This window comes from Bidens hawaiensis, unplaced genomic scaffold, assembly GCF_021521415.1.
Source record: "Bidens hawaiensis isolate Kalapana, Puna unplaced genomic scaffold, B.hawaiensis_p1.1 tig00001685_1, whole genome shotgun sequence".
In the NCBI taxonomy this organism is placed as follows: domain Eukaryota; kingdom Viridiplantae; phylum Streptophyta; class Magnoliopsida; order Asterales; family Asteraceae; genus Bidens; species Bidens hawaiensis.
This window is the reverse complement of record NW_027491095.1, coordinates 3,487,399-3,559,487: the sequence shown is the minus strand read 5'-3', so window position 1 is coordinate 3,559,487 and position 72,089 is coordinate 3,487,399. Positions and strand designations below refer to the sequence as shown.

Below are 72,089 nucleotides of genomic sequence, written 5' to 3'. Positions count from 1 at the left end.
TCGCAGTCCTCCCCTATGCTACAAATACAGCACGTATAAGGTTCACAGTCCTTTCCTATGCTGACGCCTATCTACATTACGTATAAGGTTCGCAGTCCTTATCTACGTTTACATATATCATATACTTCACGTATAAGGCTCGCAGTCCTTAACTACGCCATTACCAGCCGAGTCTATGTCCGACAGAAGCTAGAGGGATTTGTCATCCTAACTTACTATGTCGAACGTAGAACTCACATGCCATTCGTGTACCTATATACACATACTTACATTATAACATAAGAACACTCTAGGCATTCTTTACCTCATTCATTTAACAACCATACCCCTTGTCGTTACGTGCAATATCCGAAGATCGTTCACGCCCCGACAAGTATTCATTTGAAATATTCATACATCTTCGATATATAATATTCGTACCTTTATTTTTAACCTGACAGTACGCGTAATATCCGAAGATCGTTCGCGTACCGACAAACAATCATTCATATCTATCACACATATCACATATGACATACACTTATCACTTAGGATAAATGTATTAACAACACATCGAGTATGCACACAGCCCCGAAAACATAACAAGGAATGTGGCTAGAAACTCACCTGAACACGGTTACGTTCACCGTTAATCGTAATCCCTTTCTTCAGCTGTGCACGGCTGACTGTATAACAAGTACACGTATCAAACAACTATCACTACTCATATCATCTTTCCAGTCTTAACTACTACCCACAACGAACGGGGGTCCGGGGGCAGCGCCCCTGGCAGCGGGGTCTAGGGGCGGCAGCCCCTAGCAGGGTCCAAGGGGCAGAGCCCCTGGCTGGGGTCGAGCTGCCAGGTCAGCTTGGAAAAATTTTATTTCCATTAACTGTCTTAACACATTTTTCATTAGATTTTTAATTTATTTTCTAAACGAACTTGACTTTAGGCGAAGTTAACCCTCGGGCGAACTTAGCTCTAGGCGAAGTTAACCTTAGGCGAACTTAGCTTTAGGCGAAGTTACCAGCTAGGCGAACTTAGCTTTACAGCGAAGTTGCCATCAGTCGAACTTGGCTTCAGGCGAAGTTGTCATCAGGCGAACTTGGCCTCAGGCGAAGTTACCAGTTAGGCGAACTTAACTTTACAGCGAAGTTGCCATCAGGCGAACTTAGCTTGCAGGCGAAGTTCATCAGGCGAACTTAGCTTGCAGGCGAAGTTCATCGCTTTGAAGGCGAAGTTGCCCAGTTGCAGGCGAAGTTGTCCAGATCAGCCGCTGTTCGGTTTCTGTCCAGCATTTTGAGCGATTTTAACACCCTTGCTATGGTTCAATATCACCCACTACGCTTCCCGACCATTTTCGGTCGCTTATACACTAAAAAGCTTGGATCTTTAAACTTCAAAGATCAAGAATCATACCTTTTTGAGCTTGTTTGGATCTCGTTTAACTTGTTAACACACTAATCGCTCTCTCTCTCTCTCTCTCGGATCTGCCCGTTCCTCTCCTCGGCCCGGCGGCGGTGTAGATGGTGTGTGTGTAGAAAGTAAGGAAATGAAGATATTTTTGGGTTTAGGGGATATTTATATCCCTGAAATCCCATGGACCTAAGGCCCATTCTCATTTAACCCGTCTCCATTAATCCAACACTAGCCCGACTCATACCAACTCCTACTCTATTATTTATTTCCTGACAACCCGAGTAAACTTTCCCTCTATTAGTAAGTAATATAATTAATATCACTTTGAAATTTCGGGATGTTACAATAAGGCCATATGCAATGGTTGACCCACACTCCACACATATTGTGCTAGGGCGGAAGGGCCGTCCATGAGAGTCGTTTAAAATTTTTGGGCCGAAAAAAAAATAAATTTGTGCCATAAGTAAAAAGATTTTTTTTATTAATTTATTTATTGGGTTTAAACAAGTAAATTTTTAAAAGGAGTTACTTGCTTAGGATTTGGGTTGTGCAAAATTTTTTATATAAAAATGAGATTAAACGAGTTGAGTAATTTGGTTTAAACATTTAGAATACATATTATTTTTCAAAAAAATGCATACATATTTAAAAAAAATAAAACTCAGGCTTACCGGGTAATTGGGCCGGGGACAGTCGACCCCCCCTCATTGCAGGCCTTGTAGGGCTGTCACTTTTACCTGAAACCCAACCCGAAAAAACACTTACCCGAACTAACCTGGCCCGAAGATACCGAACCCGAGAAAAGACTATCTCGAACCCGAACCGAAGTAATTCGGGTTGATTCTTGGGTTTGATTTATAAGATTTGGCTCAACCCGAATAACCCGAATAAACTTTGAGTTTTGAAATTAAATATATTTCTAATTATAATATGCAAAGTCTTAGCCACTAAAGTTATTAGAGTTTAGCTCCAATCGACTGTTATTCTAACTATTATGAATCGATTGTTTATTATTAATTTACGTTTTCCGTTTATTACTAATAGAAACCGAAATTGAACAACCAAATCATGCTCAATTGAATATGATTATGGTTCGAGTTAGTTTTGCTCCTTTTTTGAATTGTTTTATTAAGTTATGTTGGTTTGTTATTTGATTATTTGTGTTAAAAGCAACAAAAAAAATATGTTGTTTTAATTTTAGCACATTGTAGTTTTTTTTTTGTGTTTTTTTTTTTGTAATCTAGGATACTCAAAACCCGATTAACCCGACCCGAAAAAACCCGAACCCGAATTACCAAAACATGAAAACCCGTGAGAGATTTTGGTTGGGTTTCGGGTCAATATTTAAAACTTTGAAACCTGAAGAACCTGTCCCGAAAAACCCAAAAAACGAACCCGAAGAACACCCCTACGGCCTTGTATTGCGGCGGTGTTTCCACGCCACATTAGATTCTTCTCCACACCATCAACTGCATCCCTCCACCTCCTATCGTGTTTGCTTCAGTATGTAGTGAAATTTCCCCGCATTGTGGCAATGCCACCTAACTTCACCACCCCCGTTGTGTGTGGCCCTCCCACCGCACATGGTCTAACAAGTCATGTGATAAGGACCGATTCGAGATGATTAATCTCCCGTTTTAACCTTTTGTAGTAGGCAAACACTCCCAAGAATGTAGAGAAGAAGTGTACAAGACATTGCTGTCAATTTTCTATTTTTCATTCATACTAAAAACAAATACAAATAAACTATAAATAACCATGCAAACCACTTACCCACTACTCCAAATAAACTAACGCATATTAAATTACCTACTACTAACTCATAAAGCCGTTACTAAATGACTAAAATAAAGTAGTATAATTAAATTAAAACATGCATTTATCATCATGTTAGTTGACAATTTCTTAGAAAAAATGTTAAGTTATATTATATTGTGTACCTATTTTGTTGAGTGTACTTGGAATTCAAGAGTTACTCCAAGGAGAGGAGTCGAGTGATGAATTGCTAGCGGTTGAAAGTACTTAAATGGTTTGGTTGTTAACATTTTTCGCAACATATAGATAGCCAGAGTTGTTACAGCATCGAGAACAACAAATTAATAATTGCATTCAGGAGTGTGATCATGTGCTGGACGATTCTACCCACATGTTTTAATCTTATGCTAATTTAAGAAGATATGTTATAGAATGTTGATAGTATACGAATATCGTTCAAGTAATATTCTTTTATTACGCACTATACTGTAAATGTATAATATACTAGTTTAAGGCTCGTGTATTACACAGATAATTGTTGAAAATTATAAACTTTGATCATTAATTGAAATACAGTCAACAAATTAATCACATATTGTTAATACATTTATAATTAAATTAAAATCACATAAATTACATAACTAATATTACACAAATATGTAAAAACTTACTTTTACACTACATTTGTGATTGTATTAGCATGTATACATTGTTTATCAAAAATTAAAATTTTTAGTCCATGTCAGCTTGTAACACTTAGGGTATATTGGCAAAACTAGCTGTTAGCTGTAGTTGGTAGGGGTGAGCAGAAAACCGAAAATACCGAACCGAAACCGAATTAACCGAAAATACCGAACCGAAAAAACCGAACCGAAGCAATAACCGACGGGGTTTTTTTTTTGTTCTTTTGGAAAACCGAAATTTCGGTTTCGGTTCGTTTACCCATTTCAAAAATACCGAAAAAACCGAACCGAACCAATTAACTTGGTATATTAAAATAAATAATTTAAATGATTGTTAAATATATTTATACTAAGTCATATACGATAACAACCGAAACAAATTATGAGTTTGTTGGTTCAATAGATTTGTAATATAAATTAGAGTTTGTGAAAAGAATAGTAAATGTTAATATTTATTTTTGTACATGGAAACTAGTGCATAAAACAATTAATAGAACAAAAAAAACAAAACAAGAAAAAATAAAAAAAAACCGAATATAACCGAACCGAAACTGAACTGAAACCGAAAACCGAAAAAACGAAACCGAACGGTTTTTATATATGGAAAAACCTTATTTTCGGTTTCGGCTTCGGTTTCACCTAAAAACTGAACCGAACCGAACCGTGCTCAGCCCTAGTAGCTGGAAGCTGCTAGCTGTTGGCTGGAAGCTGGTGGCTGGAAGCTGTAGCTGATAGCTTGTAGCTGTAGCTTTTTAAATATATTTAGATGTTTGGCAGAGTAACTGTAGCTTTTAATAAAATGTATAAAATACTAAAATAAGCATAACTATAAACAAAAATAGTAAATGTATTTATTTTGGAAGGTTATTTAAGTAAATTAACATACTAAACGCTTGTAGCTCTTTATAAACGCTACTAGTAGAAGCTTTAAGCTTTAAGCTTTTTCTCCTAACCTAAAAGCTTCAAGCTCCATGAACCAAACAAGGCTTTTAATTGAGTAAGAGTTTTTTCTTAAAAGCTTGTAGCTCCTAAAAGCTTCATGCCAAACATACTAGCTGCTGGCTGTTAGCTGTAAGCTATAAGCTGGAAGCTGAAGGTGTAAGCTGAAGGCTGGAAGCTGGTAGCTGTTAGTTGTAGCTTTTTAAATATATTTAGGTGTTTGGCAGAGTAGCAGAAACTTTTAATAAAACTAGCTGGGTGTATGCGTGGTGCGGCGGAATGGGCGCACAACCTAACATTTAACCGCATAATCAGTGTCGGTACATGATTCCCTGATGACAGTGCATCATAACCTGAATGTAGACGTGTAATTCATGGAAAGGTAGTAAGCGTGTAACTGATGGCGAAAATCATGAAACAAAGCTGAAATATACAGTAATTTCAAATAGATAATTTTTTAAACCAACCTATATTGATATGAATCCCTCTCTGAACATGCACTGTTCTAATCTGAACATGTTCTAACCTGATCCCTTTCGACTCAAAAGCGTACCGACACGAATCGAACTATTTTAACCTTTTTTGTATCGACTCGTTCTGACCCTAATCTGGTCTTACACATGACTCAAGTTCATCTGACTCGACTCCTAATTTGGTCTTACACATGACTCGAGCTCACCTGACTCGACTTGTTATCGATCATAACCGATAATCACGTAGTATGTTAAATTTTTAAAGTTAAAGAAGTATAACAATATCATACTTAAATTAAAGAGAATAAAATGTTCGTTTTTATGATGAAATTTGATTAAAAAGTTATTAACGTGCGAAAAAGTTATGGCTCCTAAAAAAGTCGTGGGGGTAGTTAGTTTTGAATAAGGGTTAAATGTGTATCTATTATATAAATTAACCAAAGTTTATATAAGTTCAAGTACCAAACTTGTAAATTCAAATGTAAAAGCTTGTAGGTAGCTTTTTCTCAAACGCTACCAATACTAGCGTTCAAATATGGAGCTTTTTCTACCAATCTAAAAGTTTAAAGCTACTTCAACCAAACAAAGCATTTTATTAAATATGAGTTTTTTCTTAAAAGCTTAAAGCTTGAAGCTCTTAAAAGCTCCTAAAAGCTCGTTGCCAAACATACCCTTAATAAATTAACATATAGGCCTGCTTATAATTCTTGATATAGCTATATATAGTTGTCCGTGTGACAAAAAAGGTTCTCCAAGTACATACCAACTCTAGATAAATAATAATATATACCCATGTTACTAATAAAAAAATATTTATACGCATAAAATATCATAGCTTTTAATGAATTAATATGATGTCATTTGAGAACATCTCTTCATGTTTATCCCAAAAACCATATACCTAAACTTTGATGATATAATTATCCTTATAATCTTTATAATTTGAAAATTGATTAATCATGATAAATTTGTTGTTATTAATATTCTGTGTATGACAAATATTTAATTGACTATATATTTTACAATTAAAAATTGTATAATCAAGCAACATAAAAACCAAAAATTTAAATATAGCAAAATGATTTGTTTATTTCATATGAATTTAATTGCCAGAAAAATGAAAAATACATACTAACATTAAAACCATGTTCAAATAATAGTGATTATTTTGAGTTAAAAGAATATTAGAATATTTAAGTTGTATAAAATGAATGTAGTGATTCTTATTTATAATCGTTGAAAGTAGGGGCTGCCACTTTTACTCGTAACATGAAACCCAACCCAAGAAAACCCGTACTTGAACACAAACTAACCTGACCCGAGAAACTCGAACCCAAGAAAATACTAACCCGAACCTGAACCGAAGTAATTCGGGTTGGTTCTTGGGTCCGAATTCTAGGTTTCGGATCAACCTGAAAACTTTTAGTTTTAAAATCATACGTATTTTTAGGTATTAAAGGCTAAGTCTTAGCCGCTAACGTTATCAGAATTTAGTCAAATTCGATTGTTCTCATTCCACATATTATGAATCGAATGTTTATTATTTATTATTTTAAACCATAATAAACACTTTAATTAACACTTCAAAATTCACTAACCGTCTCTTGTCAATCCATATGGAGAATACTTATTATATGTAATAATGGATTTATTTGGAATAAACCTATAATTTTAATGTCATATACTGAAATGACTTGAAAGATAAGAACCATATATAAAAATAGATTGAAAAAAAAGGTGAAGAGGACTATGATATTAACAAGTGGTAAAACTTGTAGGCTTTTATTAGAATAGATAGATACAAATTATTTTGCAGTAAGTTATCAAATAAGTGTTCATCAAGAACATTGAATCTTTATGAGGTTATCAAAGGATAGGGATTTTCACTATGAGCTTGTCATGTAAAGTTGTAAACGACTATCACGGTGACACGTTCTACATTACGACATAAGCAACATGTCATCTATTGCACTCAACGAGTGACAGTTGTTTCGTCTTCTATCATCCCAGAAATTGCAATACACCGAAGATCAATTGAAACATAATGACACCATATAAAATATATGTATTTAACTCTTGTTATAAGTTATCTCAGATTGATTAGTTACCTTTTAGTTAACAATATTAGATGTACTATGACTGTGGGGGTAAAATGGGAAAACAAACAAATAAAAAATTTGGATTGTACAACTGCGTACAAGCAAACCTGGCTCCGAGAAAGCAAAAAAAGTTTTGGGCCGAAGGCGAAATTTTTCTTGGGCCTTAATTTAAAAGGCGTATTTTGTTGGTTTAAATAATTAAAATTTATATGGGTTTACTTGATTATAATTTGGGTTGTGTAAAAAAATTTTGTATAAAAATAGGATTAAAAATGTCTCAATTGTGACTAGAACCCATAAACTTTTACCTTTTGGTTGAGAGTAATATCCTTTTTGCCACTAGACAAAGCTAGTGGTCATGTAATTGAGTTTAAATATTAAATATACATATTGTTTTTAATAAAAATAAATATAATTTAAAAAAAAAACATTTCGGGCCTAACGGGGTGTCGGGCCTGTGACCGGCGACCACCCCGCCACCCCTATGAGCCGGCCCTGTGTACAAGTCGGGCCAACACATTAACTTCATCTAATTAACATCATATGTCAGGTCACAATTAGAGATCCAATTATGGACCTTTGGTACTATTGTCCTCAATCATCATTCAGGGACCCATGAGCCCGCAACCCGATTTAGTCGTTGATGAGCAAGACGAGCAAATGTTGGGGCATGCCGGCCCGCTACAGATCACCCAAATCAATTTTACATGACTACCCCAACAAACAAAGATTTCAGAAAATAACGGAGACATATAAGAACTCATCAAATATACATGTAAAAATGATTTCTATGAAATATAAAATTGCATGTAGTTAAAATGGACGATACTATTAATTAACATTTAACAAGCAAATTTAATATAACTCAACGTTGTCTCTTTTAAGGTTTTGTCTTTGGGTAAGCTGTTGACGTTATGAAGCATGCCTTTGTATGATATTTTTGGACATGTTAATGATAAAACAGAATTACATAAATTGTTCTTTATGTTTACCCCAAATTTCACTGGTGGTCCTCTATCTTCAAAATTGATGATTATTGTCCTTTACGTTTAAAAATGTTGCACCTTTTGTCCTTTAAGCCTAACCCCGTTAAAAAATCTCGTTAAGTTGTGTCATGTGCTGCTCACATGAGGGTATTACTGTAATTTTACACTACTAAAAAAACTTTTTAATTTTATCCCAAAACTCATATACATATCTTTCTTTGTCTTTCTATACCACCACAAATACTCCCACTGTTCCAACCTTCATCTTCATAAACTCAAAATAATCAAATCTTCATTCCAGTAAGCTCCATTTCTGCACATTATACTTACGAAAATGAAGAAGATACTTTAAACAACCACTTCTTCATCAAACCTTTACATCCACGGCTGTTCTTTTAGTCCCCAACTACACCAACATCCTGACACGTTACCCACTAACCAATTTTAACCCCTTTCAAAAATCAGCCATAATTCAAACAATCAACCTTAACTTACAAGGAATGATCTCTTCAACAGAAAACCCTAAAACGCGTTTCTCTTTGTCAATCGACGGTGACAAATCTAAGGTTTGTAGTCGGGGTGCGGCGGCGGATCTAGGGTTTGATGGCCGCACCAGGGTTGAGATGGATCCATGGTTTGGTGTTTAGAATCAACCAGCGTGTCGCGAAGAGTATAATCAACTTGTTCTTCGCCGGCTCAGTTTCAACGACTCGTCGCCGTCGCCGTCTTCCCTTCTGCTACGCAGGTCAAGTGGTTAAGGTTGTATGGTGGTTAGCGTGAGGGTGATGTGGCGGTGATGTGGGAATGGGTCTTGGCAGGTGGTGGGCGGTGGCGTATGGTGGCGGCAAATGTGGTAAACCGATGAGTGAGAGAGAGTGTGTGTTGAGAGAGAGAGAGATTTTTTTTTTTTAAATAATTATGAAAAGGATGGTTATAATATTGGGGGATATGAAAATGGATGAAATTATTGTGAAATTACTGTTATGTCCCCGCGTGACTTGCACATGACTTAACTTAACATGGAAATTTAACGGAGTTAGAGTTAAAGGACAAACACTGTTAGATTTGAAAACGTAAAGGATAAAACATATCAATTTTAAAGATAAAGGACCACCAGTGAATTTTGGGGCTAACATAAAGGACAATTTCTGTAATTATGTCTTTAGATAATGATGAGAACTATAGGGTTTGGTTTGTGGAGGCTTGGTCATGGTTACTTGAAGACATGTTTTATGAGTTAATGAATATTGAAGAAATTAGAGGTTTTCGACCAACAGTAAATGAGCCGAACATGTTCGTGTTTGTTCATTTAACTTAAACGAACACGAACACGAACACTTAAATGAACAAATACTTTTGTTCATGATTGTTTGTTTAAAAAATTAACATGTTCGTGTTCCTTTTTGTTCGTTTGTTTAAAATGTAAACAAATTGTTCACCAACATAACATAACAAAGATAAACGAATATAAATGAATATATATGAACAAATGTAAAAGAACACAAACAAACATAATCAGATATAAATAAACACACTTAAATGAACACACAATAACAAAAATAAAACAATTAAGTAGATGATTCATTCATATAATATTTTAACTATTTTCTATTAAATTTATGGGATGCATCGTATTATATCATGTTATGTCGTGTTTCATCATATTCTATTGTGATATCATATTGTATCATGTTAATCAAAATACATATAATTACTCCACAAAATATTGAATACCATACTATTATATTAAATTAAAGTTGGTTGGGCTTTAAATCTTTATTCTATTCATATACATATTTGCATTTTTTTTCGAATTCAACTCTAACCAAACAAGATGACACAAAAAAAATCTCAAATATTTGATAGGTAGTAAAGCTCGGAGTTTATAAATTGTGAAGTCAATCGAACAGTTTAGATGAAAACAAGTCAACATGTTTGGTTTCTATTGAAATTTATAAGATTTAATGTAATATATCATATTAATATATTATATATCATATTATATAATATCGTATCATATTATTTTAATTACATCACAAGATGTTACATACCATACCATAAGATATCATTATATTAAATTAAATTAAAGTTGGTTGAAATTCAAATCTATCATTCTATTCATACATATTTTTTTAATTCAACTATAAACCAATAACAGTACACAAAACTTAAGTTCTTAAATATAGGTAAGGTAGTAAAGTATCGGAGTTTATAAATTGTGATATCAATCGAATTGTTTACAAACAAAACTAATGACATTATAAATATCATAACAATTTAATAGAATTAACCCAAACAAATGCCATTATCAGTTTCATACAACACTTTATTTGAATAACTAATACATAATTAAATCCATAATCAGCAAAGCTTAATTCGTTCTTGGTTCCAGACTCAAGAAACGAGCACGTTGTGATATACTTTATATATTAAAAGAAACTACTGACAGTCTGACATATAACATTATAAGGCTGAGGGGTGTGGGGGGCTTTGATGGGGGCTTTAGTGGGGGCTCCAACCAATAATATTATGACGTGTGGCAGAGAGAGAAACTGGATAAGGGGGTTGTTGGAGCCCCCGTTGGAGCCCTGGCCCCTGGTGTGGAGGGGCTCCAGCAGGGGCTCCAGCGAAAATTTTTTTTTTTATTTTTTTATAAATATATTCAAACAACGACATTTTTTTGTGTTAGTTTTGAGAGGATTTTAGGAGGAAATGTGTATAATTGTGAAATGAAGTATATTTTATAAAGGTATATATTTATAGTTTAAGAAAATATTTTTTTTTAATTTAATATGAGCTCAACGGCTCTTTTCCGTAAACCTATATAAAAAATATATATTTTTTTTGTTTTTTTCGGCTCCCAACGGTCCAAAATACCTCAAAAGGTGTGCTCCTCTCTCTCTTCTCCCGCTAACCAGCTCACGCCTGCATTGTTTTTCGCGTTAGCGCCCCGTTAGCGCCCCGGTGGTGTGGTGTTAGCGCCTGGGGGCGCGAGCGGAGGGGCTCTAGCGCCCCCGTTGAAGCCCCACACCCCTCAGCCTAACAATTAAAAAAGATTAACATAAAAAAAAAACTAATTCCATTATTGATTTCAAACAACACTTTATTTAATTAACTTAACATAATTATCAATCCCATAACTAACAAAACATTATTTGTTTTTGGGTTCCATATTAATTACGATATTAGAAAAGCGGAAAGTCTACTATAAACCAGAAGTATCCGTCTATCATAATGAAGAATAGTTTAATGACTTCATGAATTGACGCCCGGTTTTGGGAACTTTTGTTAATCAGAGTAGCTCAACCGGATCGGGTTCAAGCAATTCGATGTGGTTGAGCCTTGAAATGCCCGGATTAGGGTTTGGCAATGTCGCCATCGGAGCCGGTGAGTGTTGAGTTGTCGTTGTCATTAGAGCAAGCAGATGGTGGTTTAAAGGGCGGACGAGCGAGGTCACCTCCCCAGTCTTGAGCAGCTCGGATACCGCACAGTACCCTTTCTCCTGAACATAAACAACCAAAAGCTGATTTTGTTTTGGTTCTAATTTGAGCTCTAAGGGAGGAACATCGGTTGCGAATGGCTCTAGAAAACACTAATGGAGGTGTAGGTGAATCTGATTCCTTGGATGAAGTAGATGTAGTCATGGCTTTAGGATGAATAGGTTTTTGTGTAAGCTTTGGTGGTTGCGATCTTATAATTGTTGGTTTGATAGGGCAGCTTGAAATAATCAGGTTCATTATCTAGAGGAAGAGGACGAGGTATGTTCAAGGAAATAAAGTTCCACAAAGAGTATTAATTAGCGGATAGAATATTTCATTTGGCTTGGATTTAAGACAAATGAAACCGAGAAATCTGTGCCACTTAGAGTCCAGTATATATAGTCGCCGAGATATCACTAAGCGCGTCAAATTAATGTAAAAGATATCACAAAACGCGTAAATTTAATGTTATAGATATCACAAAACGCGTCAATTAAGTTAATGTTAAAGATATCACATGCGCTCATGCCTTTTAAATACACACACACACATAAGCATGATGTAATACGTAATTTAAAATTTATAAAAAAAACGTAGTAAGAAATCATTGGCCGATTATAGTCCAATAAGTACGTGAAAACGTCCAAACTAAACTCTGAAGCCAACATGACCCGATTAAAATAACATAGTCTAACCAGAGTGAGGGCAACGAGGCTCTCAAGTTTTGAGGAATGTGGTGGTCTAAAAACACAAAAAAATTGTTGTTCCAAAAAACAAATAATAAGCGCGTCAATTTAAGGCAAAAGATATCGCATATAAACACTTATTTTAGTAAGAAAAATTACTAATATGAGTATTAATGTAATACACATTTTTAGTTTAGATAATATTTAAACATTCAAGCAAATAAACAAAAGTGGTGAAACGCCTTAACCTGGGGTGTCTAAGCAGATGAATATGCTAATGAAACACGGTTCTCAAATTAGATAATTTCATTCATTAAGCAGCGAAAACATTATAAGTTCGCAAACATATTGAACAAAACATTTGTCTTTAAAATATACATAAACAACATAAACTTTGGATGCCAGTCTCTATTTCGGATAGCCCGCCGATGCTCTCCATCCTAGTATGAAGATTATCGGCAATCAGTTTGATGTGCGTGCTAAAATCAGCTACACTGAGTGAGCTATAGTTTAACACGCAACCTCAATTTATCATATCACATTTCATAACGTAACATATCTTAGCATACTCATCATAACATAACATACATAAGGTCACTCATAACACAACATTCTTAACATTCCTATGAGTATGTGCATGGCTCGCCGGCCATCCCTATACTCAATATTATGAACACGTACAAGGCTCGACGGCCTTCCTATGCTCTTTACTATGCACACCAACAAGGCTTGACGACCTTCCATATGCTCATCCTTACCGACACGTACAAGGCTTGCCAACCTTCCCTATGATCTCATGTACAAGTTTCGCCGGCCTTCCCTATGTGTACATGCACAAGGATCGCCGGTCTTGCCTGTCTTGGTGATCAAAATTATTTCTTAGGCCTAGAAGTTACTCGCAACCAACGTGGCTTATTTCTTAGTCAAACTAAATACGCCACCGACATTCTTCAAATGGCTGACCTTTTGGACTCCACAACTTCACACTCCTATAGCCACCAATGAGTCCTTTACCACTCTTAATGAACCATGCAACGACACCATGTACTATCGGTCACTCGTAGGGGTGCTTCAATATTTAACTATTACAAAGCTTTTACTACTATTCACTTACAACATGTGAATCATATTTGATATATTGCACCTTAACCCTTGTGCTACATTTCACCAAACCATCTCATACGTCCATCTTGGGTTATTCGGATGTTGGCTGGTCAGTTGTCTTGAGACTCTTCATTCTACATATGGGTACTCTATCTTCCTTGATGGCAATCTCATTTCTTGGAGTGCTAAAAAGAGCAACCTACCGTTTGCGGAGGCAGTCGTGAGTATGAATATCGTGTCATACCTAACACAACAGCTGAAGTTATGTGGATCACTCATTTACTACATGAGCTGCATGCCTTACCATCATGTCATCCCACCATTTTGTGTGGCAACCAAATTCTGTGTGACAACCAAAGTGCTCTTTTCCTAACTCAGAATCTCGTGGCTCACAAACGAGCCAAATATATTGACTCGGATTATAATTTCATAAGGAAGTGTCACATAAGGAAAGCTTCAAACCAAGTTCATTCCAACCAATCATCAAGTGGTGGATATCGTCACCAAAAGTCTTCCTCGCTCCCAATTCAAGTTCTTTTGTCACAAGTTACAACTTGGACCGCCACACTTTCGCTTGTGTGGGGGATGTTAGTTTACATAAGTTCATATGTTTTGTACTCACATTGTATTTGTTTATTCTTGCTGTACCTAAGCGTATTTTCTCCATCTATATAAGTTCCAATCCCTTAATCGAGGGATATAGAAAGCTAAGTTTAACATGGTGTGCCTATTGTGAATGCTCTAAACGAGTTAAATGTATATTTACACAATTCATCAGTCATCACTAGATTTAACATGAAACTGATTTTCCTATCAAGAACAAACCTAGCATGATAACAACCCTACACTTTCATTACTAGAGATAATAACACCCCAAATTATAAGGTAAATTTCAACAGCCTTATAATCATACTAAGGGTCCTAATTAGCCCTACACGAACAAAGACAACATACTTTTGATGAAAAGACATAAACAAAGATCTCATAACTTAATATATTCAATTCTTAGGTCTAACATAAATTTTCTAAAACAAAATGAGCAAGGCTGGCCCAGACTCCGACAACCATTCAGGGCACGGTTTTGGTCCGAAACACAAAATTTAAAAATTTCAAACTGAAAAATGACCTACTTTAGCATCCTCCGGTCACTGGACCTCCACGCTGCAGCCGAGTAGCCAACGGTCGGTGATCCCTTAGTCTCTCTTCCATAGTTCGACTTATACTTGTTCCATTTAGGTATTCTTCTAATTTTATCTAAAATTGTAATTGTTTAATTTAATTATATAAATTGTTAATTTGGAATTGTTCATGGGCAATTGATATTTGAATAATGTAAGTTGGAATTGATTAGGGATTTAAGGTTTATATGTAAATTGGAATTGATTATGGATTTATAGTTAAAATTTTGTTTGTTCGAAAATTAGGAAGCTTGGACGATGAAACGACAAAGTCTTATTAGCAGTCTTTTTACACGAACATTCCAAGAAAATGATGATATCGATCCAACACCAAGTTCAAAAATAATTATTATATGAAATACGGTAAAAAATAATTCGGATATTGTACAAAATACGGTAAAAGAAATTTTGTTTGCATTGTATGAAATACAGTAAAAAAATAAAAATTTAACGTTACCCCTGAGATTCTCATCTAGATCCTACACCGGAGACGTCCCAATACATATAAAGCTATAAATAATATATATAAATAAATTATTTAAATTCTTAATACATACTAAACAAACCAAATTCGAGCTCTCATAAATTAAATGAGTGGAGCTGTTGCTCTCATCAGTTCGATTGATTAAGCCTCGTTTCAAATTCCAGAATAATGGGCTACACAGATTCAAAACAGTTTTCAAAGATTGAAAAGTTGATAGATATATACATCCTCAAAGCTTAACGAGCATTTCATCCAAGTTGCAAACATTGAGAAGATAATTAATTAAAATTGTAAAAACCTGAAACTGAGTGTAAGTTATTTGTTTCATAAAGACATTGTGAAATACTTCCAATAAGAAAATATCATGATCTGAAATTAATGTATCTAATTGTTTAACAAATCCATAAGAAAACCTCACAAACTCTATAGCAGCTTCGATTTCAAAACTGTGAGATTTGACATTATGGAAGCGCATACAAATTCAATATGCATTTCGAATATTCAGATTTTGATACATAGTGAAGTCATTGAACTGTGTGATGAATACAAATAGAGGTCGTCGGTAAGACGGTAACAACAATGTCGAAAACACAGCTAGAGTTTTAGCAAAGAAACGAAAATAAAAAGCACAGGTATTACGAAACAAAAACAAAAAAAATTTGGACCATTTCTCAATTTGTGCGTGTCATCTTGCGCAGGGGCCATGCTAATCTTCTCTGTATCATTCCAATTTTAACGGATGTCCCCAAAGGGATAGCTACAGATGCCAGTCTCAGCTATTTAAAGTATGAATTATTTCTTCTTCTGGTCGATGTGGGATGAACTGAAACTCTTTATATGAACTTAATTCACTCTTTCTCCAGATTATCAAGTAGGATTTGATCTTCAGGTAGAAACTATAACATATCAATTAGTTTTTAGACAATGAATTCTAATGGTAAAAATAAAACAAAGGGTTCTAGAAGCAAACAAATTGCACCGTAAGGCCACATGTAACAAAATGTCCCGCACCCCTTCACATTATTAGAATTATCAATTCCTGAAAATTATGGATTTTATTATTCATTTTTAACATTAAACAAAACAAAGAGGGTTTATTTAACTCTTCTAATAGGTTTAATTCCAAATCCATATCGTGGTTAGATCGGTGTAAGTTCAGTTTTGTCATTTGTGTAATTTGTTGTTAGTCCTGTTATTGTTTGGCCTATTTGTGCGTTTTTTTATAAAATATACTTTTCGAAAATAAATAAATAAAAAGGTCTTCAATTGAAGGTCCTTTATGCCTTTGAGAAAAGTAGCTAGTAATGGCATATAATTATCATTAGCAACCACAATGGATACACCACTCACCAGTACATTTCAAACACATGTAGAAGTCAATGCATTCTACTCTTAATAAATTTTCATCTGTACTATGACTGTGTGGGGGAGTAAAATGGAAAAATAAACAAATGTAAAATTGCCCGGTATCAACTACCAACGATTTCATTGTCTGTCTGCACATTACCATCTTTAATTTCAATTGTACTATTGCGTACAACTCGGGCCAGCACATTAACTTCATCTAACATCATATGTCGGGCCACAACTAGAGATCCAATTATTGACCTTTGATACCAGTAGTCCAGTACCACTGCCCTTAATCATCATCTTGGGCCCAATGAGCCCGTAACCTGATACAGTCGTTAAGCAAGACGGGCACATGTTGAGGCCCGCCGGCCCACTACAGATTACCCTAATCAATTTTAGGTAAGTTAGTGAAGCTACAGCCCCCACAAACAAAGATTTCAAGAAATCATGAAGACATAAAGGAACTCATCAACTATACATGTAAAAAAAATGCAAGTTGTTAAAAGGTCGATACTGTTAACAAGCAAATTTTAGAGGGTGTTTGAGTGAACTTTTAAAACTTGTTATTTGATTTTTAAAAAGCAAAAACACTTTTGAAAAACTCCAATTTTAAGCTTTTGAAGGAGCTTCGGCAAATGTCTTTTGCTTTTCAAGATGCAATAAAAACAAATAAGCAAATAAATCAAACACCGTCTCTTTAAGGTTTTGTCTTTGGGGGCCACGGTTGACGTTACAGTCTTACGGAACATACTTTTGTATGATATTTTTGGACACGTTCTTATAAACTATATAACTCATTCAAGTATTGAGATTATTAATGACGTTATGAAGCATACTTTTGTAAGATATTTTTGGACATGTTAATGTAGCTGCATGTGAATTTTGGATAATGATGAGAATATACGGTTGGATTTGTGGAGGCTTGGGCCCGGTTACTTGAAAACGTGTTTTGTTGGGTTAATGAAGACTAAAGACATGAGATGTTTGTTTTATTAGACCGGCCCTAATAAATCTTTATTATAAGGGGCCCGTTTATGTTTTATTGTTCTATAAGTTTGTAACCATATTTTAGTCTCTATTTAATTATTTATATAATGTTTGCAACCTGTGGATGTAAGTCGGTTTAGATCGAACCACGTAAAGTTGTATGTGTGTGTTTGCAACTCTATCCTTGTGTATAACTTTAAAACATCAATGTTATTGTTTTTTTCTTGTCACCACATATGTTACGGTATTCCGAGTATTGGCCCCGGCCTGGGTCAGCTTTTTGGGAAGCCTTTCCCCATTGTGCTCACGGCCCGGCTGGCCGTCAGCGAAAGGATAGTAAAATAGGATCCATCACGTTGTAATAGGACCAAAGAATATTTTGTTTTCCGTTTAAACCCAAAATAATCTTAAATGGGCACCTTTTGAATCTATGCATTTATATATATGAAACCATCATCATAAGATTTTTTTGACATATATACTATTTATTGTTGACTTGTTTGCCATATGCATTGATGATTGAAAATAACACGACACCAATGATTCTATGAATAAGTGGTCGTAAACCTTTATGTACAAAATCATCTTATGTTGACCAAGTCTTTGCAACATCTTTTTAAACGGTACAATAAATGCAATAACACTCTGTGTGGATGTACAGAGAGAGAAAAAATTATCTTACGGTTTTGTAACCGACAATATTTATGGTTTTCTTCATACCAACTGTCATCATTGTATGCATTTGCGTAAGCAAAATTATATATTGTTGCATACGTAACGTACGTTTCATCAAGTGTAAAGCAAATACTGTAATTGAGGTCTTTTTTAATTTTTTGTTGCCATAAAAATAAATAATAGTAGCTCTAAGTTTGGAGGAATTAAAATTTAGAGGCCTAAAGAACCCGACTCACTAAGCTTATGCTAGAGCCGTACATATCACATATGTATAATATATTATTAAGTTTTGATGTCGATTGCATTATTTTTTAAGATATAAACGCCAATCCTACTCAGTATCAGTTTATGGATTCCAGTACTCCCGTGGTATAATAGAGAACTAGGATTTTTGTGGTCCAAAATTCAATTTGTGATAACGTATTACATAATTATGAAAACAATCTATACTAAAGGATATTTTACAGCATATTTGAGAAAGAATTAAAATATGAAAATGGTTCGTAAATAGTTTATTATAATGGGGAGATCTTGCAACACCAGTATATGTGTGGTTAAGGGCATTCATTAACCAATATTATTATCATGTAACGAAGGGCATTCACTAACTAAACAATATATTAAATCAAATATATGTAGTGGTTTAATCAAGTTTTAATCATTTTGCAATAATTGTTAATAGGTAAGTGTGGTTGTTTGAAAATATTTTGTTGGCCCCACCCAATTAGCCTATGTGGTCGAAACTTCATTAGCGTCTAGTGGTCTTCCCTAAATTAATTAAGCGTAATGGTGTTCACTGCATAGGATTTGTGATGTGGTAGTGGGCTAACGCTCGCTACACACGGTTTTGGAGTGTGTTTGGTTCATGAAGTATAATGAAACTAGATCTGGAATTTATTTTCAAAGTATTTGGTTGGCATAATTTTTTTAATTTGGAATCTAAATTTATATCTAGAATTTTCATTTTGTTTATAAACTAATCAATTGAAATTAGAACTAATTTACTCAAATTCCTTCATGTACAGGAATATAACCTTTGTCACTCTAGCCACCATCTCACCTCCAAGGCTCCAACACCCTTAGCATAAAAGATAAATACATGTGGATAGTTTTGGGTAATCACCTTTTAACTCGGTCAAATTTAGCGGCTAAGGGAATTGATAAACAGTCTAATTTATGTCTCTCGTGCAATGATGGCTCAAATTCCGTTCATGTTCTTGGTGATTGTGATTCGGTTAATAAGATTTGGGATCCAATGGAAAAGGGCTTGATGTGAAGATGTCTATTCAAAGATTTCCTTTTGATTTAGTGGATTGACTCAACAATTCTTCGTTATGTTTGGCTAATGTAGAGGTAGTCGATGTGATTTTTCTTGTTGCCTGGTGGGCTATATGGAAGCTTCAAAGCCGGTCAAAAAGTCCATGGTTGTTTGATGACATTATGTAATTCTATTATTATTGGTTTTTGAGTAGAAACATTAAGTGTAAAGTAACTTAGAAAGAGTGGTTGCAAAACTCTCTTTTATTCTTCTAACTGTTTTGTTGTTACTCATCAAACGTCTTGCTAGCCGATGCTTAATGGAATGTTCTCCAAAAGTCACTTTTTGAAAGCATAATTTATAAAAAAAAGTATAAGCCAAAAAAAAATCACACACATACAAAACCATATCCAAGTGTATGCAGGCTGCCTAAATACAAAAAGTGGTTAGCTTGGCCCTCACATGACAACCTTTTTTTCCTTTGCTTAAAAGGTAGATTTTTATTTTGATAGAACTTGATCCTTATATGTACAAAAGACAAAACTAAGAATCTAACTTTCCTACTTATGTGTGAGCCAATCCACAACACATGTCTGATTTGGATCCCACAACACTGTGCTTGTTGATATTTATTTCTTTTAACAAACGACGAATAAAAACCCGGCAATTTGAGGTAACCTGATGGTAAAAACCAACCCCAAAAGCCCACGATCGCAAATGGTATTGGATAGTCCAAGCCCACAATCTCTATTCTGGGGAAAATCAGTCACTCAAAGGCACACTATGATAAAACATGGTTGGGGTCGGATTCGAACTTGAGACTCTGCGCTCTCAATCATAAATCTTCACTTCTCCTCCGATGCAAGTTGAGATAAAGCTCCTTGTCCATTTTGCTTCTTGATGACTCTCGAAGGTTTGGGATTTGGATAACCTTTGAAATATATTCTAACTAGTATTTTGACCCCCGCGTTGCCGGGGGGGGGGGGGGGGTTGTTTAATGGTTAGTCGAAAAATTGATAGTTTATAGTTTGTCACAACTTGCTATATATCTGAAAGTCAGAATTGCAAAACTCGTTAACAATCAAAAAATCAAAATTTGCCAAAACCAAGAACTAACATTAAAAGATTAAAACATGTTGTAGTCATGAACTAATTTAAAAAAAAAAACTCAAAATATTAAGAAACATGAACTAAGCATTAAAAACTCAATAACCTTGATCTAGCATATAAAAACTCATATTAGCAAAATTCATGAAGTTGAAACCCTAAAAGACTCAAACTACTAACCATAACAAAACTCATCAAAATTGAAAAAAACTACTAATAAAAAAATACTCATCAAATTTGAAGAAACTATGAACAAATTGACAGTTAAAATCTCATAGTGGGCTCAGATACATGATCATCATAGCCAGTAGCGATCAAACCGACCATAGGGTGACCATATTAACATAAGCCCCCATTAAACAATAGACCACATAACAACCAAACCGAACAGACAAACGTAAAGTTGTGAAGCTGCAAACAAATAGCCTACGACCAATACAACACCCAACTCAACCAAGATTTCCGAATCAAAACCCGTCAATGACAATGATCTAAATTTGTTCGTATACATTCTGAAACATAAAAGTCATTTATGAGCTTTTTGTAATAATCACCACATATTATAACATGAACTTCTACATTCACACGAATCTACAAAATTCGACACCACTACCGTCGGCGCTACCAAGGATTCCGAAACGGAACCCGGCAACGCCACTAAACTACCACCACCACCACACCATCGCCACCAAGGGTTCAGAAATCGAACCCGTCAACAGTATGTGGTGAGTGTGATAATCAAAAGAGAGAGACAAAGCCGACGACAACTACGGTGAACCACCACACCATCGCCGTCCGGTGTCACCAAGGGTTCCGAATTGGAACCCGGCAATGCCATTGTGGCCAATGCAACAATCGTCGTTGTAATAAAGAAAAAGATAGAAATTGATGTCCACAATGACCAACAGTCTACCACTTGTCGTTGGTATCCTTGTCATCCAAGAAGAAGCAATATAGAATGAGAGAGATGAAGCGGTGGAATTGTTTGGTGAGAGTAACCCTTTTGTTGAATACCTCCACATACTCAAGTTTTATGAATTATGAAGCCCAGATTGTGTGGTGAATAGTAAAAAAGAAATCGTGGGCTGTAGTAAGGGGAAAAAGACACGTAGCGTGACACCTTGCAAAGACTACAAGTTAGGATGCAATAGTCACTTCACAAAGTTTGATGCAGATTTACTATAACATCGTACACAATTAGATGCATACTTTAGGTGAGGTAGTGTATCAAATGAATGGATGGGGTGTACCAAACAGAAAGCAGATGGTACAACTATCATTGCAAAACAATCTTTGCAATTGTAATATATATTATTAGCAATCATGAAAAAATAAACCATCAAAGAAAGAAGTAACTATCCCTTCTTTGAAAGTTTAGTTTTTTGGTAGAATATGACAACTTCGTGTTGGAGAACCACGAGCTAAGACTATACCTATTCATAATCTAACAATCTCAATCTCATATTATAAAATTAATTTATCTCTCTTCAATCTACATAATTTAATTCACCCTAATCTTTTACACACATTCACAACCCATCCCAACTTAAAAAAAATATTTTTTAACGAAGTCCGTTTTAAATAAAATTTATTTCGGAATGTTCATAATTTTTTTATATGAAATATCGTGTATTTAATTATTTTTTTTAGTTCAAATATTAAAAGTTAATTGAATAATTAAGTTATTGGGGGTTAGTTTGGATTGCAATTTGGGTTTGCTCTACCAACCCAGATTGTCAATCTAGATTGCTTTATTTTCTTTTTCAATTTTTTTTTAACTTTGGGCACACCAATCTCATTATGAGATTGCCAATGGGAGTAGTCTAATAACTGGGACCCGAAACTGTTTGGCATTGTATCTAATACTATCGATTAAGAAACTTCGTGTTGTAGAATGTGTAAGTTAATAAGTTTCCAGTTAGTTAATAAGTTATAAAAATGTAACTTATTAACTTTTTTCTCTCATATAAAAAACAATCCTAAACACCTTATTAATTTTAAAAAGTTAATATGTTATAATTGGTGAAAATAAGCAATCCCAAACACCCTTTTAGGCCATGTGTGTGACAACTGCCCAATCCGACCCGACCCAGGTACCCGTTTTCGAATCCGATTCTTTTTATAATTTAAAATTTGATTATTAATCTTTGTAAATTTAACATTAAATAAATCATATATATATATATATATTTATATTACTTACTAATAATAATAATTTCTTTTCCGCCGACCCGTCCCTTTCTTCCTTCTCTCCGCCGTCCCGCCTCCCTTTTCCCTCTTGTCGCCGTCCCGCCCCTCTGCTTAACCCTTAAGTCTGGAACCCCTTTTTCTCTTAACTCTTTGCTTGTCCTTTGGTTCTTCCCGACTAAGGATGTCTGCGCAGCTCCACGCGCCAGACTCCTTACAAGGAAGCCTGCGTGAAGACCAGTTGTTCCTGCGATACGCGAGGCGAACTGTTCCCGCGACGCGCAAAGGATTGTAGTTATTCCCACGGCGCGCTAAGAATGGTAGTTCTTCCCGCGGCGCGCTAAGGATTATAGTTCTTCCCGCGGCGCGCTAAGAATTATAGTTCTTCCCGCGGCGCGCTAAGGATTATAGTTCTTCCCGCGGCGCGCTAAGAATTGTAGTTCTTCCCGCGACGCGCTAAGGATTATAGTTCTTCCCGCGGCGCGCTAAGGATTGTCCTCTGTCTGCCTTCGCCCTCGCGCGCGCGCTCGAGTCTTCTCGCGCTAGACCTTAAGTCTTTTCTTCAGTTTTGGTCAGCCTGTATTCTTTTAAAATATCTTATCTTTTGTATGAGCACTTTAGGTCAGTTCCGACATCTGTCCGAAAAGCCACTTTCGGCGCAGCATGCGCACCAATCCTATTGGTTGACAGAAAAAGTGACTGACATAATCTTTTGAAATCTTCTTTTGCATGTCTTGAACAGTGCTTTATCTGACACCTCCCATGCTTTGATCTGTAACCTGTCAGCTTTTCCCCATCCCCTGCAGCTGACGGCATATCTTTTAATATCTTTTGCTTTTGGTTTCTTGTGCTTTTGATATCTTTTGCTTTTGGTTTCTTGTGCTTTTGATATCTTTTGCTTTTGGTTTCTTGTACTTTTTAATATCTTTTGCTTGATTTGATAAGATCTTTTCCCCTTTCAAGGGATTGTGTTCCCTTGGGTTTTCCTATAAATTAAGCTAATTTCTTGTTTATTAACACTACACACACTACACTTAAACACTCCCCAAATCTCTCTCCCTTGTAGTTCCTCTGCAACGCCACTCCTCTCTTTGCCTCCGTCTTCTCTTCTGTTCTGCCCAGAATCTCGGTAAATATGAATATATATATTTTGTTTTAATTTGTTTAACTAACAAAAATCGATACTTACTGCATATATTCAAGACATAAAAACCAATCGTTAAACCAATAACCTCTTATTTATAGGTTAACTTGTGCTTGTTTAAAAGTTGGTTCTTGCATTATCTTTCAACACACTTTTTTACAGGTGAGTAATCTCGTACTTAATCCCCTTTTATTTTTAACGTTTTGGGATGTTCATGTGTTCGTACAACTTGAGTCTTAAACTTGTTTATGAAATTTATGTGCGCAAAACCCCATGTGTTATGGACGTTTACTTTGCTGTTTATTTGTATGTGTGAATCATTAACCGCTTTGTTCGGCCTATTCCGAAGTTTTCATGGATCCATTAGATGAACACGGGAGACCTATCGTTTACGGTTTTCTTGTTTTGTTTACACATGCACGTATGATTATTTGTTTTTGTGCTCGATTGGGAGCACGGATTGAACTATGAGCTATGATCTATTTAGGCTTGATCACAATCTGATTACACCCTATGTTAAACCCCAGTTAAGCACATGTTGCGCGCAGTGTTTATTATTATCTATTTATATCTATTAAACTTGATTTCTCACCGACACGCAAGTGTTGACGTTTTATTTTAACACATGTTCAGGTTTGCTGTAGCTGCTTTTGGGAATCTCAAGGACACGTAGGATGTTTTCTTTTTCTTTGGACCTAGATTAAAATGTAACAAGACAAATTATGTTATTTGAATATTTTAAGTTATGATATGATTTATGTTACTTTACGATTTGTGTTCTGCGCGTGCGCAATGAAAATGTATTTATTAAATAGTGACACCCAAATAGTGTCACGAGTAATGAAACAATACGTGGCGCCCCGATGTATAATCCGCCATCGGTCGGGGTGTTACAATGTGTAGTGGAGGTGCTACAATTGGGGGCGAATTGTGACACGTGACGCCCAGTCAGCATGAAATTTGTTTTTGGGGTGTAATGGTGTAAGGGCTACAAGTTGGGCCCACAGTGTGTTTTTTATTATTTTCTTTTTATAATTAAACTAATTAAATAAAAACCAATTTATTTAAATAATTAAATAAAAATGTATTAAAATTAAAAGATAAATACAAAAAATACATAAACTAAAAAAAACAGACGAATAATAAAAATAAATTATAATAAAAAAACACACCAAAATAAAAATACACATAAAAATTTCTATAAAAAAACTAATCTATTCGTCTTCATCTTCGTCTTCGTCTTCGTCCCCGTCCTCGTCATCGTCCTCCTCCTCGTCTTCGTCCTCGTACTCGTCTTCGTCCTCCTCCTCAACGGGACGATTATCCCACATGTGTTGAACCAAATCCGCCTTCAGTTGGTTATGTATATCACTTGATGTGAGCTGGTGAATGTTATACGTTCGTTGTTCTTGGGTTGGTTCAGGGAACTATTCTGGAACGCTTCCTGGTATATAGTGTTGACATATTGCTTTTCCCTCGTCTTCTAAAATCATATTAAGCAATATGATACACGTATACATGACATCGCTCATTTTTTCCAACGTCCATACACGACAAGGGTTTTTCACATAATGCCAATGTTTTTTTAGAACCCCGAAACACCTCTCGATATCCTTTCTCGCGGACTCTTGCTTCTTCTTAAAATAATCTATTTTTTCTTCGATAGGGTCTTGAAACGTCTTGACGATGATCGAGTACTCTGGATATATCCCATCTCCCAAATAGTATCCGTGACGATAGAAGGTATCATTGGCATAAAACGGTAAGACCGGTATGCTACGGCTAATGTAATACTCTAACACGGGTGACGCGTTGAGAACGTTTATGTCGTTGTTGGACCCGACTGAGCCGAAGTAGGCTCACCAAATCCAGAGGTCGTGTGAACAAATGGCTTGAAGACTAACCGTTGGCACTCCATGGTCACCACGAGTGTATTGACCTCGCCATGCGGTTGGACGGGCCCACTCCCAATGCATGCAATCTATACTCCCGATCATGCCTGGAAAAGAATGTTTGCTTTCATGTACATCATATATGCGAGTCAGGTCGTTTGAAGTAGGAATCCTCAGATAACGACGAGAGTATAATTGTATTATCCCTATACAAATAAATTATTAAACAATATTTATATTAAAAACAATAGTTAATACAAACAATTTAAATATTACCGATGCAAAAATTCTCCAACGCATCTCTTGTTGTTTTCTCAGCCATCTTTAAATACTCGTCATTGATATCGGTCGTGTTGCCGTATGCGAGGATGCGTATAGCCGAAGTACACTTTTGGATGGCGGAGAATCCTAAATATCCTCTTGCGTCGGGTTTCTGTTGAAAATACTCATACTCCCGCTCCATATCTCCAACGATGCGCATAAATAAACGCTTGGACATCCGAAAACGACGTCGAAACATAGCGTCGTTAAATGTAGGTGTGTCGTCGAAGTAGTCCTTCATCAAACGAGCTTTCGCTTGCGTACGATCCCGAAAGATATATGACCGTCTACGTGGTGCCGTAGATGGAGCAGAGCCGGACACCATGTTATTGGCGACGGTCCGAACCGCGTTCGTGACCTCTAAATGCTCTTCCGCCACTTGTCGGTGAATCTAATGAATTCTTCGACTCTCGCTTATTAATTGATCCAAAATCTCGGCAGAGTTCGTGGAATCCGGGGAACTCATTGAGTTTGAAAAAGTATGAAAATAATAAAAATGATTGGTATTTTTATGTTTGTGTTTGTGTATAATAGGGTGAAAATGGTTAGATAAAGTTTGATGTATATATTAAGTTTTTAAATTAATTTTTTTTATATTTAGCCGTTACCCAACGGCATTATTATTATATTATTATTTCTCCCATCTCGCAGGCGATAAATTCTTCCCGCCCCCGCCCAATTTCGCCCGGGGAACAATGTTCCACCATAAATTCGCCCCAACATCGCCCTTTTTCTCGCCCACTATGTCTAGCCTTAGAGGTACATATATCCACTTCATAAAACTATTATATTAATTAATATATTCACTAACCTAAAAATCAATTACATATTTCTCATTCTTAAAAACTATTCATTACATACTTCACATTCTTAAAGACGGTTAGAAGGCCAATTCATTAGAACTATTTTATTAACCGACTGCCTTATCCTTATTTTTAATAATAAATTTTAGATATTTACCTTGCTAAAACATACAAATTATATATTTATGCGTTCAATAAAATTAACTTATTGAATATTCATTTACCCATATGTTCACTAAAGTATTTTGCCAATGTCAGATGTGTTAACATGTGTTGGGCGTGTAGCTAGCGTCTAACTCCTTACTAGCATTAGACGCGTTATCTGCTTCAGACACGTAATTAGTGTCGAACGTGTAACCATAGTCGGACGCCTCACAGACGCATGACGCGCTAATCAACACCGGACGCATTATTTGTGTCGGATGATAAATGAGCTAAATCAGTTACATATTTTCCCTTCGTATCTAATATTATTCCCCCTTCGTATATAATCATTCAATTACACATTTTAATAAACCAATATTCTAAATCAATTACAAACTTTCCCTTCGTATCTATTTCTATTGATTAAGAAACTACTTAACGAGCTAATAAGACAGGGACCCGAAACTACTTGGCATCGTATCTAATCCTCTCGATTAAGGAACTTGTCGATATTCGAAATGAATCTAAATAAGGAAATGTTGCAATGTGAATACTATGGTTTGTTACTGGTATTTTGGGTTGTGAAACATGTTTACGCTTACATGCCTTTTCATTTATGTGGTATGTTTCACATTGAGCAAATTGTTGTTGTGTGTGTTGCATTCTTATTCGATTATCTGGATCAAAATAATTATAATAATATTCAATTAAAAAATCAATAGTGACAATCAGTTTTTTTTTTTAACCCAAGATCTATGAATACACTTTTCAAAAGACTTAATTCTTTCATTAAAAAAGGGCTAGTGGATAGCAACGCAGTTTGTTGTCCGTTTGTCTTCTCTTTAGATGTTTTTTTAGAACAACTTTTATTGAACCAAAACTAGCAAAAGCTATCAACAAAATCACAAATAGTTACATTAAAGAGGAAGATTTTTAAACCACTCAGTCCAATCCATGAAAATGAATAAATAAGAAGAGAGTTGAAAATGAGATCTTTTCTGTTAACTTCCCTTTGAAAATCAACTTCATTTCGAGCCCGCCAGATGTCGTTTTTTGGGATGTAAAGTTGTGTCCATAAAGAAACAAAATGAAAACTTCAAAGTTATAAAAAAATTTAATTACGAGTTGTGATAGAAAACTTTTTTATATTTGTTTTAACTATTTTACAGGTGAAATTTTAAAGCACAAACTTAAACAAATCGACGCTTTTTATTATCACCGTTAATAGAAAATTTGATCGGTCGGAATATTAAATCATATAACAAATGGCTCTAATTTGACCCATAAATAACTAGAGACCTATTGGTCCAGTGATAAGCCCATGATTTTCTTTATTAGAGGTTGTGGGTTAGAGTCTCACCTGAAGCACGTTGTTTCGGGTTGAGCCATGAGGTTTCCCAATTGTGTTCCCTTCTGGATGGGTGGGCCAGGTCACGATGTTTTATTTATCAAGCGAAAATGTGATTTATTTGTCAGCGTGATCCCGAATGTCCAGAACTCTTCTGCTAAAAAAAAATCAAAATTGCACCCATAAATATCATTTAAAAGATTTGGTTAAACATAAGACATCAATGGACAAGTGAAGTTTTTATATTGTGACATAAAGTTGTTAGGTAGGTTTGTTTTTAAATGTGATTTGAATCGGGGATCATAGGTCAATATTTGTTTCTAGTAGTGCATATGTATATTATCTAGTTGTGTGCCCGCGCGATGCTGCGGCGCAGCATCAGCAATTTGCAACGCTATACTCGTTTATGTTGATTTATCAATCATCTCGTAATATTTTGTATAGTATTTTTGTTAGTTTTGTTATTCGTGCAATATGTTACAACAATTCATAATATTATTTGTTTTTATTAGTTATTAAAGTTTTTAAGTTAATAGCATGAATGTTTATATCTATTTTATAAGCATTACATGGGTGTCATATAAAAAAGTTTTAAATGGTCCACCACTCCTGCATTATATATAGTATAGCTATGTAAATTTACAAATATCTAAAAAAAAGTTGTCCTATTTGAAAAATCAAAGATCATCGAGCGCAAAGATTTCAAATTAAATAAGTCATTCCTACTTTGATTGAGTGGTAAAGTGTTTAATATGTGTAATATAAGGTAAATGATTCAAACCCTATATAATGCAATATTTTCAAACAAATTAAAAAATCAACTTAAATAAAGATAAAATTATTCTGGTAATTGTAGTTTTGGTGGTAAAGGGATGACATATATGTATTGGGATAACACATTTATTATAAGCATTTTTTGTGATTTAAATATTTAACAAAATTTTAACTTTTCCTCCTTTATCATTCAATTATTTTCTCTCTTTATTTATACAATAACCTATTAACATTACAACATAATCTATAATAAATCATAGATAGTTTGAGCTCATAGTAGTCAACTAAGTTATAATGAATTTACACTTCAAAAAGAAAAAAAATTACAATTAATATAAAACTAAAAATAACAAAAAAAATACTTAGAACTTCAATTTGGCTATGATACAATTCGAGCTAGCTAAAATGGATTTGATATGCTACATTTTTAAAATAGATTTAAGTGAAACACTTCACTCTTTTATATTATATGACTTGATACAGTAACTCTACATGAATTGCACATTACATTATGGCTACTTACTTCACCAATGTTTATTCTTTCCCTTGTGACCATTACATAAGAGAATAAGATGTAGTTTAACGTAAATTTATGTAACATGTGATTTTATAGTGGTCATACATTACGCTATGCCATTTTATAAAATTTTCATAATTTTATTCAAAGTTAGCACGTGAACTTATCTCTGTTAAAAGTTGTTATATGACTTTTACGTGTTAAGTGTCACACCCCCATACTAGGCCTAGGCGTGTGACTCGATAGTTGGTACCATATTTGTAAATAAATCAGAGTTACGGTTAATTAGCGGAAGACTTATAAAATATAAGGATCAAAGTTATAAAATATTTACATTACAAAAGATGGAAACAAGTTCCATTTGTGTTTACTTGTTTTAAGTTTACAAAACCACCATTTTAGTTATATTAACATTTAACAAAAATTATCCGAGCCATCGGATTCTTGAGCCTTCGTCCCTTAGCTCTAATCTTGGTTACCTGCAAAATGTTATAAAAATACGTCAGCAACGAATGCTGGTGAATATGCTGACGCGAAAACATTTTCTTTCACTTTGTTACCCATCGAGGGTTATGCGTGCCTCGACCCATCTTGGCTTAGGAATAACAAAGTTAAAACAACATCATTATAAACTCGAGCCTCTACCTAGGTCACCCCAGCAAGACACCGCAGCGTCCCGACGTACTTAGGTACCATAAATATACACAAGGTCATTCTCACTTGAACATACTTTGGTTCGGCCCATCGTGGCTGGAGGTCGTGACCAGGCGTGGTGCGATGGCCCACCGCATTTTACCACATACGTAAAGATCCAGACAAACGTATACTACAACCTAAGGGCTAGGCTTTTACTCTTATTAATAATGTTTATAGAGACACTTAGTCTCATGTAAAATTTTGCACATAACACGTTTATTTATTTGAAAACAAGTTTGTAAAGTGGATCGGTTTCCAACACCGTCCTTGCGTAATCTTTCTTGCTATCTCGCACCTATAGTACGAGTATAACTTTTATTAGTCGGATATACAATCCGGCTTAAGACCTTTAGTCTTATTACCTCGATGAACCTTTAGTTCATTTCTTTTACTTTAAAACCTTTAGTTTTAAAAGCAATATTTATAAACATTTAGTTTATTATAAAAACCCGACGTTTCTTCTTTTCTAAGAAACGTATTCCTTTATTTTATCATATAAGAATATCCTTTATTACTTATATAAATTCATAGCAAATAATTATATATATTTCACACACACACACACATATATATATATATATACACACACACTTTCATATTTCTTTATTTTCTTTTCTTTGTTATATAATTTCTTTCCATAAACATCGAGCATAATTCCGACTTAGGGCATTAAGCCTTTATAATATTTTATTATTATTTTAGTCGGGTAGTAAGTCTTACCTTTCCTCGGCTTAATATTTTCTAGATACTCGAGCAGCTCTTCTATGCCGCTTAGTCTTTTCAACACTCGCTTTGATTGCCACTTCACTTCGGCACGCAAATCGAGACACCAAATCTTCTCGGCACACACTTCGAGGTGATCGTCGGGTTGTAAGAACGACACACCTTCTTGCTCGGAACGTCGTCGGGGAGTGGTACGAATATCGAGGTATGACACGTTTATCGAGGAATCGGGGCACGGTTTTCGAGGTGGATCGTTGGAACGAATTTCGAGGTTTAGAGAGATGTTTAGAGAGAGAGTTGTAAGCTGAGTTTTGTGTGAATTGTGAAGACCCCGAACCTGCTATTTATAGGCAAAAATTTGGATCCTATCGTGATACGCGATAGGCTCCTTGTCATCCATCGCGTAGCGCGATGTAGCTTTGCATCGTCACCACGTAGGTCTGCCACGTGTTGCTACGTGGCAGACGGTGTGCCACGTGTTGCCACGTGTCGGGACACGTGGCGAGAGGTGTGCCATGTGTGGACGCGTGGCAGTCTTATGCTAGAGGTGTCGGGACACGTCATCGCGATACGCGATGACGTAGGTTCAACCAGCGATCGCGTAGCGCTGTTGACCCTTCCAGAAGGTTTGACCAAGCCCCATCGCGATACGCGATGGCTTGTCCCCATCGCGTAGCGCGATAGGACAAGAAAACAGATTTTTCATTTTTAACTTTGGAGTTTGAATTTGGCAGGATTAGTCGCTTAACTTTGGAGAGTTGTCATTTTTGGCCCAAAATTCCCGTGATGTTACATTAAGTTTTCAACGTTGTTTTTAGATGTTTTTTTTACTCATTTTGTCATCATAACTTCCCATTTTATGTTTGTTAAAGATCAGCATACAAAGTAAAACTTAATATAAGTGACATGTTTTTTAACATCTTTTTAAGTAACCATAATAAAGTGGCACGTTATATATTTTGAGCTCGATTTTCTTAATATCTCTAAGTTTGAGCTTATCTTTTTTATGTTCAAACTTGAGTTAAGACTCGTCTCAGACAAACTTGAGCCATGTTAGTTCAATTCAGTTCCTTGATAAAAGCTTAACATGTTACAATAGTTACAAACTTATATAAAATTAATGCTAATATTTCTTGATATAATCTAATGAAAATAGGTTTCACTTGATGTTAAAACATATTATAGGTTCATGGAATGTATAGTAATTACGAAAAACAAGATTTTATGTTATTAATTTTGATCATGCAATAATAATATCAATAATTTGTTTCAAACTTATGTTATAATAATTGCATTAAATGTCATGTTAAAAATGAAATATTAACAAAATCAATTCACATTTATTATACGATTTATTTATTATAAGGGTCAATGACATATAATTATTAAGTTAAGACACTAAATTTTGTAATTTGAAATGTGGTATAATTGGAAGGACTGGTTTTGTAATTGTATATTTGAGGTAAAGTAAAAGGAGAACATGGGTTATATGTGTAACATGTTATAGGTTCATTATTGCATTATTTGCTTGTACATTAATGCTCTATTAACTTGTACATTATAGATTACACATAGGTGTTGAAACTTTTTTATATCAAAACGTAGACAAAAATAAGCGCGTCACAATGGTGAATTCGGTTTTTTTCTATATATAATATATTTGAAGATATAAAAGAAATAAAAATTAGAAATAAACTTGTCAAATAAATGGATAAAGATAAAGGGTTTTATATGTAACTATACTACAAAATTAACATAATTTGATTGAAGTAAAATGACCATATTTGTAACTATATTTGAATGGAGTAATGTTAACCGTTCATGAAGTTACAAAAGACCACATTACCCCTAAAACTTCATAATCTTATGCATTGTATGTTGTACAATTAGCAATAAATCTTATACCTCTTAAAATTTAAGAGGTTTTTGACTCCTTCATTATATATAGTAGAGATAATAACTCTTAAAAACATGGTTGATATATACTTTCTAGTCTCATAGATTATTTCAGGTATTATGATGGTGTGTTTCGAAAAAAAGTATATAATCTAATCTATAGAGAGCAAGAATGCAAGATGTAATAAAAGGAAATAAGGTACTAAGGTGATGAAGTATGTACAAATGTATAACTTAAACCTCAACTACGTACAAGATTCAAAGTAATAAAGTCACAAGCTTGCTTGTGATAAAAGAAAATAAGGTATCAAGGTGATAATGGACGTACAGATGTAAACTTAACCTCTACTACAAGATTCGAAGTAATAAAGTAAACTCACTTGACGAACTATATAAAGAATATTGAGTTAGAAAATGACCAAACCAAAAAAATAGCATAATTTGATGGGTAGGTCTGAAATTATTAGAGTTGACAATTGGGTACCTTTTTAAGACACGATAAGACCATTTAATAGAAAAAATGTGGTATTTGATTTTTTTTTTTAAATAATTAAAATTAATAGGCTAGACTCTATCATTTTCCTTTATTGGTACATGAAACTTAAAGTTGTCTTATAGTCATGTCATATCAAGTAGTTAAACGAGTTGTGTTCATGTTTGATACTTTTGGTAAACGCGTCGTTTCAAACCTTTTTAACATGTTAAGACACGAATTGCCAGCCCTATAAATTATAAGCACAATAAGTGATGGACAAAAATAACGCAACGGGCCGGGTTTTCCCAAATTCTCTACCCGAAATCCCCTGGCTAGAGCCTTGATTTTGAACTCATCGCCTTTTCCTCAAATTTAAGGAATATTTTAATCACAAAAGTTTTCTCTTTTCTGTTTGTGTGTTGTAATATATATATATATATATATAGAGAGAGAGAGAGATTATAATAAGAAGTAATTTTTTTCTAAAAAGTGTTGAAAGTGTGTGTTCACCGTTAGATCTAACAAAACACATCGCACAATAAACACACCACAACTAAAATTAAACACACTTTTCATATCCACCATCAGATCAAAATATCTAACGCAACAAATTACTTCTTAGTTTTTACAGTTCTTATACACACTCCACTACCCCACCATATATATATATATATATATATATATATATATATATATATATATATTTCTCATATAAATAGGAAACATATATTTAAAGTCAAAGTTAGCTTCAAATGTAGGAACGTAGGTTTAAGAATTGGGTAAACCACATGTGGCCATTTGTTAAAAGTGTTTGGCCCATTAACATGTCTACGTCTATAATATACGAGCCACAAAAAGAATATAAAGTAATTTTAAGTTTATTTTTTCTTCGTACAATTGATTTGTATACATGTTGTCTTCTAACTCTTTAACCGATCTTCATATCAGTAGAATATTACACACAAAATATGAAAATTAAGTAACCTTATAACTATTACGGTCCAATTAGCCTAATTGAACATGTATACAAGATGTATAATAACTAATGAGTCAAAACCCAACTACATTACTTAGAGGAAGGATAGGCAAATACGCTTTGATTTTAAAGTCGGAATGAAACGATTGCCTTAAAAGTATATTTTCCAAAGGCTTTTGATTCGATCAATTGTCATTTTGTTACAAACAAGATTTGGGCATAAACTAAGAAAGTGCACTTAAAGCATGGTAATTCTGACAATACTCTAAACCCGAGTAATAAAGTTGTTAACTTCTCATTTTATCACATCGTATAAAAACGTCAGAAAATCAATTTGGTGAACAAAAACTTTTCATGGTGTATTGTTGTGACTTTTTTATGGATTTGGGCTTTGAGAACTGACATCGTGCATGCGAAGGTTGAGGCTAAGACGAGTACTAGAGGTTTGGACATGTTTCCCCAAATCCGAGTTCTCTCAATGCTTACGACTTTTGATAGATGCAAGAAGTTGGGTTCAATTGGGCTTATCGGTCATCAAAGCATTTTCAGTTTATGCTTATTGCTGATATTAGAAGCATTATTAGTGAAAGAAATAAAAACTAAAGATTCAGCCTCAATTATACTTATATATGTTATATGTTATGTGTTTGTGCACACGTATATTCAGGGTAGTTTGACATATTCTCTCTAAGAAAGAGTAAATCAACATGGTACAATAATTCGGTTCACATTTTCCCTTCAAACGTTAATATAAATATATATATTTGTTAATTTGTAAATAAAGAAATTTTTAAACAAAGAACTAAACTTTTTAGACATTCGGCTCTCTCAACAAAACTCAAAAATCAGTTCATGTGTTCGATAGCGACTATTCCTTGACATCCTGCACTGATTAGTCAAGTTATAGGCTACACACATTTTAGATTGGTTTGAAACTTTTTATTTTACCACTATAGGTTTTCAAAACAACGATTCAGAATACTGTTTGATATGATTGCAAATTTATAGTTCAGCAGATTACCGTTATTCATCTTTTCAGATAATTATTATAAACATTTTGATTTGAGTTTTTAATCAAATGTCTTCTAACAAAACCTCACCAATAATCACGTGTTTAGCAACTTAATACCATTCAATTGGATTAACACATAATCTAAAGTTCTCATATGATGTTCCGTGTGTGTATGATTGTTAGGCATGTAAGGTTGGGTGTCCAAAACACGTGGGTTTACTAGAAATACATAGCAAAACACCAAAGTCGGGCATTAGCTCTTTAAAACGACATTCTCTTTAAATTCCAACCCAGATTAATCGTTAGTCCATACCCACCATCCCATCAGCGCCTTGGAAGTTCTACAATATTCACCCTATATAATAGGAGAACTTATGCCACCTCATTTGCTATAGTAACATTCTTTGACTAACCTGTGGAGTGTGGATGCATAACTTTAAATAGATATGTTTAAATAATACCGCTGAACTTTAAATAATTTACAATGTTGTTCCTAAACTTTAATAAAGGTAATCTATTGTCCATAAATTTTAGTCTTTGTAGAATGTAACATTGTTAAGAGACATAGATGAGATTTTAAAGTTGAAATGTACAAAGCTACTATCTTAAATCATTTCTAACGTAGACAGTATTTATGAATATTGTTAGCTGATATTTTTATTTTCTTAAAACATTATTAACTTAAGGAATAACACCAAATTAGAGAATTATAAAAATCATCTAACAATCATGAATAAGAATTTTACTTTTTTTTAATCATGCTTTAAATGGATGGACTAAGGAGTAAAGGGGTCCAAGTGTCGTGTACATGACTACATGGTGACATGGTCAAGGTAAAGGTCTCAAGGACCCAAAGACTTTTTTTTAATAGTGTATTCAATATAAGTTTTTATTTGTATGTATAATTTTAAGAACATTGATCCCGATTCTACACATATATATCTAATAAAGAAAATTATAAGTTGGTTAATTTTATATTTAAAATATCCACGTATAACATAATTAAACAAACTCTATAATTATTTATTTAAATGAAAGGATGCAGGCTCATTCGCTTACACATAAAGTACCTTTCAATCTATTTGGTGATTTTGTTCCAAGAATTGCTTGTCAAATAGGACACGTTCTTCTTAAGTTTGTTTTACAGTTTTTATATTATGCTTTACTAACCATAAGTTTTTTTATAATATTTTTATATTCTTAATGACAAAACAAAACAAAAAAGAAAAGAAAAGAAAAACAAAATAGAAAATATAGTATATGAACCAATATTTAATAAGGATATCATATACTGGCTTCACATCCGGTTATATATGTGAAAGACAAAAAAAATTGGTTATATATAGATCCTATCAGGACATATGAATATAAAAATCTTAAATTTAAATATCGGCCGTAAATCGAGACATTTTTCAGGATTTAAACCATCGACCTCTGGGACTGAGTTGGAGGGCAGGGGTGACTCGTTGGACAACGAACATAAGTTAGGGCTTTAGACTCACACTTATTTAAGGCTTCCAAGTCCAAAAATACATCATTATATATAAATATATTATAATTGGTAAAGAAAACTCAAAGTAATGTATTTGTGTGGTGGTTGACTTGGTTGTTACCAAAGTAGATGTTATGAGTTCAAAACTTGAAAGAAGCAATTTTATTTTCTTACTAATTGTCATAAAAATGCCACAAATCTTGTTTCGATTAGGCCTCCACATTCGTTAAGCCGGTTCCGGTTTAGGAAGATACCTACCACCACACCATGTCTCTCGAATATAATTGCTAGGTTTTGTAGTGTACAAATCCAATACTACAAAATAAAAGATCACTTACGTAACATTGGATGTAAGCAAATGTAACCCTTGCGTATGCAACTCCGTTGATGGCCCATTTCTGCATTCATATCATAAGTTTCTATTTACACCTCCAAACAGACACCATGTGGTGTGTAACAAAATATTGTGGTGGCCTCTCATTAAACCACATACAATTATTCATCACTCTCTTTTAAATATTCACACCCTCAAACACATTACTAAACGCACACTAACCCTATCAAATTCTTGATGAAAATCCTAGTTAATTAGTTTCAAGAAATTACTTCTTGATCTAAACCCAATATGGCTCTTCAATGGCTAAGTTTAGTTGGTACAATTTGGCTTCAATCCATAAGTGCAACAAATTCCAACTTCCCAGCTTACTCATCTCAACTCAAGCATCTTCTTTCACTTTCACAGCTTCAACTCAACAACTTAGCTTTCGCTTCCGATGCTGGAAAGCTCTTTGGGTTTGTATCCGGCATTGCTGCGGTTTATCTCCCTCTTTGGATCGTTCTTTTAATCGGTTCATCACTCGGGTTCATCGGCTATGGTGTTCAGTATCTTTTCCTTTTATCAAACAAAGCTTCCTCCTTGCCATACACTCTTGTTTTCCTACTAACAGTTTTGGCTGGAAACAGCATTTGTTGGATCAATACGGTTTGTTACGTCATCGCGATACAAAATTTCCCGTTTGATCGACAACTAGCGGTTGGTTTATCGACAAGTTATCAAGGGTTAAGTGCAAAGATATATGCAGATGTAGTTGAGTTGGTTTTTAAGTCATCATCATCATCCATACAAAGAGCAAGATCATATCTTTTATTGAATTGCATTTTACCCCTTGTGGTTTGCTTGATCGCTTCACCGCTAGTTCGAGTGATTAAATCCCCAAGATCCAGGAGATTATCAGGTGGGTTTCTTGTAATATTTGTGATCACCATATTTACTGGGACTTATGCTGTGATCACAAGCTTGGGATCAAGAACAGGACTATGTTCTCCCTCGGTGATCTTGATCGGTATGTGCGTGTTCTTGGTGGCGCCATTAGTGGTTCCATTGATGGAGAGACTAAGAGAAAGAATGGAGAATAAATGTTTGATAAGAAGCTATGGGAAGAAGGTATGTGATGAGAGTAGCATGCATGAGGAAAATGGAGGGGTGGTGAATGAACATGGGGTGAAAGATGAAGGGTTGTTTGTTTGTGGTGATGAAGAGGTGGGGGCAAAAGTAATGATAAAAAGCTTGAATTTTTGGTTGTATTTCTTTGTGTACATGTTTGGTGCAACAGTTGGCATGGTGTATTTGAACAATTTGGGACAAATTGTGGAGTCTCGTGGGAGTTCAAAGACTTCTTCTTTGGTGTCATTGGCTTCTTCTTTTGGTTTCTTTGGTCGCATCTTTCCTTGCATACTTGACTACCATATCTCAAGGTATCCTTTATTCGGCTCATAATATATTTTTATATTAGTTATGTCTTGAGATTATCAACCGCGTAAGGAGTTTTAGGTTGACAAATTAAATTGTTTAATCCAATATATATTTTTGTTCTAGTAAAAAAACAACTCTAACCAGCACAAATATTAGAATTGTGTAACTCATACATGACCTGTTTAAATTATTTATCTTAATGATTCAAACGTGTTAAAAATAGACAAACACAAACTCATAACGCTAATTAAATGAATTACACATGCATGTCATCTTAAAATCTAACTACTTTTCATGTCATGTTGAGAAATGAGAAATTTCACCTTTTAACTACGCATTGCTTTCCTTTTTATTTAATCTTATTGCATCTCGTTTATTGGTCCAATTAAGGGGGACGTTTTAAATACCAAGTTTTAATCAGCTAGTTAATTTACTTATTAATTTTTATTGATTATATTATTTATATACATGTATAGCTATTTATATATATACAGTTATTATTATAGTTTAAGATATCATACTATTTAATATTTAGTTAGTTTTATCATAATTATCTATATAATATTACTATTATGTAATATAATAATTTTTAAATTAATTTGTTGTATTTACATAAAAAAAAATGGGCTTGTTTAGACTTATGAAACTAGTTAAACTCGATAAGAAACCTTGAGCTTGAGCTCATTTATTAAACGAGCTTTAGTTTCAACTTAAGACTCAAAAACTTGTTTATCAATAGCTCGATTAGATCTTTTGGCGAGCTGATTTCAAACAGCTCACAAATGACTCGGGTACATTATATATATCCTGCCGGATACTTCTATTAACATGGTGTCAAATGTTTTTATTCTCCGTGTAATTTAACCCTCAAATTCACTAGCTAAAGAGTTGGTTCCATAATAAATGAGGGGTACACCTATAGGTAATAATATAGTGATCAATGTGCGGCTCTTAATAATGTGTATATTACTTAGTATCGTGGAAAATTGATTAACCTTACAATTTAGACTCCCCAAAAGGTGGTGTACATGCATTATAAATGCGGCCTTTAATGTTGATAAAGAATATTATGGTTGATAAAATAAATTCAAATCTAACCTCCATTCTTCTACTATTCTAGCCACCATTTTTGGTGCGCATTTATTTCAAGACATCAAACAACAAAAACAAATGAAAGGAAACATAATTTATTTATTTTTAAGATTTTTATTCTAGATGAAAAGAAGAAATGTAAGGGGTGGCTTTATATTTGTATAATAGCCTCCAATTCCTAGTGTGATACACTCACAATGACATTGTTGTTTATAAAGATTTTTATTTATCTGTAGGGCGAATTGCAAAGTTTCAAGACCAGCTTTGATAGCGCTAATGATGGTGCCAATGACGGCATCCTTCTTCTTACTCCTCAATAACAACAACCTTTGTCTTCACATAAGCACGGCCACCATCGGCATATGCACGGGAGCCATCACCTCAATCTCCGTGTCAACCACAGCAGATCTTTTCGGGACTAAGAACTTTGGTGTAAACCATAACATTGTGGTGTCTAATATTCCGATAGGTTCTTTATTGTTTGGAAACATGGCGGCGTTACTTTACCGCGAGGAAGCACTAACAAATGGCAATGGGAACTGTATGGGCACCAAATGTTATCAAACAAGTTTCATTATTTGGGGTTCCCTTTGTTTCATAGGGACCTTTTTAGCCATAACTCTTCATTCAAGATCTAAGAAGACATATATATAGGTTTTGACATTTTATATATAGATGCATACATAGATTTACATACACATTTATATAATCTATCAATATGTCTGTATATAAATCTTTTTGATATTAATCAAGCTAGAGTTTACTACACTCTTGGTGTTTTTTTCGAATGTTTTTCTTGCTTTTTACTATTTATTTTTTGTTTTGAATGAATAATAAAATAAACTTTTATTAAGAAATCAATTGTTACAAGCAAGGTACTCGCAACAGCGAGCACACCCAACACCGACGTAATACATTCACCACACCTTCATAGTGGGTAAACCCTCGCTAGCTACAGATAAAAATTAAATCCACGTCATCCTTCCCACGTTAGGCCTGTATTCTTTGACCTATTTTACACACAAAAAGTTAACACTTTTATCTCCCTGACCACATTCGAAAGATTAACCGCTTTTCTTTCATACACCAAAGCATTTCTCGCCCTCCATAAATGCCAATTCGTCGCAAGACACACAAGCACACCACATGAAAGACCTTTTGCTTTCCTTGGTGTAATGAGAATACCCTTTGCCGTTACAAAAATAGTTAACCATACGTTTCTATGATCTATCAATTAGTTAAAAAGATGGATAGAGAAAACGTTCTTCAATGTCCTCATCTAACTAACGTACTTTTATTTCTAACATGTGTTTGCCTATAATTGGACTGCCACATGACATATTAATTTATGACAATATTTTGTCCAACAATATTAGACCATCTTCAACAAGAATACAAGATGATCATCGGAGAACAACACTTGTGGATGGAACATAGGGCAGGTTTGGACTTCGGATGAGAGGGGATGTGGTTGGGTCTTTTCTTTCTTTCTTTTTTCTTTTCTTTTTTTTTTATTGTTGTTTTACGTGGAGTGGAATTATGACTTGTACAACAAGTTTATGAATAACATATACACCATATTTATTTATAATCTTAAAATTCTAAAATGTTACAAGTCACAATGCGTGAGTTTGAAAGTTACATAATAATAAAAAAATGAAACGAAGTTTCGATACACTTTTGGTTATATTATGACTATATTTCTGGGTTTTATTTTTCGTTGGCTACAGAAAGTACATCTATATAACTGAAAAGGTTTATGCCCATTATGGCATTATAACGTGTTGGCAGCTAGTTCAAAATTATTTATATGAAGAGAGCATGATATTTTTCATTTATATAATTTTAAATTTATTATACGCTCGTGTAAATTTCCTAATCGTTTCATATGTCAACTTTTCAAGAAAAAAAATTAACACAATGTATGATGAACTCAAAGAAATTATGATACTTCGCATAGAAGCCACAACTTTCATCAAAACTTTGTTATCTGTCCGAATCATATTAGATTACCACAAAAGAAAAAATAAGTTACAATTTTACTGTATTTCTAAATTATTTACTCACCTAAATAAAAAATTATTTATTTAATATTGTATTTACTCACCTAACAAGTTTATATGACAGTATTTATTCAACTAATAAAAAAAACTTATATTAAATGCCGTTCCATAAAAAACTCAAAAAACTTATATTAAATCCATCCATTCAAAACACTTTACACATATAACTCATTTTGTTAACAGTTAAGAAAAAACTCATTAATTAAATAGAAAAAAGTTTATAAGAATTTATACTTTATTAGGAAGTTAAGGAAAACTTTAAATAAAACACACTACATAAATATGACATTGTATCATATAAATAAGACACTATAGGGTTTTTAGCACACCATAGGTCTAATCATAAACCACTTTGATCCAAATATCCGGATCTATTCCTAAGCTTTTTAGAAGTTATGTATTCTTACCATAATCCTACCCTTACTAAATTTATTTTATAATTTCAGTGTTCACATCGAAATAGATTGTAAATAGGCAACAAGCTCTGTCGCTACCCTCTTTTAAATTGCAGAATCAAATATTTTAAAAACTATATTGATAGGTATTGAAGTCATGACATTACAATGCATGGCCCGTTGGACCCGGCTAAGTAGCTCCACAGCTTCAGACGCGAGGGAACCAGACGTGTCAAGTGTAGAAGGTATAATACATGTTGGTTGTCAATATACGTTTTCTCATGATTAGTCACCATGCATGAAGTAGTTTTTAAAGCAATCTGGCCGACCATTAAACCGCTACTCCCCAAGCTCAAAAGAGAGGAAACCCTGTTATATCCACACATGCATTTTTCCCTTCCAAGGCCGGCTCTCAACGACGGCAGGGTGGTCGACCGACACCGGCCTGAAACCCCGCTAGGCTGAAAATTTAAAACGATTATATGTTTTTATGAAAAAAAATATATGTATTTTCAATGTTTAAATCCAATTACTCAACTCATTTAAGCCTATTTTCATAAACAAATTTTTTACACAACCAAATCATAACTGCATAAAACCCATTTAAAAGTTTAATTGTTTAAATCCAACAAGAAAACCCTTTTACTTAAGGCTTAATTTATTTTTTCCTTCGGCCCAAAACAGTTTAACGATTCTTGGAGACAGCTATGTTTCCTTTCATAACAAATAGTAACATTTTATCTCCTCTTCACTCACCTACTTATAAATTATTCTTACAAATTCGTAGTTGATATGTTTCAAGGAATTAATTGCCGATGATATATATGTAAGTTTATTAACATAGGTTTTAGTGTAGATTAAATTAATGCAGTTTTAATTTTTGCATAAAATACAACTCTCCTTGTAATTTGTAACCCTTGTTCTATTGTTCCAAACGTTTAGCCATCGTTCATTCTTGTTCGGCTCTTTGCTTGTCGCGTGTAGTGATCTTTCCTATAACTAATTTACCCGAAGCAAAGGTGAGCATACGAGTCTTACCCGCAATACCTGACCTGGACACGATTAATGGTGTTCTCCGAACCCATGAGCCGACCCTATTATAAATAACCGGGTGTGGTCGGTTCGGATCCCGCAAGTCTTACTCAATATTCACACCCCTATAGGAGCATACGAATCTTATGGGCCATACATTACCTAGGTCTGGAGTCTGGACTTTGTTAATGACATCTTTTGAATCCGGGAACCAACCCTATTATAGTATAATCGGGTATGATTTGTTCGAGTCTAGTGAGTCGGACATATGATCTATGTAATACGATCAAAGTAACACCTATATATATTATAAGGTTTATTAGTAACAAGTTTGGATTTCTGGTTTCAATATTATAACCAGGTTGGGGTCTAAATCCAACTTCTATTAACTTTAGGTAAAAGGACTAAAATGCTATTTTATAACCAAATGGACCATTTATGTAATTAACTGTATTTTGTAACCAATTTTGGGTAGAGATAGCTCGATGACACTATCCAAGTCATTATCTTCGTCCCATGGATAGCCTTCCTGCGCTTATTTCAACGAAGGTATGGCGATCGTTAGGGTTAAGTAAAGTGTAACACCCCGACAAAAGACGGCGGAACATGCCAGGGTGGAACGTGATTGGACAAATACACAAGACACTATTTATAGTGACAATATTTATTCAACTCATTTTATTTCAACAAATCAATAACAACACATCTCGTTCATATAAACAAATAGCAATCATAATGTTCATTTTACTAATACCCTAATAGTCTTGGTAACGTTTTCCGTCAGCACTCGAGTCAACAAAAGTCACACCTGTAACATTTCATAAAATAAAGTTTGTCAACACAAAGGTTGGTGAGCATAAAAGTTACATGTTTGGTGGCGGCTGAAATAATAATGTGGTTAGGGTTGTTAGTTTATATAGGTGGGTATAAAAGTTACATTTTTGGTTCCTCAAGTTTCAATAATGGTTTAATACGAGCTTAAAGGTTTGTACAACTCGTAACGACTTTACGAAAATCATTTTGAACTTTTTTTAAACGATAGTATAATATGACAAGCATCGATTTATTTACGGTCGAGGTATATTATAATATTATATAATAAATACATAAGGTTCTAAACTGTTGAGTTGGGTTTACGTATTAAAAGTTTACAAAAACGAATATAATTCGATATCTGAATTTGATGAATGTCACAGTATCCCCAACTTTTTAGAAATTTCGTCCCGAAATTAAAATAAACTTAAAGAAAAAGTAATTATTAACGATTGTTGTCTTTAGTAAGATAATTGAATGAACAAATTTTTAAGCAAACGAATAACGTCAAATCCTTGCATGATTTGAAAAAACGTTACAAACGAGAAACATAATAAAGGCACTTATATATAGGATGTACCAGCGGCGTATCCACCATGCCCTTATTATGTTTTCACATTTTTATCGTTTTTCTGCCATCATCCTCGAGTCTGAGTTATCGCACACAACCGTACTCACCATGGTTTCCATACGGGGATCTCGATAATGAAGTGTGCACCCATAATTATTTAGATCGTCGTACGGTCCACATGGTTCGTTCCATTGTGTGGTTTAAGAGACATATTTATTTTGAAATCTTTAAATAATAGATGTTTAAATAAATTTGTTGAATTTTACCAATATTGACAAAACAGTACTAGCGGTTGAGAATTTCGGAATTGACTTTTTAATAAGTAGGAGAATGGAATATATAAATGAAACAGTTTAAAGTCTTAGAATATAAACCCAGGCGAACAATTCGGCTTAAATTAAGTAAGGACGATCAAATAAAAAAAATCTTGGGTAAACAACATGAAATAAGATTTGAAGTCAAAGTTATCAAGATAGTTACCAAAGTCTATAAATCGAGGTACTAAATAAAATTGATAAGATGAAACCCGATAAATAGAATAGAAAAGTCCAATAAATGATCACATAAAGTTGGGATAAACGATTATACAACTTGTAACAACGTCGTACGATGAGTTTCATACGTGTACAAACTTGAGGTTATAGGTAAATGAGAATACGATTGCGTGAAATCACGAGAATAAGGTGAGTTTCTTTGGGGTGACGCATACGTGTATCAATATAAATAAAATAATATTTGATTAACCAAAACAATTGATGAAATGTGATAAAACGTGAATACGGCCACTATTGTGAAACCATTTATATAATCGTCATTATAATAACGGTTTCTAATAGCGCCAAAACTTGTAGACAGCCACACATAGGCCGTTAATAGGTTAGATGAAATGATATAGAATAATGTATAGAATCGTGTTCCCATAAATGCTCAAATATGAATAACATAGTCATGGAAATATCGTTTAAGGATAAACAAAACTTGCAGCGAAATTGAGGCTATGAAAGTATTACATAAAGTGTTATTGAATAGTTTGCATTCGGTCACGAAAATCAAAACACCAAAATGAAATCTCATGTGCATAATATTATCATCGAAATATCTCAATACATGAAAATAAAATCGCAAAAACAGTGGACTCGAATAAATGACGAAATATGTAAATCGCGTAGCGTATAATAGACTATAATTTGCAAATGAGGTCTTAAGTAAGGCCGTTTTATTGTTTCCAAGAAATGAATATAATTATATCAATATATTGCGGTATCGCATAGCTAGGGAAATATTTAAATCATTATCGAATGTAAATCTTGTAACCCAAATTGTTAAATGAATTTGTATACATAAAGCGGTTGTGATGAAAAAAAATATTTATGTAATAATGCTTGCGATAATAAGAAAGTAATAGCTTGCATAAATCGTTATTGAACAAAAATTTGTTACAATATAAAATATTTATAAGCGCGTCCCAAAAGATTTGCAAAGCTATGGTCATTGAGTTTATACAATATGGTGAAAGTTGTAATTTATTACTGAATAAACCCCGCATTCATCATTCAAAAAGAGACCTCGAATTTATAAAGTTATTAAGAGGTTTATCACTTTAAATGACGATATTTAAAATCTTGAAATCATACATATAATCGTTTATTAACCTTTGAAAACAACTCCTCATAATCAAATTTTGTTGTCATTACCGTATTACATTTTACAAAGATGATTTATAAAACGTGAGTATAATAATACGTAAATCATCCCCTTTTTGTAAAAGTTTATAATTTAAAAGTGATTATCTGAATACATGAGGTTGTTATAAATATACTAGTTGTATATATATAAATAAAATAAAATAAAATAAAAATTTAGGAAAAAACGAAGCTTGCATGCGAAAGGAGGGGTTTTAGGCTTCGTATGGAAAATGGTTTGGAAATTTAGCGGAAAGTGAGAGTGTTTAGGTCGACTTGGATAGTTGAATTTTCTTTGAGTTGAATCGACGAGGTTTGTTGAGTTTTGGTCGTTTGAGTAGGTTAGGCTTAGCTGATTTGTGTGAGTAATGGTTGGGCTATTAGGTGAGGCTTGGCTTATTTGAGCTTGGGTTAAGTTGGTAAGTTGGATAATTTGATCTTGACTAGTTTGGGTTGAGATTCAGTTTATACATGTATTTGGTAAGGAGTGTTTGGATTGCTATTTTGATATCAAACGCTATGGTTGGATGGGAACGGTGTGGCGATATGGTTTGTGACTCGACATATTATGGGTCGAAGGATTTTAAGTCATAGTTGGGTAAGCTTTGGTTTGTATATGTTCAAGATATTTGCGAGTGTTTGTCGGTGTCTTTGAAGTATTAGGATAGTGAGTTAGATAGGTTTTCGTGGCGTAGAAGTGTCGGTAGTTAGGGCATTTTGTTGGGTTGATTTTTTTTGTATATTTTGGACTTACGTGGGGTTAGAGTTGGTGAGGGTATAACTTTGGTATGTTATGTTTCGTTCATATTGAGAAAATATTTGAGTGCTCGGGAAACTTTTGAAGTGGAAGGGTGGTTCGATTTAAGGCGGTAGTTGGAGATGGAATACGGGTGTTTGGGAACTTGTGGTTGCGTTTAGGGAATTTTGACTACTAGTAGGTATTAAATTGAAAAATATCATAATTTATAATTAATGTTCGAAATGTCAAAAAAAAAAAATTTGATAATTAAAATTACATGTTAATATATATAACTATATATTATATAAATAGAATTTTTGAGATCCGAGCGTGTGAATCACACAACAAATTTTTTTTATTTTTTTTATAAAGATTACAATAATTTTTTTTTTTTGCTTATGAGGAAATTTAAAATACATAAACTGAATGTCGAAATTTGTTATGAGGTCTCAGTATTAAATGATGAATGTCGTTTTTGGGAATCCAAAGTTGCGAAATGAATTTTTTTTTACTAAGTTCATTATTTAATATCGTGTAACGAAAATACCATTGTAAGTTAAATGACCGGCATTGTAAATCGAAAATTTCCAGGTAAACGATTTTTGGTCTTTGAAGTAAAATTCCTATGAAGTTTTGCATGAGAGTTTCAAGAAGATTACAAGTTATAAGTTTGTGACTTTCTTGAAAGATCATGGCAAAACTATCATAAGAATTTTCTTAAAACGCGGAAAATCATATGATGTAAATTCTTTTATTTGCGAAAATTTATAATGAACCAAAGATTGCATGATGAAATTTGTCATGGAAATAAATTTGGGTAGTGAAAATTTTACCACGTGTATTATATAATATAGTATAATTAAAATGTCATGCGATGTTTAAATAATTAAAATTTTGAAGTGATCGTACAAAATAAACGGAACAGTTATAAAAATAAAATTTTATAAAATTTTGTATGAGGACTTTAAAAAAACAATTTAAAGTTTATACAATAGCAAATTTAATTGAAAAGTTGAGGTGAAATGTATCATAAAACCCTCTTAATATGATGAAATTTATATAATAAGGTTTTCGTTTGTAAATCGTCTTAATGAAAATAAATGGCATATTAAAATCATTACGAACAGATCGAAGTAGCTATATATATGCATACATACATTTTTTAACTTATATCAAAGAGATCATAATGAACGAAACTTGTAATAAAAATCATTGTGAAATCAAAATGAGAAAATTTGTGTAAAACTTTACCATATAAAATCGAGCTATAAAAGAATTATTAACAATGTAAGAAAAATATAACATTTATAAATGAAGACTTATGATAAGGATTTATAACAAAATAAAGGAAAAATGGTTTAAATTTATCGAAATGTAATAATAATGTTTTAAGATTTAAAGGCGGAGAAATCGTGCATGAACCACCATGACTTGATATTCCGACACTAAAACCTTTAATACAAAAATACCATGTTGGAGTCTAAACGTGTGCACGTACCACCGCGTATTTTTCATGTCTTCGACTCAAATAACGATTGTAGCAAAAATAATAAATCAGAATACAACGTTAGGTCAAAACACTAGTCCACGAAATCACCGTAGTTCTATTGTCTTAACACCGAAAATTAGGATGGCGGGCGGAACGCTCGCATTCGACTACTTAAAGTGGTCATCTCATATGAGACGATATTTAAGGAGATTTGAAACAACGGGATCCAAGTTAAGCTCGTGATCCATAAAACACAATAAAAAACTAATGTTTTTGCGTTTTAAGGTAAGGATACCTTGGAGTACTATGAAAGTGTGTGTATGTGTATATTTATGATTTGATAAAATAAATAAGTATATAAATAAACAAGTGTATTGAACAATCAAGTAGGGTAAACACGTATAGGCAACACGTATAAGGACCCTAAAGTAAAGACTATACTAGGTCGTTACGTCTAACCACCTATCCTATAGTCTTGTGGCTCTGATACAAATCTATAACACTCCGACCAAAGGCGGCGAAACATGCCGGGGTGCAACGTGATTGGACAAATACACAAGACACTATTTATAGTGACAATATTTATTCAACTCATTTTATTTCAACAAATCAATAACAACACATCTCGTTCATATAAACAAATATCAATCATATTGTTCATTTTACTAATACCCTAATAGTCTTGGTAACGTTTTTCGTCAGCACTCGAGTCAACAAAAGTCACACCTGTAACATTTCATAAAATAAAGTTTGTCAACACAAAGGTTGGTGAGCAATTCATAAGTTTGAGCATATAAGTATATAGTAATAAAAAGCCACAAAACTTGTATACAAAACAATAAATAAAAGCAACAACTTGGATAACATGGCAGTCGGTAATAGAATTACGTTAGCGCCACCTAGCTACAAGGGGTTGCCAAGTAGTCTAGGATTTAATAGATTATCGTTAATTGTATTACGTTAACGACACCTTGCTACAAGGGGATGCCAAGTAGTCTAGGATTTATAGATTCAACCAACCGAAAGCGATATACACGTAAGCATATAAGCATGTAAGCATAGAACACCAAATCGAGCAATTATTTAATTAAAGTATACAATCACATTTGTGGGTTTAAGATTCAAGTAAATAAAGCATTTAGTTTGATAGGTATGAAATGTCACCCCAAAACGGAAGATGGAAAAAGGGGTATGAAAGTACTCACCTCGATTGATGAACCGAGAAATAAATAGATAAATAAATGAAGCTCGAACGGTAAACGAACAGATCCGACTTTAAACGATAAACACCTAGCTAAAATAAATAGTATAATATATATTAATGAACTTGAAACCATAATAAAACTATATTTGAAATATTGAACGAGGAGGTTCGGTTATTAATCGGGTTACCAGTTAGTTTGTTAAAGATTAGGGACTCGTAATTAAATGATAATTAATATGAAAATAATATTATTTTATTGGACTTTTAAATAACTAAACCAATATTAAAAGAGACAAGACGGGTTTTAAATCAAAGGTTCGGTTTTATAAAAATGAATTGATAATAAAGTTTATAATGATGTTATTAATGATAAGATAGTAATGATAATAATAATGCTAAAAGATATGTTGGATATATATGTATATATAGGTATATAAAATAATGATGTTAATAATAATAACAATAATTATTTCCAATAATACTAATATAGTATAATAATTATAACAATAATTATTATTAATAATACTAATATTAATATTTATAGAATAGAAATCTTGTATTAATTATATTGTTGTTGATAAAAATGTTAATAATAATAAATAATATTGATAGTAAATAATGATATCACACCCGATGTTGGTTCGATTTCTAAACAAGTTCACAAAATAACTATAATGATATTATTGCTAATAATTAACGATAATAATATGATTTTAATATATAAAGATAATATGATCTTTAATAATATTAATAACAACTTAAATATTTATAATAATAATGAGAATAATAATAATGTTATCGATTAATAAATATAATAGTAAGTTATATGTAATAATACTAATAATAATCTTATTGTAATAATATTAGTACTAATAATAACCGAAATTTGTAAGTATAAAAATAATACCAAAACCGGTCTAGGATTAGACTCGAACTCGGTTGTTCATCTTTTCCCCAAAACAAAACAATTCAATACCCATCCAACTCGTTGCAAATAATATAACCGAAAGATAAAACCGATTATTAATGATTTAAATCTAATAATTGATATACGGAAATTAATAACACCAAGATCCAAATTAGTTTACCTATTAGGTGATTACGAGGCGTGGCTCTATACCGGGAAGGACCGAGCCGAACCCGTCGGAGATTTATGACCGCGGCCGGAGAGAGAGAGAGAGAGAGAGAGAGAGAGACGGAGAGAAAGAGAGCCGAGGGAGCTCGGCAGAGGAGGAAGAAAAGGGAGTGACGGAAGTGGCGCACTGGTGGCCGGTTTTCCGGTCACCGGAAAAGCGAATAGATAGGGAGGGGGTTTCGGTGGTGATGTGCTTGCCGGAAAAACGAGGAGCAAGAAAGTGGGGAGTGGTGGTGTCGGAGGTCGCCGGAGCTCACCGGAGCTCGCGGCTATCGGAAAACAGCAAGGGGTTTTGGGTGGCGGCTGAAATAATAATGTGGTTAGGGTTAGGGTTGTTAGTTTATATAGGTGGGCATAAAAGTTACATTTTTGGTCCCTCAAGTTTTAATAATGGTTTAATACGAGCTTAAAGGTTTGTACAACTCGTAACGACTTTACGAAAATCATTTTGAACTCCTTATGTTTTTTTCTTAACGATAGTATAATATGACAAACATCGATTTATTTGCGGTCGAGGTATATTATAATATTATATAATAAATACATAAGGTTCTAAAATGTTGAGTTGGGTTTACGTATTAAAAGTTTACAAAAACGAATATAATTCGAGATCTGAATTTGACGAATGTCACATAAATTTTGAGTTGGAATGAAGTCAATATTAATCACTACTGTTGGAATTATGGTTCTTATTTATAATGATAATTATATGTCTCATGATCACGGATACTTGAGATTTTTTGCTTATATGAGTTTTTTCAGTACTTCCATGTTGGGATTTGGAATGAAGTAAAGATCTATACCATAAGTGTTGATTAATATATCATCTAGTCTAGTCTAGTATTCTAGTGTATGTGTGTATGTATATATATATATATATATATGAGATGGTTTAAGAGAGAAATGATATTATTACAAGAAATGTAAGAAATGAATATGGACCACTAGTTTTGTTTTAAGTTTAAATGCTGAAAGCTAAATAAAGAAACTATTAATTATTCTCTTTATTCAATTAATATAACTAATAAACAATAATACTTATTTATTTAATTAATATAACTAATTAAATTATTATAATTAGAAAATATTAAGAACTCGTTTATTTTTATAACTTACTTTTTGTTTCTTTAATTTTTAACCTACACAAGTATAATTTATTCATACATTAAAATTTCTTTCTATCCAAAACTAATTTCTTCCAACTCAATATATTAATATCCATCAACACATACTTACATTATGATGAATAATACCAATAAACAATTTTACATGTGTTTGCATTAGATATCAATAAAAAACATACAACCTACACAAAAACGTATAATCTACACTTGTTCTAAGAATAAGACAACATACAACCTACACACGAAAAACATTTAACCTACACACAAAATTCATCATCAATAAAATAAACACGCACACGAAAACATATAACCTACACACAAAAAACATATAACCTACACACGAAAATTTTATCTTACACAAATACAATTTATTCATACATTAATTTCTTTTCAATACCAATTTCTTCAAACTCAACATATCAATATCAATTACACGTAGTTACATTGTGATGAATAATACAAAAAACTATCTTACACATGGTTGCATTAAATGTCAATAAAAAATATACAACCTACACAAAAACATATAACCTACACTTGTTCTAAGAATAAGAAAACATATAGCTTACATACGAAAAACATATGACCTACGCATGTGTAGGGTATGTGTATCTTTGTGTAGTTTATATAATTGTTGATGTCGAATTACATATGTAAGTTATATGCTTTTTGTATGTTGTACGTTTTTATTGCTCAAAACAAGTGTATGTTATATAACTTTGTGTAGGTTGTATATTTATTGAACTTAAATACGTTGATATAAATGCTAATATATTGAGTGGAAATTATTTTTTTAATATAAAGAAATAGTATTATATGAATAAATTGTATTTATGTTGAATAAAATAAAGAATATGTAAATAAAAAATAAAAAATAAAGTAGTGTTTTTTATCTTTTTAATTATTATAGTTAAATTAGTTAGATATATTAATTAGTGATATTTATTATGGTTATATTAGTTGTATTAATTGGAGAGAGAGTGTGCATTTATTGTTGTATTTACATATTTTTTATTTATTTTTAAATATTTAAAACCTAAAATAAAACTAGTGGCTCATATTTATTTCTCTCATTTCTTGCAATAATTTGATTTTTTTCTTGAACTTAAACATATATATATATATATATATATATATACATACATACTAGGTTAGAACCCGTGTCATACACGGGTTGCTAAAGACAAGAATAAAAAATAAAGAAAACAAATTTTACAATATAAATAATAAGTACATTATTGTTTACAAAATATAAACAATTATTCAAGCTTAAATAAACATACAAATTTTACAATTCTCTAAATATTTCCTTATATACAACCTTTTTAATTGTATTTGTGACTTTACGTCCTTATCCAATATTAATAGTTTAAATCCTTCTCTACTTTTGACTGTGGATAACCACAAAAAACACTATCAAATGCCAAGAATGTAAAGCAACCTGAAAAAGAAACCAAAAACATATACATGCATAAAGATACTATAATAAACAAAAATGATGTTTGTGTCACATGACACCTAATGAGCTTATTTTTTGCGCCAAGTGGCACTCTATATTTTAACATTTAATTCATAATTTTTCTAATTAAAACAAATTAATTAAAACCTTCAATAACAAGCCCGAGTGAGATAGAAATCGTCGTTCAACATTGTTTGCATACAGATTTGGATCTTTAAATTGGAATGTTTTCAAACCTGTGTAGTTTATATTGTTTTCACACCCCAAATTCCATTATGTATTTTCGATTGTATGCAAATTGCATACCCCAAATCCTATTCCAACTGGTTATCAAATCTTTATTCTCTCCCAAATCCCTATTCCAATTGTATGCAAACACTATACACTTAGTTGTAGGCAAGGGATCATTATGGACGAAATGCATTAATTCAATGTTTTACTTTTAGCTTTGCATAAAGATGCACATGTTCTGTATGCATTTATTTGCATAATGGAAAAGTTGGAAATTACAAAATGGGATGGTCTGTATGCATTTTGCATAATGGGACTAAATTGGAAATTACATAATGGGTTGTTCTGTATGCATTTGCATATGTTATGTCGATTTTCTTATATGTATATGACTATCAAGTCATTGAAGGAATCTGTTTACATAGTAAATTGTTTCAAATTCTACATATTTTTAAGTGTTAGTGATTTCATTATGTTCTTGTTGGTATAAAAAAGTTTTTAGAGATGATAGTAAATTGTTTGATTATGCTCTCATTTATAACACTGGATATATTTTCAATTATCCAATTACCTGGTTAACCTGACTCTTTTAACCCAAATTTATTAATTAGATAGTCAAACTTCTATACAAATTTATTAGAAATCATGTTTAGAATACAAAATTACAAATATAATAACCCCCCCCCCCCTCTTTCTCAAGAAAAGAAAAAAACAAACACACACACACATTGGAATCTCTGTTATAAAAGATAATTTTGGAAAAAGCAACAACCGTCCTCTATACTTATACTTAGGACTTAGGAGGTAACTACATACTTTTACGGTTTCGTGAGTGTATAGAATCAATTAAAAAAACAATAAAATAAGTGTTTGTGATTAAGACATGAATGAGACATAGATTTATGAATTATGAGGCTTTTAGAAAAATATGCAATGTATAGAGAAAAAGAATAAGTTTTTAGTCAAATTATACAAGGAGAGAGAAAGACTACGAGATTGCTCTAATGGTACTTTCTTTTTCATTTTTCAAAAACGATTTATTTCAATTTTGTTATCCTAAATATGCATGTTTATTAGATGATAACTTTAAGTAAACAAGTGAGCCCAGCCCACGATCGGATCGGTGAAAACAAAACAAAAGACGAAAGAAATTGGGCCACTGGGGTCAGCATTGTTTGTTTTCAGTTTTAAGCGTTTGGACTTTGGGTAGCTTTTGCAAGGGTGTTGGACAACAAGATTTCAACCAGTGGTGTGGTCACCATCAGATTCGACAAATTGTGGTTTTCAACCATTTAAAGCAACTTCTCTACAGTTCTTTTAATCATTCGACAAACTATGCTATGTAATTTGGCATATATACCCGCACTATACCAGTGAAAGTACTAATTGTAAACAAGTGCTAATTGTTTAATGCAATACTAAGAGCTTCATTTACTACTAATTTCAAGTGCAGATAAACAATTAAAGAAGTAATAACAGATGATCAAATTCAAATAAATAAGTGGTATGTCAGCATTGTTCTCAAATTAGGGCAAATTAATTGAACAATATTTACCTAAATACACACTTAATCTGTCAAGTGTCAACCAACCCCACCGCTGCAGATCCCAGCTAACGAAACCGAAAAACTACACAACGAGCAGACCGAGCCAGCACCCGCACCTTCGTCCCCATCCGATGACATCGGCTGGGGAGGCGGTAAAACCCTACCATTAGCAAACAACGTCCCTCCAGCATTATCATCCTCCACCTGCATATTCATAACCGCATCACCGCCAAACAACGCCTCTTCACCGAACCTCCGTTCAACCTCCAGAAACTCACCTAGCGACGACGGCTTCAAATCCTCACCGCTACACAGCCACCACCACCTCCTCCGCCTCAACCGCTTCCTCCTCCGTTCGGTAACCGCTTCCACCGCATTGTTGAAGTTCATTCTCCGGCGGCGGCGTTGTTCACCGTCGGAATTGGCGGAAAGCGGTGCTGATCCGAGAGTGACGGTGGGAGTGCGGTCGGAGGGGACGCGGAATGTGACGGCGAAGCCCATGAGAGTGCCGAGGGTGGTGCTCCGGTCGTGGAAGAAAGAGCCTGTGGACTCGGTGTCCAGATCGGAAGATGAGATTGAGGAGATTGTGGGTGATGAGAGTGGTGGTAGTAATTCCATGCCGGGATCTAGCATTTTTATTATTATTATTATTATTATTATTATTATTATTATTATTAATATTAATATGTTATTATTTTCATATTTTTTGAAGTCTATGCTCAGATCTGTTTGGGTGGGGGTTATAATGGAAGAAGATGGTGTGGTGGGGGAAGTGACTAATGTGCCCTCGAGGGATAAAGGTGTGGTTGCTTTGCATGTCAGGGGTATAATGTGTATGGATATGGCTTGGAAAGTGAACTCGTGAGTTCTATTCCTGGTGTATTCAATGCAACTCCTAGTGTGGTCGATTATACCGTTATACGTGTATTTAATGTAATTGACTCACTTTTAAAAGAACTGGACAGCAACAATATGTCAATATATATATATATATAATACAATACAATTAATTAACATGGAACTAATGTTAGTCTATGTGTTATTGGAAGGGTGAATTGGGAAAATCGTGACACGTAAATAGGGTTGTTCACGAACCGAACCGAACCGAACCGAACCGAATCGAACCGAACGCGGGCATGCTCATACTTGGTTTGGTTTGAAAGCGAGCCGAACCGAACGAATTGAATTTAAAGAAACGAGCGATATCTTTATGCTTGAACTTGGTTTGGTTTTGAAACCGAGCGGCTTGGTTCGGTTTGGTTTTGCTTGATTTCGTACAAAGTTTCCAATTTTAAATTTCTAAAACTTCAAAATATCATTAATTCAAGACTTTTAACTCTAAATTTTCTAAACCTTCACATTTAAAATGTATAACTCATAGTTAACAACAAAACATATATAAAACGAGTGGCTATGATTTAAATTTGAACTTTGAATTCAACACAAAAGAGGAAAATTTTAAAAACTTTAAAAAATAGTATACTTTTATATATATACATAAAGATTATATATAAAACTAATAAATAAAAAATAATTCGAGCAAAACGAACCGAACCAAACCGAGCGAGGCTTTGCTCGTGCTTGGATTGCTTTTAAATCGAACCGAGCCGAACGGCTCACTTCCAAACTGAGCCGAAATCGAACGAGCATTTTTCGAGCAAAATTCGAGCGAACGACGAACGAGCGACGAGCGGCAAGCAGTTTGGACAGCCCTACACGTAAACAATGAGGCAGCAAGGGGGTTTCACTTTTCACACTCACCGGAGGGTGTTATAGGGTGAATTATTTAAAAAAGTTAATCATTAGGTTACCCGTAGTGGGCGGGAATTTCCAACGAATTTGGGGCGATGAGGGCGAGCATACCGTCCCCAGGGGCGAAATGTTGGGCGATAATGGGGGGTGGCGCAAGGAATTTGTCGTCGTTGGTTGTGTGTGTAGATATTATTATTATATTATTATGTGTGTGTGATATATGTATATATATATATATATAATAGCCTACAACACCATTACACCCTAAAAACAAATTTCTACATTTTACTTATTGGACGCCACGTGTCGCAATTCGCCCAATTTATAGCCTCTCCACCACGCATAGCCTTAGTTGGATGAGAGAGAGAGAGAGAGAGAAAAAAATTGAAAACAAACAAGCCCTCGTGCCCATGAGCACTATGGCGGGCCGGCGACAGTTTTCTTCACGCTCTTTAGCGTTTAAATCGGTAAGGTGTGTAGCATGAAATGAGCAACACCACCTCATAAGAGCATTCTCAACCCATTCTCTATAATTCTATGAGAGAAATTTACAAATTATAGGGTGGGGTTGTAAATTGTTTTAAGTGTAAATTATAGAGTGGAGAGAAAAATATAATAATTTTATAAATTTGGGAAAAATTTGATTTGCTCATATATATTTTTTAATATTTGTTGGATTGGTTGTGAGTAGAAGAGAGAGAAAACTATAATTATAAAAGTATAACAAAAATATTATTTAATCAAACATGTGAGAGAACTGTAGTGTTTTTTAGTGTAATTATAGATATGAAGATGATGAACGGGCCGGGAATGCTCTAACACTATGTAAAGAGTGAGAACTGAGAATGGTGTTAAGCTATGACAAAGTGTTGGAACATTTTGTTTATTCATTTTAACAAGCTAACTGTTTCTATTTTTATTAATTCTTTGTCAAATTATTTTTAATTTCTACTTGTTACCCTCGAAAACAATGTCTCATTGCGTAAATCACCGTATCAAGTCAATGAATCTCTCTTCGTGTGATCATTCTACAATATTTTTCTTAAGAACCACAAGATAGCGATGGTCACTAACTGTCAACAAGGACGAATTGAACACGTTGGTCTAATCAAAGACCAATGGTCTACTAGAAAAATTATAATTGAAAAAAGAAAAACAAAACATGAAAACTTTAGGACAGTATCTGACTCTGAGTACTAAAGCGACTATGAGATCAGTTATAAGCCTTATTTTCATATTTGAAATAGGTCTGGCAATAGCTTGATTTAAAAAAGCATGCCTAATTTTTGCTACAAAAGGGGCAGCTAAGTCGCACTGAAAAATGGTCCAAGGCAATCGTGATGTGTGTACCTCACGGCATGGTGGTTCGTGTGCATCTGGATGTTGTACATCAGACTCTTTAGGCTGTACAAGTATGTAATTTATATACTAATCATACATAGAGCTTATTTAGAGCGGTAGAGACCACAATTTCTAAATACCGGCCTGATCACTCAAAATCAATTCCATACCCATATACCTGAGCCAGAACCATCTAGAAATTCAGTAAATGCCAACAAAACTCTTACTTTATTGAGAGATTAACATACCATATGGTAAAATCATGAGCACACAAATAAGCCTAACACAAAACCTACAGGGCTGAGTATAGCTTGGGTTGGAGTAAGTAACTCGAATAACAACCCAGAATCGGATCGGTAAATGGTTATTTGGTTCTTAGTCTTAAGTGTTTGGAGTGAATTTGGGTTCAATTCGATCCAGCTAAAAACCGAAATATGAAACATCTTAGCAAAAGAACTCATATGGGCCCTGGCCCTAACCAGCCCGAAAAGACCGAGCCCAACCCGTCATATATCAGTCCGGTCTTCGGTTTTAAATTTTCAAAAAAATTGGGTTCAACCTAACGCATGCCCACATGACATTTCATCTCGATAACTAAGTAAGACTTAACCATCTTGATTACAAAATACAAAGCATTGGAGGATTCGTCTAACTCATCTTGATTACAAGTCATATTTTCATTGATTATAAGTACACAATTTACTCATATTATGTGCTATTAGGTTCTTGAACTTGGATACAGATATTTTTATTTAATTTCCTATCCTATCCTTGTATGTAAACCTTCATCACTACTTGTTATTCCACATCAGCAGCCTAGTAATAACAAGCATATTCGAAAAGACAACTATGTAATGAATGAGCCAATGGCATTTGAAATCAACTAAAACGAGACCCATTATAACCTAATGTCACTTATCAAGACTCACTATAACATAGCATGGCCTCAATACGACCCATTCATCATCAAGCCAGCGTTGCTAAATGCTAAACACTGCAAACCGGCAATCCCTTTGTTTGCATTTTTCATGACATGAAGATAAATACAGATGACACCACTACACATAATAAACGGAAAAAAATACAGTGTAAGGTAACTAACCCATAGTTGAGTTAATGAGTATAACATAATTTCACGACTGGTGAATGTTGGAGATAGCTGTGGTAATGCTTTTACAATCTAGCTCCATTGTCTTCATCCAGTTCTCAAAATCCCCTATTTCCTGCACAACCATATACAAATTTCATCACCAAAAAGAAGTCTATGCCCAACTATCAGCATAATCACACAACCAAAAGTTAAACTCTATATTGTACAGTTCTTCACGAAAGCTTTGCCATGGGAAATTAGCCTTCGTTTTATAAAATTACCATGTCACAAAAACCAAGCTTGCTTGTTTGAAACAATTTATGCACATCTATGCAACTCAATTCATAACTCAATAATATCCAAACCGCTTTTAAAATGTGTTGTTGAGAATTTTGAAATAGCAACTTGGATAATTAGAGAGTCGTATGATAACATTCGGATTAAAAGTAATTTTGGTGGTTCTCCACAAATACTTTAATCGGATGAAACTCTGACTTGAGACAAAAACAAAAGTATGAAATTCGTGAGGAAGAAGAACCAAAGAGAATTTCGATAAAAAAATATAAACGATTTTCAGTTATCTATCTTTTCAAATTTTAAACATTAATAAAGCCCATAATTACTAATGAAGCAGTTTTAACCCTAGCCAGAAGCTCTGCCCCCATTAGGGGCTCCGCACCTTGGACCCCGCAACCGGGGGAGCCCCTGAGTCCCGTTCGTTTGGGGATTCCCCCATAACATCATAATAAACTAAAACAAGTGTGCGCTCTGCACAACCCTAACTTGATTAATGTTTATTATGATGCCTTGCCGACCAATTAATCCAATTACACTAAATTACTAACAATTGTATCAAAAGAATGAGCATAACGAACCTTGATTGCCGTATTAATCGCATGAGTGGAAGCAAGCCACTGATCAGTCTGCTTCGCAAACCTCACAATAGTCGTCTTCAACGCTCCAATCTCAGCCTCTATTCTCTTCTCATTCACATAACACTCTTCAACTCCTCCATTAACCGCCTCAACTAACAGATCCGATACACGTGCAGCGCTTTTAATCGCCTCTTTCTTCGATTTCTCTATCAAATTCATTAAATTAAACAATTAATAATCCAATTCATTCCCCAAGTAAACTAATCAAAGATATTATACTCCACCTGTGTGTTCACGGAGGCGTATTGCGTCCGTTTGATGATCGTTGACTAGCTGGAGAAGCGAAGATTCGAGGCTTCTGGATTGTACGTCCGGTCGGTTGATTACGCGCGCACACGGCGGTTGTGTTCGCGGTGAACTCATTTTGGGAACTGGACTATCCGTTTCTGTTGTGTTTATTAGTTTTGCACTATTATTGCTATGTTTCTTAAAGCCCCCTCATTTTAGGTTTACTTTTCCTTTTGTAAACAACTTTTTTTTTCTAGACATAATAAGATAACTATCTAACAAATAACTGAAAAGTGTAGCACAAGTCTAAACTCTTATCATCTACGGGAATATGCAATAATAAGTTCATGAAGTTGTTACGAAATAGCTAACGTCTCAATAGATGATTAAAAAGAAAGGGCATTGGCGATTTATCGTAGTTGTCAGACCCAAATTGTGTCATATGCAACCAAATTTTGATACATAACTTTTCTTATTCTTATTATTTTTTTTGCAACTTTGATTTATTTCCGTTTATATGTGAAACATGTAAGTATCTGATTTGATTAATCCACGTATTTATTAAAGAAGTAATCAGTTTAAGCTTTCTAAAACTAATTGCAAATTTATATTATTCATAATTTCATATATTAAATAAATGGATCCAATTACAATAAATAGATTAGCAGGCAACAAGCTGTGCCACCACCCCCTTTTGACCTTAGTTCTAAAACTTGATTCAACATGTCATATTTATATTACCATGTGAAAGAGGCTTGATGTGATGGTTTGAGAGTTGACTGCTCTATTTCACTTGTCTAATTCGATGCATAAAACTAAGGTCAAGCCCGTTGATTAAACAGGTTTCAAGTTTGGTTTGTGCTCATTTAAACTCAGTTTGATTGGATCTTTTAGCAAATCATTCACCAGTCATGCATGAGTCCATTTACACCAAAATGTATATCCCATATAGTGGAACTAGACAGAGGCGGACCTATGTAGAGGGTAAGGGGGCGGCCGCCCACCTAAATTTTTTTTTAGTGTTATTTTTATGTGAAAATCCCGATCACCCCCCTTAAGATTAGTGTTAAGTCTCGATGTCGCCCCAAGAAAATAATTCTTGGGTCCGCCCCTGGAACTAGAGAAATTGGATTTATTTAAACATTTGTAAAATATAATTTAAAATTTCAGTTTGAATACCATGTTTAGCTGCTTGCGGGGCTGAAAGGACGTACAGTGCAATTTGCAACACAACTTTTATTTACAACTACTTTTAATGGATTTGGGTTGTGTGTTTGGTTTATAAGTTAACTCAGACCATTTGTTTGGGCTTGGGTACTAGTTTTTCAGCCCAACAGAATAACTAATAACATTAGGCCCTCAATCAAATGCATTTAATCTAGATTAAATTTTTATAGCAATTAGCTTCGAATTCATGACACTTAGGGGGTGTTTGGGATTCATTATTTTCCCTCCTTATACCTTATTTAAGGCATAAGGTATAAGTTACAAAATCGTAACTTATTTTTTATACACTCACAAAACCTAACTTTCCCAAACACCTTATAACTTATAACCCATAAATTATAAGCTATAAGGAGCTAAAATAAGGAATCCCAAATACTTTCTCTCACCCATTAAATCACTAAAGCACTTTGTGTAACATCTCACATTTATTTTTGTGTCGAACACTCCTCAAGTAAGTAGGGGTGAGCAGACTCCGGCTTAGGACCGAGAAATCCAAATACCTGAATCAAGATCATCAATATTTTGGTGGAAATATATTCCAAGGACCAGTTCTCATGTTATTGTGAATTTCATGTTAGAGTTTGTCCGGCCTTCAACCAAATGCAAACTAACCTTGACAAGTTGTTTTCTCTAAAACGAATAAAAAATATGATGACATAGGGTATGTTTGGCAAAACTAGCTGTTAGCTGAAAGCTAGAAGCTGGTAGCTGTTAGCTGTAGCTTTTAAATATTTAGGTGTTTGGCAGAGTAGCAGAAGCTTTTAATAAAACTAGCTGGGTGCCCGCGTGGTGCGGCGGAATGGGCGCACAACCTAACATCAACCGCATAATCAGTGTCGGTATATGATTCACCTGATGACAGTGCATACATAACCTAAATGTAGACGTGTAATTCATGGAAAAGCAGTAAGCTTGTAAATGATGTCGAAAATCAAGAAACAAAGCTGAAATATACAGTAATTTTCAAATAGATAATTTTTTTAAACCAACATATTTTGATATGAATCCCTTTCTGAACATGCACTGTTTTAATCTGAAATATGTTTCTGAACTGACCCCTTTCGACTCAAAAGCGTACCGACACGAATCGAACTAATTTAACCATTTTTGTATCGACTCGTTCTGACCGTAATTTGGTCTTACACATGACTCAAGTTCATCTGACTCGACTCCTAATTTGGTCTTATACATGACTCGAGCTCATCTGACTCGACTTTTTACCGATCCTAACCGATAATCACTTAGTATGTTAATTTTTTAAAGTTAAAGAAGTATAGCAATATCATACTCAAATTAAAGAGAATAAAATGCTCGTTTTTATGATGTAATTTGTTTAAAAAATTATTAACGTGTGGAAAAATTATGGCTCCTAAAAAAGTCATGGGGGTAATTAGTTTTGAATAAGGGTTGAATGTGTAACTATTATATAAATTATACAAAATTGATATAAGTTCAAGTACCAGACTTGTAAATTCAAATGTAAAAGCTTGTAGAGCTTTTTCTCAAACGCTACCTATAGTAGCGTTTCAATTTAGAGCTTTTTCTCATCCTCTAAAAGCTTTAAGCTCCTCTTACCAAACAATACTTTTTATTAGATAGAAACTTTTTCTAAAAGCTTGTAGCTTAAAGCCCCTAAAAAACTCATAAAAGCCCTTTGCCAAACACACCCGTAGTATGTAAGTTTAATTTAAGCATTTGATGCCTAAAATAAGCTAATACTTTTTACCAATTATTCTCAGCCGACAGGGGTGTTGCCACTTGAAATCACCTATGTTAGGGGGGCTTAGAATCATTGAAGTTACATGATACCCAAAGTCAATATACTAATTAACGAGTTTGTACCATACACCTCCTAACTAGTATAAATGTCTATTATGATTTCTCATTTAAATTTAAGTCATACATCGAGTGGCAACTCAACCATTATAGGTAGAGATGGGCAAAAAAACCGGTTGGTGAACCGGTTCAACGGTTTAAACCGAAAACCGGTTTTTACAAAAACCGGTTATTTAAAAACCGGTTTGACCGGTTTAGTAACCGCCGGTTTGTATATCGGTTACAAGTTCTAGAGAAAAAACCGGTTACTGAACCGGTTATGGAAAAAACCGGTTAATTTTAAAACCGGTTATTATGAAAAAAACCGGTTATTAACCGGTTATTTAAAAAAAAAACCGGTTAGTTAAAAAAACCGGTTATTAACCGGTTTCTAAACCGGTCCTAACCGGTTAGACCGGTCCGAGTTTTGCACCAAAAAAACCGGTTAATAAACCGGTCCGGTTATTTAAAAACCGGTTTTTTTCCAGGCCAAGAAAAACCGGTCCGGTTATTAACCGAACCGGTTTTTTTAAAAAAACCAATTTGTGCACCTCTAATTATAGGGTTCAAACTAAGCAAAAAATATGGAGTCTTTTCCTAAATTTCATTGGATACTGACATGTGCTGCACCGTTTCTTTTATTGATCTTTAACCCTTGCAAGTTGTTAGAGGTAATGCTTCAATGAAGGTTGATAATTAAGTTGATTTACGATTGAGCTCACATGAAACAACTTTTATTAAACTTGATCTTCAACAAACCAACAAAGCTTCGATTCAACACGAATCGTAGAAGTTAGAAAACAATAGCAATCACGAACAGAAGATCAAATACAAACTCAAAACAACATCTCAATAATTTGAAACAAATTAATCTCTTAACATAACATTCAAATTTGCAGAGAAAAATAAAAACCCAGATCGGGATATCAAATACAAGTCAAACAGACGAGAGAGCGAACAAATGAGCTTTATGTCTTCTCTTCTCTCTCATCACGTTATAAGAAAAAGAGATGGGCTCATTTAAACATTATAACCTCTCATTCTTTACAATTTTGGGTTTGTGCATCTTCTTGGATTAGAAAGAATTTAATTTTGCTTGTAATTTAAAATGTAATGTAGTAGAATTGATATTGTAGTTTGTAAAAGATTTTCAAACTTGTAAAGTTGTAAAAAGTTAACGTCATAAAGTTTTTTTATAATTTTTGTCAACCTCTTATGCTAAGTCTAGTTTAGACTTTGTCCACTTTGGTCAAATCATAAACTTATCATATAACAAATTCCACATAAAGTGGACTTGGTCATCGGATCATTTCACCGTCTAAATATCATTGTCAGTGTCAAAAGTAAGATGGGAAAAAAAATGCAATGATTAATACAAGTCAAATAGTACTAGACTGTTTAATGAATATATTGTGTATTATCATTGATGTGTGTTACTTCAATTTTACGCTTAATTTAGCTCCTACTACTTTTTGCCGACGATACTTTTAAGTTTCTAGAATCAAATAATCTTTTTTACCATCAGGCCCTTAGCCAAAGGCTAGGGAAATTACAACATCACCAATCTACCCAATCTAACAAATGGGCTTTAGAATTATTTTTAGATCAAAGGAACTTGCCTTTATTCCCCCCCACTATTTGTTTTTGGCTATTGCAATGAATCTCGTTAAATACTCTTTCATTTCTTGTAAGAATAGTTTTGTTGTACACCTTATTATCATTAAAGGACTTAGGAAGCATTAACAGCTATTGAACTGATTTTCCTTTCAAGTCGACCTTCGCCCACAAGTCTATGTTACAAACTGAAACCATTATAACTTATGAGACTTGTCACAAATCGGTTGTATGGACAACTAATGTTGAGTTTATAAGCCAAACGGGTTACCAAAACACTAGAGAAGCCATTTGGCTTACAAACACCACATCAGTTCCTCATACATTCGATGTGAGACAAGTCTCATATCTTGTAATGGTTTCACCCGTAACAGTCTATCGTCTCCTAAATATAAGTCTTGGCGACAGGACACGCATTTTGTCTTCGACTCTCCGTTATCAATATATTCCTCTAGCCAAAGCATTTTAATAGGAATTCTATCTAAAGTGGCTCTTTTACAAAAGAAGTCCTTTTGGAATCCATTTCAACCAATTATGAATGTAGCTATCTGAAATGAAGTGAACTTTCTCAATTTTTTTTCTTAAAAACCAAACCGAGATGGAACATTGGAACTCATTGGTCCCTAACCCCGGAACTCTTTAGCTAGTGGGTCGTTCGAGAGGCTAAATTTCCATTCCCATGCGTGCTTAACTAATTAGCATATTTTAATCCAAATTATGATATGTTAATATAATAAAATAATCAAATTATAAATGACTTATTGATTTAATAGTATGGTGTCTCTCTTCATCAATATGAGGTCGTGAATTCATATCTTTGCAAATACAAGATAAAGGTAGAATTTTGCTATTACAAGAAAAAAACAAATTAAACAATATAACTAATAAACGTTTTAGTCAAAATATAAATGAAGAAAAGTCAAGCACTACATTTATTTTGGATGATAAAAGTCACGGTGATTGTTATTAAACTTTCCAATTAGGTAAGCATGAACAAAATTATTACAGGTTAGGTTTGACTAAACGTACTAACAACTTCATATCTATTTGAACAACCAACGAACCCACGAAATTTTAGTATATTTTCAATCTTATCCTGTTGATCAACACTAAAAAATATGTATAGACACACTTATACATAATATTTTATAACGACCAAATTTGCAAGAAATACATAATACATAATTTGTTTAAAATGTAATGAATAAAACGATTATAGTCTACGTTTTGCTCTCAAACACTTCTAAATTAGAGGTGGCAATGGGAGTGAGTTGGGTTGGATTTGGGTGATGGGTCAGGATAGATATGGGGTCACGATGGAGTTTTAAAATAGAGGGTTAAGATGAATATGAGTCAAGATGGGTAAAACTAACACATCTTGACCCAAGTGAAGGTGGACATACAAAGGGCTTTAAAAACCCCTCAAAAAAATTAAAAACTAATAACTCAAAATATAAATAAAAAACGCAAAATGTAAAATAACTAAAATGTTTCCCCCATCATTTTCGTTCATTAAAAAAAACATTTCGTACCGGTTCAGGGTCGAGTTTTTCGGGGTTTTTTCCGGTTCGGTTCGGTTTTGTTTTTTTTTTCATTTCGGCCGGTTTCGGTATCTGCTCGGTTTCAATGATTTCGCTTTCGATTTATCGGTTATTTCAGTTTCAGTGTTGTTTTGTTTTAGTCAGTTTTTTTGGTTTCATTTCGTTTTTCTTGTTTCGTTTCGATTCATTTGTTTTATTTTGGTCGGCTATGTTTCAGTTTTTTTTGTTTCGTTTTGGTAAGCTTTTTTATTGAATTTCGCTTTTTTTGTTTCTTTTGGTCTGTTTTTCTATTTCGGTTCAGTTTCGTTTCAGTTTTTTTGTTTCGTTTGGTCGGTTCGGTGTTTTTGATTCATTCTGATCCGGTTTTTAAATTGCATTTAGTTTTTTTAAGTTTCATTTTGGTCAGTTTTTCAGTTTCAATTCGGGTTTTGTGTTTCGTTTCGGTCGTTTTTCTATTTTGGTTCAGTTTCGTTTCGGTTTTTTTGTTTCGCTTTCGTCGGTTCAGTGTTTTTGTTTTGTTTTGGTCAGCTTTTCAATTGCATTTTGTTTTTTTTTTGTTTCGTTTTGGTCGTTTTTCTATTTTGGTTCAGTTTTGTTTTGTTTTTATTTTGTTTTGTTTCGGTCGATTCAGTGTTTATTAATTTCAGCTTTTCAGTTGCATTTCGCTTTTTTTTTGTTTCGTTTTGGTCAGCTTTTTGGTTTCATATCGGTTTTTTTTGTTTCGTTTTTGGTCGTTTTTCTATTTCAATTCAGTTTCGTTTTGGTTTTTTTGTTTCGTTTTGGTTGGTTCGGTGTTTTTGTTTTGTTTTGGTCCGCTTTTCAGTTGCATTTCACTTTTTTTTTGTTTCATTTTGGTCAACTTTTCGGTTTCATATCGATTTTTGGTTTCGTTTTGGTCGTTTTTCTATTTCGATTCAGTTTTGTTTTGGTTCGGTCGATTCGATGTTTTTGTTTAGTTTTGGTTAGCTTTTCGGTTGCATTTCGCTTTTTTGTTTCGTTTTGGTCAGTTTTTCGGTTTCATTCCCGTTTTTTTGTTTATTTTTGGTCGTTTTTCTATTTCAGTTCTGTTTTGTTTTTGTTTCGCTTTAGTCGGTTCGCGGTTTTTGTTTCGTTTTGATCGTTTTTCGGGTTTCGGATGAGTTTTATTTTCGCACGTGATAGTTTGGGTATTTTGAAATAGATAAATTTTGGATAACTTGGATATTTTGTTTTGAGTTTTGACCCATTTTAACATATAAATGAAACTCACTTGTATATTTCCAACCCATCCTGACCACTTGAAGAATTTTTATGATCCATCCTAACCCATTTTACTTTTAAAGTTTATCCATCTTGACCCAAAACAATCCATTTTGGTTGAGTTTGCCACCCTTACTTCTAATTGTCTATAATACAGTACTATGTACAATCGTCTTATATGGTCATTTCATTTCTTAACATCTTGTTTGTTTTGAAACAAGTGTACCCTACGTGTGTATGGATTTTAGTCATTATGGGTAATATTGATCACAGTTGTAATGGCCGGTTTTAGAGGTTTATGTGTTTAGGGATTCAACCAAGTTACCTTTGTTTGTTAAGGCTTGTTTAAGATTTTTACTTTGGTTTGCAATTTGATGAAACTTTTCTGGAAACTCGTAAACTCTCTCTCCATGTTACTTTAAAGTTTCCTTAGCTTCGTCACAAACATTTGTATGATTTCGTTTCGCTTGATAGCAATAGCGAGTCTGCAACTTCATTGTAATTTGATGATCTCGCTACCGAAGGCTCCACTCATTATTGTGTACTTCATCGACCTGTTTTTTGTAGGATTCAGATTCCACCTTGAATTCTTTGATGTGTTTTGTATTCAGATATTGATGTTTCAACATCTCCACGGTTGTAAACTGTAACACCCCGCTAAAGCGGAAACACGAGATGTACAACGCGTTGGATCATGGACACATCGTTTATTAAAGAATAATTAAGATGCATGAAATAAAATTCTGAAAACAAAATACAACTTGTTAAATATGGCAACTTAATTTATATAAATTATATATGTTGTAAAGATGATTATCGATCCAAACTCATGTCACCAATAACAATTTCACTTCAGCAATTGGAGCTTGACTGTAAACTTCATTTAAGTGTCCAGCTTGTAAATTTAATGATGGTATTGATATCTTGGCAAATTACTTCAAAAGTACGTTGATAAAAATAACAAATATCATAAATATCAAATAAAATTATTTTTTGTAAGGTTCATATCATTAATTAAGCAAGTAATAGTTCTTGAATCCGTAGTCCTTAATTTAGAACTAGTTTTCTTTCTTTTTCTAAGTTTCATTTATTTTAAACATATCCAAACCTAGGGTATTTTTATTAAAATAAATAATTATAAAGAAAATAACGATATTTTGGATTAAACGAGTTAAAAACTAAATGTTTATTTTAACATTAATTTGTTAGATGACATATTCAACACAGTATAAATCTAGATAAAATCTTATAACATTGATCGAAATCATTTATTTATACACTTTGACCTTTCAAACAAGGATAAGTAAATGTCCAAGGCTAACCCAGATGACAAATTCAATTTACTTACTATGTTTATGAACAAATCAACCCCTTTATAATTAAAGGTATTGTCGGGACAATAATTTACCCAAATAATATAATATAAATATATGAAAAAACACTTTTGACAAATTCACATCACGTTAACATGTTATCAATCAATCAAAGTATCAAACCATGCATATAAATTAAATAATTTAAATTTGCATGCAAATCAGTCCAAATTAGTGGGTTAGCTGTCCCGGGCAAACACAACTTTCAACCCAAAAATTTTCCTATATATACTAGTAATTAACCCTTTGTTCATCCAACACACTCACTACTCTTTAGTGACAAGAAAAAGAGAGGCTAAAATGGCTTCTTTTTATACCATCTCCTTTGCATTGCTTGCTTGCACCTTGTGCTTGATGAGTGATAGCTCTACGGCTCAGCTCACTCACAACTTTTACTCGAAAAGTTGCCCTAAGGTTTTTGATGCCGTAGGCTCAGTGGTTCGGGCCGCTGTGGCTAAGGAGAAACGTATGGGCGCGTCCCTCCTACGACTCCATTTCCATGATTGTTTTGTAAAAGTACGTGGCTGAATCTCTCTAGTTGATTTAACTAGTTAACTACATATTGTCGGTGACTTATTTGATAATAAAAGTTAAATTTAATATAATGAGTTTTGTTTTTAGGGGTGTGACGGGTCCATTCTACTAGATGACACGCCTTCGTTCAGAGGAGAAAAAACCGCTAGACCGAATAACAACTCAGTTAGAGGCTTTAATGTGATTGATGAAGCTAAGAAGAAGGTTGAAGGAGTTTGCCCTGGTGTTGTATCGTGTGCTGATATATTAGCAATTTCTGCTCTTGAATCCGTTCTTGCTGTAAGTATAACTCTATACCTCGCTATTACTTATGTAATGTCGAGTATAACTTACTTAAACACATTTAGTGCGTGTTAATCATAATCATGTAAGCTCATTTTCATAATTCCCCCAAACAAGTTACTTACATAGCTAGATAAGCCAAATCAACCTAATATGAGTCATTTAAGCTAATACGTTATACAATGACGAAACCAGAACTTCTTTGTTGAGTTAATCATAAGTCACTTTTTAAAAATCGAAAATTAAATCAAACGAATTCAAGTGCCCGAGTGCAAGATATCCCCTTCGGTCGCGCCAATTAATGTTATGCATAGTAAATTTAGAAAATGATTTTTTTTAAATAATTTTTTTTCCATAAAAAGTTAATTTATATATAACACAAACCGAGCTACATCTGGATAATGGGTAAGCGAGCAACAAGCTGCGCCGCTATCCCCTTTTGAATCACAAATAAGAGACTAAAATCAATGTTTTTCTAATATAATTAACAATTACAACCTAATTATTAATCCATGTTGTGGTACATGTCTGCATACAGTTAGGTGGACCAGAATGGACAGTTAAACTAGGAAGAAGAGACTCCAAGTCAGCCAGCTTTTCGGCCGCCAACAATGGCGCTATTCCGCCACCAACATCCACCCTTAGCAACCTTATCAACCGGTTCAAAGCAGTGGGGCTCTCAGCCAAAGACATGGTGGCACTCTCTGGCTCACACACAATCGGACAATCACGATGCACTTCTTTTCGAGCACGTATTTACAACGAATCCAACATTGATGCTAAATTCGCTAAGTCAAGACAAGCAAACTGCCCAAGTCGAAGCGGCTCTGGTGACAACAACCTTGCACCACTTGACCTTAAAACACCAACCTATTTCGATAACAATTATTACGGGAATTTAATCAGCCAAAAGGGTTTGCTCCATTCAGACCAGGTGCTGCATAACGGTGGATCCACGGACTCGTTGGTGGAGCAGTACAACAAACACCCTGAAAGTTTCTTTAAGGATTTTGCGGCCGCAATGGTCAAGATGGGCGATTTCCGCCCCCTCACCGGATCCAAGGGCGAGATTAGGAAGAACTGTAGGGTGGCAAATTCTTAATTATGATTAGAGTTTGAATTTCATAATTTGATCAGTTGTTGTATTTTGTTTTTCTATATTAAAGTGTGAATGAGTGTGATTTACTTTATGTAATAAGAAAAACATGTTTTGTTATTTTGTTTTATGTGAGCTAGCTAGAAAATATTTTTTTGATTTGGTTTGTATGGTTTTGAACTTTTAATTAGATGATTTGAATAACATTTTGGTGATTTAAATGATTTTAATCTTAATATCTTTACTATGATCAATACCTAAAAAACTAAAAGACTTTTATGTTTTTTTTTATCATAAAAGTTCAATTTTTTACATGTTAAAGTCCATTCAAATATCAAGTTTAAAGGAAACGGTGGAATGTCTTTTTCTTTACTTATTTAGCTATAAAAAAGTTAGATAAAACTGTTCATATAGTATAAGGGAACAGAGATGTTTGTTATGCTTGTCCGTTAGATTATGGACATATATTGGATGAAAGGTGAGAAGTCTTTTCAAATTAAAAGCCTTAATAGCAATCACATTTGTAATAGGAATTACACTTCAGGCTCCCTAGTGACATCTAATTGAAACGTGTTTGAAAACTTTTAAGATAATTAGGGACACAATAATTTATGCAAGTTTCTTTTCCAACATATCAACGCGTCAAAAGACG

At 33.7% G+C, this 72,089-nt stretch overlaps 4 protein-coding genes and 1 non-coding gene across 5 annotated transcripts; 2 read left to right on the top strand and 3 right to left on the bottom strand.

Moving 5' to 3' along the window:
• Nucleotides 1-15,918: 15,918 nt before the first annotated feature.
• LOC143593740 (U6 spliceosomal RNA) lies at nt 15,919-16,020 on the bottom strand. Its single transcript, XR_013146184.1, has one exon. It is a non-coding gene; the product is annotated as a U6 spliceosomal RNA (small nuclear RNA).
• Nucleotides 16,021-37,324: 21,304 nt separating this feature from the next.
• LOC143593565 (protein NUCLEAR FUSION DEFECTIVE 4) lies at nt 37,325-41,261 on the top strand. Its single transcript, XM_077073162.1, has 2 exons — nt 37,325-38,797; nt 40,124-41,261. The coding sequence occupies exons 1-2, from the start codon at nt 37,668-37,670 to the stop codon at nt 40,539-40,541; spliced, it is 1,548 nt and encodes a 515-aa protein (XP_076929277.1). The 5' UTR covers nt 37,325-37,667; the 3' UTR covers nt 40,542-41,261.
• A 14,145-nt stretch (nt 41,262-55,406) lies between these two features.
• On the bottom strand, nt 55,407-56,028 carry LOC143591634 (uncharacterized protein At3g17950-like). The gene has a single exon (XM_077071788.1). The coding sequence runs from the start codon at nt 56,001-56,003 to the stop codon at nt 55,407-55,409; it is 597 nt and encodes a 198-aa protein (XP_076927903.1). The 5' UTR covers nt 56,004-56,028.
• A 3,209-nt stretch (nt 56,029-59,237) lies between these two features.
• LOC143593554 (biogenesis of lysosome-related organelles complex 1 subunit 1-like) lies at nt 59,238-60,876 on the bottom strand. The gene is made up of 3 exons (XM_077073155.1): nt 60,713-60,876; nt 60,429-60,634; nt 59,238-59,686 (listed from the first exon to the last, which is right to left on the bottom strand). Exons 1-3 carry the CDS (start codon nt 60,849-60,851, stop codon nt 59,597-59,599), a joined length of 435 nt encoding a protein of 144 aa, XP_076929270.1. The 5' UTR covers nt 60,852-60,876; the 3' UTR covers nt 59,238-59,596.
• Nucleotides 60,877-69,786: 8,910 nt separating this feature from the next.
• On the top strand, nt 69,787-71,566 carry LOC143593545 (peroxidase 4-like). Its single transcript, XM_077073150.1, has 3 exons — nt 69,787-70,041; nt 70,147-70,338; nt 70,880-71,566. Exons 1-3 carry the CDS (start codon nt 69,826-69,828, stop codon nt 71,441-71,443), a joined length of 972 nt encoding a protein of 323 aa, XP_076929265.1. The 5' UTR covers nt 69,787-69,825; the 3' UTR covers nt 71,444-71,566.
• The last annotated feature ends 523 nt before the right edge of the window (nt 71,567-72,089 follow it).

What these genes read in the sequence shown, in the direction of transcription:
- LOC143593554 (XM_077073155.1), bottom strand. Translation starts at nt 60,851, where the DNA reads ATGAGTTCACCGCGAACACAACCGCCGTGTGCGCGCGTAATCAACCGA. An exon ending in ACGCCTCCGTGAACACACAG is followed by an intron (nt 60,635 to 60,712) that starts GTGGAGTATAAT and finishes TGAATTTGATAG; the next exon opens with AGAAATCGAAGAAAGAGGCG. An exon ending in CGATTAATACGGCAATCAAG is followed by an intron (nt 59,687 to 60,428) that starts GTTCGTTATGCT and finishes ATGGTTGTGCAG; the next exon opens with GAAATAGGGGATTTTGAGAA.
- LOC143591634 (XM_077071788.1), bottom strand. Translation starts at nt 56,003, where the DNA reads ATGCTAGATCCCGGCATGGAATTACTACCACCACTCTCATCACCCACA.
- LOC143593545 (XM_077073150.1), top strand. Translation starts at nt 69,826, where the DNA reads ATGGCTTCTTTTTATACCATCTCCTTTGCATTGCTTGCTTGCACCTTG. An exon ending in TCCATGATTGTTTTGTAAAA is followed by an intron (nt 70,042 to 70,146) that starts GTACGTGGCTGA and finishes TTTTGTTTTTAG; the next exon opens with GGGTGTGACGGGTCCATTCT. An exon ending in CTCTTGAATCCGTTCTTGCT is followed by an intron (nt 70,339 to 70,879) that starts GTAAGTATAACT and finishes GTCTGCATACAG; the next exon opens with TTAGGTGGACCAGAATGGAC.
- LOC143593565 (XM_077073162.1), top strand. Translation starts at nt 37,668, where the DNA reads ATGGCTCTTCAATGGCTAAGTTTAGTTGGTACAATTTGGCTTCAATCC. An exon ending in CTTGACTACCATATCTCAAG is followed by an intron (nt 38,798 to 40,123) that starts GTATCCTTTATT and finishes ATTTATCTGTAG; the next exon opens with GGCGAATTGCAAAGTTTCAA.